The 55,266-nt window shown below is 40.6% G+C and overlaps 2 protein-coding genes and 1 pseudogene across 3 annotated transcripts; all 3 read right to left on the bottom strand.

Moving 5' to 3' along the window:
- Positions 1 to 16,773: 16,773 nt before the first annotated feature.
- Positions 16,774 to 28,249, bottom strand: LOC123604922 (annotated as a pseudogene).
- Positions 28,250 to 39,172: 10,923 nt separating this feature from the next.
- Positions 39,173 to 40,522, bottom strand: LOC123605438 (olfactory receptor-like protein OLF4). Its single transcript, XM_045492309.1, has one exon. The coding sequence runs from the start codon at positions 40,475 to 40,477 to the stop codon at positions 39,461 to 39,463; it is 1,017 nt and encodes a 338-aa protein (XP_045348265.1). The 5' UTR covers positions 40,478 to 40,522; the 3' UTR covers positions 39,173 to 39,460.
- Positions 40,523 to 51,378: 10,856 nt separating this feature from the next.
- On the bottom strand, positions 51,379 to 54,369 carry LOC123605437 (olfactory receptor-like protein OLF4). 2 transcript variants are annotated; one of them, XM_045492307.1, is made up of 2 exons: positions 53,458 to 54,369; positions 51,379 to 51,866 (listed from the first exon to the last, which is right to left on the bottom strand). In XM_045492307.1, the coding sequence occupies exons 1-2, from the start codon at positions 54,367 to 54,369 to the stop codon at positions 51,783 to 51,785; spliced, it is 996 nt and encodes a 331-aa protein (XP_045348263.1). In that variant the 3' UTR covers positions 51,379 to 51,782. The 2 variants fall into 2 exon arrangements, with proteins under 2 accessions (XP_045348263.1, XP_045348264.1); XM_045492308.1 differs by lacking the exon at positions 51,379 to 51,866 and having other exon boundaries at positions 53,028 to 54,369.
- Between the last annotated feature and the right edge of the window lie 897 nt (positions 54,370 to 55,266).

Raw genomic sequence — 55,266 nt, 5'->3', positions numbered from 1 at the left:
CTAGGATCCTAGTTTAAATGCAGATTCTGATTTTGCAGGTGCTGGTGGGCTCAAGATATGGTGTGTCTAACAAGCTCCTGAGCAACGTTGATGCTTCAGGCCCTGATTTGAGGATCTCTTTGAGTAGCAAGGCTGCGGTCCTGGGATAGTGCAAGGGGCAGGTGGTTGTAGGTCTTCTTCACAAAGCAAGTTGTGTTTGCATAGAATTTGGAATGACAAGTGTATCTGGTCATTCTAGGGGCTGTGATAAATTCTGTTTGTTTCTTTTATTTAAAGGCCTTGGAGTGACATCAAATAAAATACTTTTGGAGAAGACTTTCTAGCAGGCAGAATGAGAGCCTCCTGATATTGTCCACATTCTAAATCCTAGAAACTTTGAATATATTATTTTTTATAGTATGGGGCGAGATTGAAGTAACAAATGGAGCAAGGCTTCTTTTATTTAAAAAAGATTTTTTTTTACATTTATTTATTTTTGAGAAACAGAGTGAGACAAAGTGTGAGCAGGGGTAGGGGCAGAGAGAGAAGGAGACACAGAATCTGAAGCAGGCTCCAGGCTCTGAGCAAGAGATCAGTACAGAGCCTGATGCAGGGCTCACACCCACAAACTGTGAGATCATGACCTGAGCGGAAGTCGGACACTCAACTGACTGAGCCACCCAGGTGCCCCTGGAGCAAGGCTTCTAATCAGCTGACCTTAAACTAAGATTGGCCAATACTATGTAGTGGAACTAACGTAATCACCATGGTGTTTCAAATGTTGGAGAGGAAAGCAGAGTAGTTGGATCAGAGAGAGATGTGAGGACACCACATTGCTGGCTTTCAAGATGCAGAAAGGGGAATAAGCCAAAGAATGTTTGTTGTCCCTAGAAACCACAATAGGGAAGAAAATAGTCTCTCCTGGGTCATCCATGAAGGAACCAGGCCCTGCAGACATCTTGATTTTAGCCCATGGATACTTCAGGTCTCTAACCTCTAAACTGCAAAAGCATAAATTTGTTTCTTATGAACTTCTTGTGTGGTAATTTGTAATGGCACTAAAGGGAATATAATATAGACATTCATCCAATAAAATTGTTTTGGAGGAAAATGAATTTTAGTCTCTCAGTTAATTCATTTCTCTTCTCTTGGGTAAGGGCATTTTGTGTTGAAATCCAACCTTAACTGGAAGAAAAAAAGTCAAATTGGAGCATCTGCCCTATTGCTTAAATGGAATGGAAAAAGTGAACTCCTCATTGATAAAAATATAAATGTGATTCTATCTATCTATCTATCTATCTATCTATCTATCTATCTATCATCTATTTCAAAAGTTATCTCTTGCTAAATATGGGGGCTCTAACTCATGACCCTGAGATCAAGAGACCCATGCTCAAGGCACCTGGCTAAGTCTGTGAGTGCATGACTCTTGAACTTGGGGTTGTGAGTTCAAGAAACACTTGGGTGTAAGATAGCTTAAAAATAAGATCTTAGGTCCAATTCTGGAGTCTCTATTCTATTACATTGGCCTATGTGTTTGTTTTTGTGCCAATACCATACTGTCTGATGATTAAAGCTTTGTAGTAGAGGCTAAGGTCTGGGATTGTGATGCCTCCCTCTTTAGTCTTCTTCTTCAATATTACTTTGGCTATTCGGGGTCTTTTGTGGTTCCATACAAATTTTAGGATTGCTCGTTCTAGCTTTGAGAAGAATGCTGGTGCAATTTTGATTGGGATTGCATTGAATGTGTAGATAGTTTTGGGTAGTATTGACATTTTAACAATATTTATTCTTCCAACCCATGAGCATGGAATGTTTTTCCATTTCTTTGTATCTTCTTCAATTTCCTTCATAAGGTTTCTATAGGTTTCAGCATACAGATCTTTTACATCTTTGGTTAGGTTTATTCCTAGGCATTTTGTGATTCTTGGTGCAATTGTGAATGAGATCAGTTTCTTTATTTGTCTTTCTGTTGCTTCATTATTGGTGTATAAAAATGAAATTGATTTCTGCACATTAATTTTGTATCCTGCGACTTTGCTGAATTCATGTATCAGTTCTAGCAGACTTTTGGTGGAGTCTATTGGGTTTTCCATGTATAGTATCATGTCATCCACAAAAAGTGAAAGCTTGACTTCATCTTTGACAGTTTTGATGCCTTTGATTTCACTTTGTTGTCTGATTGCTGATGCTAGAACTTCCAACACTATGTTACTAATCTTTGACAAAGAAGTAAAAAATATCCAATGGAAAAAAGGCAGTCTCTTTAACAAACGGTGCTGGGAGAACTGGACAGCAACATGCAGAAGAATGAAACGACACCACTTTCTTACACCATTCACAAAAATAAACTCAAAATGGATTAAGGACCTGAATGTGAGACAGGAAACCATCAAAACCCTAGAGGAGAAAGCAGGAAAAACCTCTCTGACCTTAGCTGCAGCAATTTCAGATCTGGATATAGAATGAGATATCACCTCATGCCAGTCAGAGTGGCCAAAATGAACAAATCGGGAGACTATAGATGCTGGCGAGGATGTGGAGAAATGGGATCACTCTTGCACTGTTGGTGGGAATGCAGTGGTGTAGCTGCTCTGGAAAACAGTGTGGACGTTCCTTGAAAAATTAAAAACAGATCTACCCTATGACCCACCAATAGTACTGCTAGGAATTTACCCAAGGGATGCAGAAGTGCTGATGCGTAGGGGCACTTGTACCCCAATGTTTACAGCAGCGTTTCAACAATAGCCAAATGATGGAAAGAGCCTAAATGTCCATCAACTGACGAATGGATAAAGAAATCGTGGTTTATGTACACAATGGAATCCTACTTGGCAATGAGAAAGAATGAAATCTGGCCATGTGCAGCAACGTGGATGGAACTGGAAAGTGTTATGCTAAGTGAAATAAGTCAGGCAGAGAAAGACAAATACTATATGTTTTCACTCTTTTGTGGATCCTGAGAAACTTAATAGAAGACCAGGGGGGAGGGGAAAGGGGGAAAGAGTTACAAAGAGGGAAGGAGGCAAATCATAAGAGACTCTTAAATACTGAGAACAAACTGAGGGTTGATGGGGCATGGGGGAGAGGGGAAAATGGGTGATGGGCATTGAGGAGGACACCTGTTGGGATGAGCACTGGGTGTTGTATGTAAACTAATTTGATGATAAATTTTATTTATTGTAATTATTGGTAAAAAAGTAATTATTGGTAAAAAAATCTTAGAAAATAAAGAGTCACATACTCTATCAATGAACCCCATGAGTTTATATTTAAATATGAATCCTGACTTTGAGGTCTTTTGCACAGTATGATAAGAAAAGTAATTTACTATTAAATTAAGTTAGCCCATTCTACTTTAAATTTTGTGTCTAAGTTTCTACATTCTTTTAATTCTGTGCTAATTCAAACATTTGCTGGTTTCATTTATATCCCACCTAAATTTCCTTTCAACATAAAAGATGGCATTACTGAGTTTGTGTTATGCATTCTTATATAAGAGTGTATTTGTATGAAGTAATGTACAAATGCACACACACACATATATGTGCATCCACTCACTACCCACTAAAGTGTTCTTGGACTCACTAAATATTTTCAACCACTGTATTTATTCCTAACAACATCTGCCTGATTAGGTTTATTAGCCCACATCATCATTGGAAATAAGGAAAAAGAGGTTTCTGGTTGATTACATTTTTACAATTATATAATAAAGCTTTAAAGCTTTTGTACACTTTCTTGTATTATATTTAAATGGACTTATGGGGGCACCTGGGTGGCGCAGTCGGTTAAGCGTCGGACTTCAGCCAGGTCACGATCTCGCGGTCCGGGAGTTCGAGCCCCGTGTCAGGCTCTGGGCTGATGGCTCAGAGCCTGGAGCCTGTTTCCGATTCTGTGTCTCCCTCTCTCTCTGCCCCTACCCCGTTCATGCTCTGTCTCTCTCTGTCCCCAAAATAAATAAACATTGAAAAAAAAATAAATGGACTTATGGATAGGGGAGGGGCCAAGATGGTGGAGCAGCATGGAAGTTTTTGTCTCTCTTGTCCCTGAAACACAGCCATATCAACACCAAACCATCTTGCACACCTAGAAAATTGATCTGAGGATTGACACAACAATATGCGTGACTTGAACCACAGAACTCAGCAGGTACACAGTGCAGAGAGGTGAACTAGGGGAGAGAGAAGCCAGGGAGGGTAGGGAGCTATTTTTGCTTATGGAGAGAGGACAGAGACACGGGGGAGAGTACAGGGAAAACATTCCCCCTGACAGCTGCTGGAAAGAAAGAGAGAGTGGAAAGACCTGTAAGGGAATTAATAAGAAAGGGAGAAAGGAGAAAGGAGAAAAGAGAGGGTTTAAATACCATTAAAACTCTATAAACAGGGGAGCATAGAGTCTGAAACTCCGCAGCTTGATACCTGGTAGAGCTTTGGTGGGAAGGGTGAATCTCCAGGAGCAGACAGAGAGGTCCGCGGGATCCTTAGGCCAAATGGGGAGAGGTGGTTCTCCAACTGAGAGGACACTTGGTATAGGCTGTGTGGCCACCCCACAGGCAAAGGTCCCAGCAAACCCGGAGAAAAGCCACATGTGCTGGTGTTGGAACAAGGACATTAAGGGTGAAGCCGGATGCTGGATGTGTGTTGTGATTTACCAAGATCCCTGGAATGCTGCTGCTACGTGATTGCATAAACTTTTTCTGGGCTGGGCAGGCACCCAGCCACAGTCTCTGGGCATCTGCAGCAGCACAGGTGCACAAACCTTCCTGGGGGTGGGCTGACACCTGGCCATTGCTTGGCGAGACCCTCCCCCAGAGGGTCTGAGCAGGTCAAAGCTGCAGGGGACACAGAAGTGAGAGGTTTGGAAACACAGCCCCATCTGAGATAAAACTTGGGAGGGAGGTGCTGCTTGGCAGGCTGACGGCTTGGATGCGGACAGTGTCGAAGCAGGGAGTGGATGGAAGTTGGAGACAAAGGAGGGATGCTTGATTGCTGGTGGGCAAGAGCACAGAGTTCTGATACTAGAGACTGGGTGGCTGGGTGAGGCCATCCTCCTGTGCATGCACATACACAACAATCCACTCCAGTAAGCTAAGCAGCACCATCTAGTGGACAACAGAGCTGTTACACCAAGCCCTGACCAACTGCACCAACCATGCTCTAGAGGAATACCACAAGCCTCTCTGCTATAAAGACTATAAAGTGCTTCATAGTTTGACATCTTGGGGAAATGATATAATTTCTATCGTATTTCACTCTGTTCATTGGTCCATCTATTCAATGTTTTTCTTTTTCTTTTGTTTTCTTATTCTTGAATACAGAAAGAAAAAAAATTATTTTTATTTTCCGTTTTTATAAAAAAGATTTTCTTTAATTTTTTCTATTATATTTTTTAGGTTTTTTTTTGTAAATTTTTTAAAATCCTGTTTTACTTACATCATTTAATTTTATTCTATTTTACTGTATTCATTTTTTAAAAATTTCCAAATGTTTTACATTTTTTCCCTTTTCTTTTCATTCTCTTTTTTCTCTATTATATCATGCTTCTTTCAACAACCAGACCAAAACACACCTTGGAGCTAGCAACCTTTATTTGATTTTTTTGTGTTGTTTTGAATTATTTAATTTTTATTTATTTTCTAAATTTTATTAATTATTTTTATTCCTCAAAAATGACTAAATGAAGAAATTCACCCCAAAAGAAAGAACAGGAAGAAATGATAGCCAGGGACTTAATCAACACAGATGCAAGCAAGATGTCTATCCATAATTTAGAATTTCAATAATAAGAATACTAGCTGGGAATGAAAAAAGTAAAGAATCCCTTTCTTCTGAGATAAAAGATGTAAAAGCTAGTCAAGATGAAATTAAAAATGCTATAAATGAGGGGCGCCTGGGTGGCTCAGTCGGTTCAGTGTCTGATTTCGGCTCAGGTTATGATCTCATGGCTTGTGAGTTCGAGTCTTGTGTTGGGCTCTGTGCTGACAGCTCAGAGCCTGGAGCCTCTTCAGATTCTGTGTCTTTCTCTCTCTCTCTCTGCCCCTCCCCTGCTTACACTCTCTCTCTGTCTCTCAAAAATAAACATTAAAAAAAAAATAAAAAATAAAAAAAAATAAAAAATAAAATGCTATAAATGAGATGCAATCTTGAATGGATGCCACATTGGCAAGGATGCATAAAGCAGAGCAGCGAATCAGTGATATAGAGGGCAAACTTATGGACAATAGTAAAGCAAAAAAAAAAAAAAAAAAGAGGAACACTAAAGCAAAAGAACACAATACAAGAATGAGAGAACTCAGTGACTCATTAAAAAGGTATAACATCTGAATCATAGGGGTGCCAGAAGATGAAGAGAGAAAAAAAGGGATAGAAGGTTTATGAGAGCAAATCATAGCAGAAAACTTCCCTAACCTGGGGAAAGATACAGAAATCAAAATCCAGGAAGCACAGAGAACTGCCACTGGATTCAACCAAAACCAACCAACAACAAGGCATATCATAGTCAAATTCACAAAATACACAGACAAGGAAAGAATCATGAAAACAGCAAGGCAAAAAAAGTTGTTAACCTACAGGGGAAGACAGATCCAGTTCACAGCAGAACTATCCACAGACTTGGAAGGCCAGAAAGGAGTGGCAGGATATATTCAATGTGCTGAATCAGAAAACTATGCAGCCAAGAATTCTTTATACAGCAAGGCTGTTATTTAAAATAGAAGGAGAGATAAAAGTTTCCCAGACAAACAAAAACAAAAGGAGTTCATGACCTCTAAACCAGCCCTGCAAGAAATTTTAAGGGAGACTCTCTGAGAGGAGAAAAGATGAAACAAAACAAAAAAAGACCAAAAGCAACAAAGACTAGAGAGGACCAGAGATCACCACCAGAGACTCCAACTCTACAGGCAACATAATGGCAATAAATTTATATACTTCAGGACTCATTCTAAATGTCAAAGGACTAAATGCTCCAATCAAAAGACATAGGGTAACAGAATGGATACGAAAACAAGATCCATCTATATGCTGTTAACAAGAGACCCATTTTAGACCCAAAGACACCTGCAGATTGAAAGTAAGGGGACGGAGAACCATCTATTATGCTAATAGTTGCCAAAAGAAAGCTGAAGTAGCCATACTTGTATCAGACAATCTAGACTTTAAAATAAAGACTGTAAGGGGCGCCTGGGTGGCTCAGTTGGTTAAGCATCCGACTTCAGCTCAGGTCACGATCTCATAGTCCAGGAGTTCGAGCCCTGCGTCGGGCTCTGGGCTGATGGCTGGAGCCTGCTTCCGATTCTGTGTCTCCATCTCTCTCTGCCCCTCCCCCGTTCATGCTCTGTCTCTCTCTGTCTCAAAAATAAAATAAAAACGTTAAAAAAATTAAAAATAATTAAAAATAATAAATAAAATAAAATAAAGACTGTAACAAGAGATGAAGAAGGACATTATATCACATTAAGGAGTCTATCCACCAAGAATATCAAACAATTGTAAACATTTATGCTCCAAACATGAAAGCCCCCAAATATATAAATCAATTACTCATAAACATACAGAAACTCATTGATAATAATACCATAGTAGTAGGGGACTTCAACACCCCACTTACAGCAATGGAGAGATCATCTAAACAGAAAATCCACACTGGATCGGATGGACTTAACAGATATATTGAAAACATTTCATCCTAAAGCAGCAGAATACACATTCTTCTCGAATGCACGTGGGACATTTTCCAGACTAGGTCACATACTGTTTCACAAATCAGCCTTCAACAAGCACAAAAAGATAGAGATCATACCATGCATATTTTCAGGCCATAACTAGAAATCAACCACAAAAATTTTTTTGGAAAGACAACAAATACTTGGAGACTAAAGAGCATCCTACTAAAGAATGAATGGGCTAACCAAGAAGTTAAAGAGGAAATTAAAAAGTATATGGAAGTCAATGAAAATGATAACACCACAGCCCAAAACCTCTGAGATGCAGCAAAATGGTCATAAGAGGGAAGTGTATAGCAATCCAGGCCTTCCTAAAGAAAGAAGAAAAGTCTCAGATACACAACCTAACCTTACACCCTAAGGCCTCGAAAAAGAACAGCGAATAAACCAAAAACCAGCAGAAGATGGGAAATACTAAAGATTAGAGCAGAAATCAATGCTATTGAAACCAAAAAAACCCAAAAAACAAAAAACAAAAAAGCCAGTAGAACAGATAAATGAAACCAGGATCTGTTTCTTTGAAAGAATTAGCAAAATTGATAACCCCTTAGCCAGTTTGATCAAAAAGAAAAAGGAAGGGATCCAAATAAATAAAATTAAGAATGAAAGAGGAGAGAACACAACCAACACGGCAGAAATACAAACAATAATAAGAGAATATTATGAGCAATTACACACTAATAAATTGGGTAATCTCAAAGAAATGGACAAATTCCTAGAAACATATGCACTATCAAACTGAAACAAGAAGAAATAGAAAATTTGAACAGACCCATAACCAGTAAAGAAATTGAATTATTAATCAAAAATCTCTCAAATAACAAGAGACCAGGGTGCCAGATGACTTTCCAGGGGAATTCTATGAAACATTTAAAGAAGAGTTAACACCTAGTCTTTTGAAGCTGTTCCAAAAAACATAAGTGGAAGGAAAACTTCCAAACTCATTGAAGCCAGCATTACCTTGATTCCAAAACCAGACAAAGATCCCACCAGAAAGGAGAACTGGAGACCATTTTCCCTGATGAACATCAATGCAAAATTTCTCAACAAATTACTAGCCAACTGGATCCAACAGTACATTAAAATAATCATTCGCCACGACCAAGTGGGATTTATACCTGGGATACAGGGCTGGTTCAATATTCGCAAAACAACCAATGTAATACATTACACCAATAAAAGAAAGGACAAGAACCACATGATCTCAATAGATGCAGAGAAAGAATTTGACAAAATACAGCATCATTTCTTGATAAAAACCCTCAAAAAAGTAGGGGTAGAAGGACTGTACCTCAAGATCATAAAGGCCATATATGAAAGACCCACTGCTAATATCATCCTTAATGGAGAAAAACAGAGTTTTCCCTCTAAGGTCAGGAACATGACAGGGATGTCCACACTCACTATTTTATTTTTTAAAATTTATATCCAGATTAGTTAGCATATAGTGCAACAATGATTTCAGGAGTAGATTTCTTAATGTCCCTTACCCATTTAGCCCATTCCCCCTCCCACAACCCCTCTAGCAACCTTCAGTTTGTTCTCCATATTTATGAGTCTCTTCTGTTTTGTCCCCCTCCCTGTTTTTATATTATTTTTGTTTCCCTTCCCTTATGTTCATCTGTTTTGTCTCTTAAAGTCCTCATATGAGTGAAGTCATATGACTTTTGTCTTTCTCTGACTGACTAATTTCACTTAGCATAATACCCTCCAGTTCCATCCACATAGTTGCAAATGGCAAGGTTTCATTCTTTTTGATTGCTGAATAATACTTCAGTGTGTGTGTGTGTGTGTGTGTATATATATACACACACACACCACATCTTCTTTATCCATTCATCCATCAATGAACATTTGGGCTCCTTCCATACTTTGGCTATTGTTGATAGTGCTGCTATAAACATGAGGGTGCATGTGTCCCTTTGAAACAGCACACCTGTATCCCGTGGATAAATGCCTAGTGGTGCAATTGCTGGGTCTTAGGGTAGTTCTATTTTTAGTTTTTTGAGGAACCTCCATACTATTTTCCAGAGTGGCTGCACCAGCTTGCATTCCCACCAACAATGCAAAAGAGATCCTCTTTCTCTGCATCCTCACCAACATCTGTTGTTGCCTGAGTTGTTAATGTTAGCCATTCTGACAGGTGTGAGTTGATATCTCAGTGTGGTTTTGATTTGTATTTCCTTGATGATGAGTGATGTTGAGCATCTCTTCATGTGTTGGTTGGCCATCTGGATGTCTTCCTTGGAGAAGTGTCTATTCATGTCTTTTGCCCATTTCTTCACTGGATTATTTGTTTTTTGGGTGTTGAGTTTGATAAGTTCTTTGTAGATTTTGGATACTAACCCTTTATCTGATATGTCATTTGCAAATATCTTCTCCCATTCTGTCAGTTGCCTTTCAGTTTTGTTGATTATTTCCTTTGCTGTGCAGAAGATTTTATTTTGATGAGGTCCCAGTAGTTCCTTTTTGCTTTTGTTTCCCTTGCTTCCATTGAGTAAGAAGTTGCTGCAGCCAAGATCAAAGAGGTTTTTGCCTGCTTTCTCCTCAAGGATTTTGATGGCTTCCTGTCTTACATTGAGATCTCTCATCCATTTTGAGTTTATTTTTGTGTATGGTGTAAGAAAGTGGTCCAAGTTCATTTTTCTGCATGTTGCTGTCCAGTTTTCCCAGGGCCACTTGCTGAAGACTGTCTTTATTCCATCGGATACTCTTTCCTGCTTTGTCAAAGATTAGTTTGCCAGACGTTTGTGGGTCTATTTCTGGGTTCTCTATTCTGTTCCATTGATCTGAGTATCTGTTCTTATGCCAGTACCATACTGTCTTGATGATTACAGCTTTGTAGTATAGCTTGAAGTCTGGGATTGTGATGCCTCCTGCTTTGGTTTTCTTTTTCAAGATTGCTTTGGCTATTTGGGGTCTTTTCTGGTTCCATACAAATTTTAGGATTATTTGTTCTAGCTCTGTGAAGAATGCTGGCATTACTTTGATAGGGATTGCATTGAATATGTAGATTGCTTTGGGTAGTATCAACATTTTAACAATATTTGTTCTTCTTATCCAGGAATATGGAATCTTTTTCCGTTTCTTCATGTCTTCTTCAATTTCTTTCATAAGATTTCTATAGTTTTCAGTGTATAGATTTTTCACCTCTTTGGTTAGATTTATTCCTAGGTACTTCATGGTTTTTTGTGCAACTGTAAATGGATCGATTCCTTGATTTCTCTTTCTGACGCTTCATTGTTGGTGTATAGGAATGCAACCGATTTCTGCGCATTGATTTTATATCCTGCAACTTTGTTGAATTCATGAATCAGTTCTAGCAGTTTTTGGTGAAATTTTTTGGGTTTTTCATATAGAGTATCATGTCATCTGCGAAGAGTGAAAGCTTGACTTCCTCCTGGCTGATTTGGATGCCTTTCATTTCTTTGTATTGTCTGATTGCAGAGGCTAAGACTTCCAATACTATGTTGAATAACAGTGGCGAGAGTAGACATCTCTGTCTTGTTCCTGACCTTAGGGGGAAAGCTCTCAGTTTTTCCCCATTGAAGATGATATTAGTGTTGGGTCATTCATATATGGCTTTTATGATCTCGAGGTGTGATCCTTCTATCCCTACTTTCTTGAGGTTTTTTATCAAGAAACATTGCTGTATTTTGTCAAATGCTTTCTCTTCATCTATTGAGAGGATCATATGGTTCTTGTCCTTTCTTCTATTGATATGATGAGTCACGTTAATTGTTTTGTGGATACTGAACCAGCCCTGCATCCCAGGGATAAATCCCATTTGGTCGTGGTGAGTAATTTTTTTAATGTATTGTTGGATCCAGTTGGCTAATATCTTTTTGAGGATTTTTGCATCCATGTTCATCAGGGAAGTTGGTCTATAGTTCTCCTTTTTAGTGGGGTCTTTGTCTGGTTTTGGAATCAAGGTTTTGGCTTCATAGGAAGAGTTGGGAAGTTTTCCTTCTATTTCTATTTTTTGGAACAGCTTCAAGAGAATAAGTGTTAACTCTTCTTTAAATGTTTGGTAGAATTCTTCTGGAAAGCCAACTGGTCCTAGACTCTTGTTTTTTAGGAGATTTTTGATTATTACTTGGATTTCTTTACTGGTTATGTGTCTGTTCAAATTTTCTATTTCTTCCTGTTTCAGTTTTGGTAGTGTATACGTTTCTAGGAATTTGTCCATTTCTTCCAGATTGCCCATTTTATTGGTATATAATGGCTCATAATATTCTCTTATTATTGTTTATATTTCTGCTATGTTGGTTGTGATTTCTCCTCTTTCATTCTTGATTTTATTTATTTGGGTCCTTTCCTTTTTCTTTTTGATCAAACTGGCTAGGGGGTTATCAATTTTGTTAATTCTTTCAAAGAACCAGCTTCTGGTTTCATTGATCTGTTCTACTGTTTTGTTTTGTTTTGTTTGTTTTGATAGCATTAATTTCTGCTTTAATCTTTATCATCTCCTGCCTTCTGCTGGTTTTGGGTTTTATTTGCTGTTCTTTTTCCAGCTCCTTAAGGCATAAGGTTAGGTTGTGTATCTGAGATCTTTCTTCCTTCTTTAGGAAGGCCTGGATTGCTATATAATTTCCTCTTATGACCACCTTTGCTGCATCCCAGAGGTTTTGGGTTGTGGTGTTATCATTTTCATTGACTTCCATATAGTTTCTAATTTCCTCTTTAACTGCTTGGTTAGCCGATTCATTCTTTAGTAGGATGCTCTTCAGTCTCCAAGTATTTGTTACCTGTCCAAATTCTTGTGGTTGATTTCAAGTTTCATAGCATTGTGGTCTGAAACTATGCACGATATGATCTCGATCTTTTTGTACTTACTTAGGGCTGATTTGTGTCCCAGTATATGGTCTATTCTGGAGAATGTTCCATGTGCACTGGAGAAGAATGTATATTCTGCTGCTTTAGGATGAAATGTTCTGTATATGTCTGTGGAGTCCATCTGGTCCAATATATTATTCAAAGCCATTGTTTCCTTGCTGATTTTTTGATTAGATTATCTATCCATTGCTGTGAGTGGGGTGTTGAAGTCTCCTACTATTATGGTATTACTATCAATGAGTTTCTTTTTGTTTGTGATTAACTGATTTATATATTTGGGTGCTTCCACATTTGGTGCATAAATGTTTACAATTGTTAGGTCTTCTTGGTGGGTAGACCCCTTGATTATGATATAATGCCTTTCTGTCATCTCTTGATACAATCTTTATTTTAAATTGTCTGATATAAGTATGGCTACTCCAGCTTTCTTTTGGCAACCATTAGCATGATAGATGGCTCCATCCCCTTATTTTCAATCTGAATGAAGGTGTCTTTAGGTTTAAAATGGGTCTCTTGTAAACAGCATATAGATGGGTCTTATTTTCTTATCCATTCTGTTACACTATGTCTTTTGATTGGAGCATTGAGTCTATTGACATTTAGAGTGAGTACTGAAAGATATGAATTTATTGTCATTTTGATGCTTGTAGAGTTGGAGTTCCTGGTGGTGTTCTCTTGTCCTTTCTAATCTTTTGTTGGTTTTGGGATTTATTTATTTATATATATATTCATCTTTTCTCTCCTCAGAAGTCCTCCTTAAAATTTCTTGCAGGGCTGGTTTAGTGGTCACAAACTCCTTTAATTTTTGTTTGTCTGGGATACTTTTTATCTCTTCTTCTATTTTGAATGACAGCCTTGCTGGATAAAGAATTCTTGGCTGCGTATTTTCCTGACTCAGCACACTGAATATATCCTGCCACTCCTTTCTGGCCTGCCAAGTTTCTGTGGATAGGTCTGCTGCAAACCTGATCTGTCTTCCTTTGTAGGTTAGGGATTTTTTTTCCTTGCTGCTTTTATGATTCTCTCCTTGCCTGAGTATTTTGTGAATTTGACTATGATATGCCTTGTTGATGGCCAGTTTTTGTTGAATCTAATGGGAGTCCTCTGTGCTTCCTGGATTTTGATGTCTGTGTCTTTCCCCAGGTTAGGAAAGTTTTCCACTATGATTTGCTCACATAACCCTTCTACCCCTATTTCTCTCTTCCTCTGGAACCCCTATGATTCTGATGTTGTTCCTTTTTAATGAGTCACTGATTTCTCTAATTCTTAAATCGTGCTCTTTTGCCTTAATCTCCCTCTTTTTTTCTGCTTCATTATTCTCTATAAGTTTGTCCTGTATATCTCTGATTCTCTGTTCTGCCTCATCCATCCTTGCCACCACTGCATCCATCCATGATTGCAGCTCAGTTATAGCATTTTTAATTTCATTCTGGCTATTTTTTACTTCTTTTATCTCTGCAGAAAGGGTTCTAATCTATTTTTGACTCCAGCTAGTATTCTTATTATCATGATTCTAAATTCTGGTTCAGACATCTTGCTTGTGTCTGTGTTGGTTAAATCCCTGGCTGTCGTTTGTTTGTGCTCTTTCTTTTGGGGTGAATTCCTTCATTTTGTCATTTTGAAGGGAGAAAAGGAATTAATGACGTCGAAAAATTGAAATTAAAAAAATTAAAATTAAAAAAATATTAAATTTAAAAATAAACACACACACACACACACACACACACACACACACAAATAGATGATGCTAGATCCTAGGTTTGTTTTGGTCTGGGTGTTGGAAATGGTTTGACGGATTAGAGAAAAAAAAAAGGAAATCGTTTGAGAATTTGAAAACATGAATACACTAAAGTAGATTAAAATGAGATGATGTGAGTAAAATAGAATTTGAAAAAATATACACAGAAGTAGAGAATATAGTAGAAAAAATTAAAGAAAACTATTTTTAATAAAAATTAAAAAGAAATATGAATTTTTTCATTTTCTGTATTTAAGAAAAAAGAAAATAAATGAAAAAGAGAAAAAAGATAAAAAAGAAAAGAAAAAAAGAAATCATTTGAAAATTTGAAAAAGTGAATACACTGTATAGACAAAATAAAATGATGGCAGTGAGATAGAATTTGAAAAAATTTACGTAAAACCAAAAAATATAGTAATAAAAATTAAATAAAAATATTTTTAAAAGAAATTGAAAGTAAAACTGAAGTTTTTCTCTTTCTGCATTCAAGAAAAAGAAAAAGGAAAAAGAAAAAAGAAAAAGAAAAAAAAGAAATTGTTTGAACATTTGAAAAGGTGGGTATACTGAAGTAGACTAAAATAAAAAGATGGAAGTAAAGTAGAAGTTGAAAAAATTTACACCACAGTTAAAAATATAGTAATAAATATTAAAGACAGATATTTTTAAGAAAAATTGAAAATAAAAATGAGTTGTTTCTCTTTCTGTATTCAAGAAAAAAGAATTGTAAAAGAGAAAAAGGAAAAAAAAAGAGAGAGAGAAAAAATTGGATAGATGAACCTGCTAACAGATTGAAGTAGGACTGAAATTGCTTCGTTTTCCCCTAGAATCAGTCCATGTAGCTCTTTATAGTCCAGAAATGAAACCGGCGGTGAGGTTTGTGCTCTTGAAGAGCGAAGTTGGCCCAGTCGGGCCGGGCTCGGTGTAAAAACTCCGCTCTCCACTAGATGGCGCTGCTAGCCTACTGGGGTGGATTGTTGCAGGGCTTGTCGGTGCGCAGGCGCATGCGCGGGAGCGGTGAAAAATGGCGCCACCCAGCCACCCAGTCTGTTCTCCCGGATCGGCAATCGCTCACCGGTCCTCCGTTTTCAGCTCTCTTCCACTCCCTGCTTTTCCACTCTCCGTGACCAGGCCCCAGGCAGTACCTCTCTCCCAAGTTTTGTCCCAGATGCGGCTCTTTTCCCCGGCCCCTTACTTCCGAAGGACTGTGGCTTTGACCCGCTCCGCCCCTCTGGGGGAGGGTCTCACCGAGCAGTGGCCGAATGAGCAATGGCCGAATGTCGGCTGCACCCAGGTACGCCCGCTGGACCCTGCTGGTGCCGGTGCCCCGAGACTGCGGCCAGGCGTCAGCCCGCCCCCCAAAAAGATCGCGAGATGGTGTAGCCTCAGCGTTTTAGGGACTGTGAAAAATCACAACACACATCTGGCACCAGGCTTCACCCTCAACGACCTCGTCCCAGCACCAGCGAATGTGGCCGCCTTCCGGGGTCGGCTGGGACCAGGTGGCCTCAACAGTCTCTACCGAATGTCCTTCCGGCAGTGGAACCGCTTTTCCCCGTGTGGCCCGAGAACCTCCCGGACCCCACTCTGTTCCTGGGGATTCACCCTTCCCACCAGCCCACCGCCAGGTAGGGAGCTGCGGAGTTGCAGCCTTTGCGCTCCCCTTGTTTACAGTCTGAATGGAATTTAAACCCTCTCCTTTCTCCTTTCTCCCTTTGTAATTTCGTCCCTGCGGCTGTTTCCAATTTTCCACTTTCTCTCCAGCTGCGTTTGGGGAGCGGTGCTTTTCCTGTATGCTCCCCCCCCCCAGTCTCCATCCTCTCTCCGCCTGCAAAAGGGGTTCCCTACCTTCGGGGCTTCTTGCTCCCCAAGTTCAGCTCTCCGTGCCGCGTACCTGCTGAATTCTGTGGTTCAGGTTGCGCAGATTGTTGTGTTAATCTTCCAATCGGTTTTCTAGGTGTGTAGGTTGGTTTAGTGTGGGTCCGGCTGTACTTCATGGACGCGAGACACACAAAAAGCTTCCAGGCTGTTCTGCCAAAATGGCTCCTCCCTATTTGGTATTTCTGAAAATAAACCATCTCCCACACGTCTCACATTCACCAACCTGAAAGCTCCCTGAACCATCCTTTTGGGTTTTATGGAAGATTCGCTATGTAGACACAGTTGATTAAATCATCGGCCATTGGTGATTAGACTCGATCTTCAGCCCCTCCTTCTTCCCAGGAGGTCAGGGGCTGGGATGTGAAGTTTCAGTCTTCTAATAACACGGTTGGTCCTCCTGGCCAGTAGCCCCTCTCAACGTCACTTCATTAACCTGACAGGAGACATTTTTTTCCCCTTAACTACATTGATTTATTTTGAGGGGGGTGGAGAGAGAGAGAGAGAGAATCCCAAGCAGCCTCTGTGCTAACAGCGAAGATCTCACAAATCGTGAGATGATATCAAGAGTTGGACCCTTTCCTGACTGCCACCCGGATGCCCCTCCCCCCAACACAATGACTCACTTAGGAAATTGGAAGAGTTTTAGGAGCTCTATATCAGAAAGGGGGATGTAGACCAAATAATTTTTTTTATTACAAATCATAATATCACAGTTATAAATTGTCTTGCTGGATGAAGCCTTGATTGGAATTCGGTCACGATGCTTCCAGTCCTCAAACCCTGGCACAGTGGTTCTCAACCAGGCAGGAGTTTGCCCGTGGGGATATTTGGCCATGTGTGAAAGGATGTTGCCAAACACCTATAACCCATAGGACAGCACCCAATACAAATATTCACCCAGCCCCAAATGTCAATGGTGAGAAGGTGAGAAATATTATTCGAGACCAGCACTGCTCTCTCTACCTGCATTGTGTGTACAAATCGCCAGAGTTTGTAGTTAAAATGCCAATTATGATGCATTAGGTCTCCAGGTCTCCAGGGACTCTGTGTTTCTAATAAACTCCCCGGTGGTGTTGATGCTGTGGGTCCTGGTCTGTGGAGCACAGCTTGAGAGCAAGGCTGTGCTCCTGTGTTAGAGACACGTGTAGGCAGTTTTAGGTCTTCTCCACCAGGAATCTTCTGTATATGTGATTTTGAAGGAAAGTTTTTCACATAACTCTACAGGTGTTGATAAATTCTGTGTTCAATTCTTTTACCTAAGGGCTCTTGAGTGACAGCAAATAATTTATATTTGAGCAAAAACTATGGAGTAGGCAGAATAAGGGCTTCCAAAAGATGTCCACATCCTAAGCCAAAGAACTTTTGAAAACATTTGTTTACAGACTAAGAGGAATGTAGCCAGGAGGTGGAATAAGTCTGCTAATCACTGAATTTGATAAAAAAAAAAAAGATTAGCCTAGATTATCGGGATGGGATTAGAGCAATCACAGCGGTCCTTTAAATGAGAAAGAGGAAGGGGGTGCCTGGGTGGCTCACTAGGTTAATAGTGCAGCTCTTGATTTTGGTTCAGGTCATGATCTCACAGTTTGTGGGACCGAGCCCCATTTCTGGCTTTGTGCTGACAGAGCAGAGCATGCGTGGGATTCTCTCTCTCCCTCTCTCTCTCTCTCTGGCCCTCCCCTGCTCATGCTTGGTCTCTTTCTCCCTGTCTCTCTCTCTCAAAACAAACAAACAAACATTTTAAATGCAGAAAATGGAAGAAAAGAATTGGAATCAGAGAGACATTTTCAGACACAATGCTGCGGGCTAGAGGAAGGGCCACTAGACAAAAAATGCAGGTTGCCACTAAAAAATAGAAATAGGAAAGGGAGTGAATTCTCTTCTGGAGTGTCCAGAAGGATCACAGCCTTGACGATCTCTTAATTTTAACCCAGCGAGACCCATTTCAGACTTCTGACCTAGAAACTTTGGATAAATCTTTGTTTTAAGCCACAAGTGTAGTCATTTATTGTAGCAGCATCAGGAATCGAATGCAGAAGTTTGTTCAGAAATATATTGTTTATAGGAGCAGGATTTGAGCCTTTCAATTCATTCGGTGAACTTTCGCTTGGGTAAAGGCATTTGGTATTGAAATCCCACCTTAAATGGAAAGAATTTAGTTTCAGTTTGGAGATATTCTGCCCTACTTGCTGGACAGTGATTTCTCACTACATACATGTAAATGTGGTCTTGACTCTGAGGCCTTTGAAGATTTGAGATAAAAGACAATTCCTTTTTATAATTTATTTATTCTTAATATGAAATTTATTGTCAAATTGGTTTCCATACAACACCCAGTGCTCATCCCAACAGGTGCCCTCCTCAATACCCAATTACCCACCCTCTCCTCCCTCCCACCCCCCATCAACCCTCAGATTGTTCTCAGTTTTTAAGAGTCTCTTATGGTTTGCCTCCCTCCCTCTCTAACCTTTTTTTTTTTTTCCCTTCCCCTCCCCCATGGTCTTCTGTTAAGTTTCTCAGGATCCACATAAGAGTGAAAACATAAGGTATCTGTCTTTCTCTGTATGACTTATTTCACTTAGCATAACACTCTCCAGTTCCATCCATGTCGCTACAAATGGCCATATTTCATTCTTTCTCATTGCCAAGTAGTATTCCATTGTATGTATAAAAGACAATTCCTTCTTAAAATTGAGGTCACCTGTTCCATTTTAAGTCTTTGTGTCAAAATTCTATTCTTTCTAGTTTATGTTGACTTGAATGTTTATTCTTTTCATTACGATCCTCCCCACCCCCTTCCGCCATATTTAACATTTTCTTTCAACATAATAGATGGGATTTTAGTAAGTCCTCTGTGCATCTACATGTATGCATATTAATGTGTTTATTTGAGAGAAAGATGGACATAAACGAACACACACATATACATATCACACCCTTAACCTTGAATATTTTCTTCAGATCCAAGAAAGTGCTCTATGCCTTTCATTTATTCCTCACACCATCTGTCTGGAGTTAGGGCTCATTACCCCACATTACCTTCAGAAATAAGGATATGGAGGCTCAGTTGGATTACATCTTCACAATAATATAACAGAGAAATGAAAGCTTAGTGTGCATCTTCTTGAATTATACACAAATGGAGCCACATAGTCTACAATCTTTTTTTTTTTTTAACATTTCACCTTTTATTAAGGCAGGTGTGTGATAAATAATTTAATACAACCAGATCTCTCATGAACTTGCAACTTATGGTTCTTATTCCAGAAAATTCTGTGCTTATAAAAAGTCACCTCAGTATCTGAAAAGAGTAATGAAGGATTTTGAGCCCAGTTTGCTTTTTGTTTTTTTATTGAAATCCATGTTAACGTTTGGCGTAGTATTGGTTTCAGGAGCAGAACCCAATGATTCATCACTTACATGTAATACCCAGTGCTCATCACAGCAGGGCACAGCAGGTGCCCTGCTTAATGCCCACCACCCATTTAAGCCATCTCCCCCCCACCCCCAGCAACCCTCTGTTTGTTCTCTGTATTTAAGAGTCTCTTTTGGTTTGCCTCCCTCTCTGTTTTTATCTTGGTTTATTTTTCTATCTCTTGACCTATGTGCATCTGTTGTGTTTCTTAAATTCCACACGAGCAAAATCACATACTTGTCTTTCTCTGGCTGACTCATTGAGCGTAATACACTCTACTTCCATCCACAAATGGCAAATGGCAAGATTTCATTTATTTGATCACCGAGAAATATTCCATTATATATATACACCACATCTTCTTTATCCATTCATCAGTCAAGGGAAATTTAGTCTCCTTCCCTAATTTGGCTATTTTTGATAGTGCTGCTAAAAACATGGGGGTGTGTGTGCCCCCTCGAGTCAGCATTTTTGTGTCCTTTGGATAAATACCTAGTAGTGCAATTGCTGGGTCGTTGGGTAGTTCTGTTTTTAATTTCTTGAGGAACCTCCATCCTGTTTTCCAGAGTGGCTGCACCGGTTTGCATTCCCACCAACACTGCAAAAGTGTTCCCCTTTCTCCGCGTCAGAGCCCCCTTCATGTCTTTGTTCCTCAGGCTGTAGATGAAGGGGTTCAGCATGGGTGTGACCACTGTATACACCACTGAGGCTGTGGCACTTGAGTGGGAGCTCTGGGTAGCAGCAGAGCTAAGGTACACTCCCAGGCCAATACAATAAAATAGAGAGACAACCGAGAGGTGAGACACACAGGTGGAAAATGCTTTATACTTGCCCTGAGCTGATGAGATCCCACGTATGGAGGAAACTATCTTAGAGTAAGAGTAAAGGATCCCAACAAAGGGACCACCAGCCAGCAGCATAATTCCAGAATACATCACCATGTTATTGAGAAAAGTGTCAGAACAGGCAAGTTGGATCATCTGATTGAGTTCACAGAAAAAGTGGGGGATTTCCAAGACTGTACAGAAGGACAGCCGCAATACCATTAAGCTTTCTAACAAGGAATTCAGGGCACACATGATCCAGGACACCAGAACCAGCAGTCCACAGAGCCGGGGGTTCATGATGACCATGTAGTTCAGGGGGTGACAGATGGCCACAAAGCGGTCGTAAGCCATCACAGTCAGGAGAAAGATGTCTAATTCTACAAAGAGTAGGAAAAAGTACATCTGTGTGATGCAGCCTGCATAGGTTATGACTTTGGTCTGGGTCTGGATGTTCCAGAGCATCTTTGGGATGACAGTAGAGGTGAAGCAGATGTCTACAAAGGACAGGTTGGCCAGGAAGAAGTACATGGGTGTGTGGAGGTGGGAGTCAGAGCTGACAGCTAGGACAATGAGCAGGTTTCCAAACACAATGATCAGGTACATGGAGAGGAAAAGCCCAAATATGAGGGGCTGTAATTCTGGTTCATCTGATAATCCCAGAAGAAGAAATTCTGAAATTTGGGTATCATTGCCTGGTGCCATGTGGTGGTGGTGGTGACTAAAAATTAGAAGAAAAAAAAAGATTAATATTAGCACAAATGGGCACCAGTAACATGGCAGAAATGCCATAATTACAATGATGTGTGTGTGTGTGTGTGTGGGGAAAGCAGGCATAAAAGAAAATGGTTGGGTTATTATCTTTACGGGGAGTTCAGGAAGACCTAAAAGCAAGGTGACATTTGAAGAGAGACTTCTGGGATCTGTGCACGGAAGACATGAGGTTATCTGGGGAAGTGTGGGCTCTGCAGGAAGAAAAGCCAGTTCAAAGGCCCTGAGGAAGGCATTTGTTTCGGGTACCCAGGTATAAAAATGGAGGCAGTGTGGTCAGGAAACAAGTAAGAGAGAGGTGATGGCAGGGACTGTTGGGGAACGAGGTGGCCTCCTGCTACAGCTGAAACTTCACGACACAGGGAGCCCTTCCTTTGCCTAGTGTTCCTTGCACTTCATTAATTTTGTCCCTAAGGAATCCTGCAAATAGAAGTAGATCTCCTTCTTACTTCCAATGATGGTTAACATTCTGGCATCTGTATTTTGAGGGTCCACACTGGCCCACCACAGCCTTCTGGGGCCAGGTGACTACGGGTTCTTCTCACCCCTAGTTACAATATTTATTTTTTTTTTTCAACGTTTATTTTTATTTTTGGGACAGAGAGAGACAGAGCATGAACGGGGGAGGGGCAGAGAGAGAGGGAGACACAGAATCGGAAACAGGCTCCAGGCTCTGAGCCATCAGCCCAGAGCCCGACGTGGGGCTCGAACTCACTGACCGCGAGATCGTGACCTGGCTGAAGTCGGACGCTTAACCGACTGCGCCACCCAGGCGCCCCACCCCTAGTTACAATATTTAGGAAAGAAATGATACAGGTGAAGTTCTCAATATCAAATTGTCATTATCCTAAAGAATATAGAAAAGTACCCAATTTTCAGTTGGTAAGATTCCCATGAACATGAAAACACGCTGCTCCATTTTAATATGACCATTCTTCTCTTCTTCATTTAGAGAAGTATAAAAAACTCAGAAGGAGACAGAGCAAAGGAAGAGCAGGGAGAAAGATCTCATAAGCCCAGGTGGTCCCTGAGAGATCGTGATGATAAGAAAGCTTCCCTGGTTCTGGCTGCATTCCAATCCTAGGTTTACCCCCATATGCCCAGTATGACTAATAAAGCAACAAAATCCAATTTCTCCAAAAGAGAAAAGAGTGCTGTATTTATCGTGTCAAGACACATAAAGTATAAACATCCACTGGAAATATGAGTAAAAGGAATAAATCCCCAACTGACAAAAGCAAATACACAGCATACAAAAATAGCGGGGATTTATCAAGATCAAATGGTAACAGGTTTTTCTATATGATAAACACACACAACTTTGGACAACTTTGGGATCAGTTAATGAGCTTTGAATTTTAGATCCACCAAAAAATGTTAACTGTTTGAATTTGGGAAGACAAGCAAATCGTTTTAAAATGTTAATATTCTCACTAGTATAGTGGGGGCAGTGGTATCCACCCTCCAAGGTGGTCGACAGATTAGGTGAATATATATAAAAAGTTCAGCATAGATCCTTCCTGTTAGTTTATGAGTGGTCATTCTGTTTGTTCAGTCGCGTGTGTGTGTGTGTGTGTGTGTGCGTGCGCACACACGTGTGAGCACCCATGTGGATTTGTGTATTTGCATGTGCACACATTCTGGATCATAATGTCAAAGGCATGTTTCCTGTGGACAGTACAAAAAATGGAATCCACTGGTATAACGGGAAAAGTAGTTTTAGCAGAAGACCGTTGCCTGCTCATGTGGGAAAAAAGCAGTGTGAATGGCGAGTCCATTATAGGAGCCTGGTTGCCGAGAGAAAATGTAGTGAGTGTGGGTGCTGATGTTAAGTCAGACTCCAGGGAGCCCGGGCTGATGACTCCACTTGCCTCGTCATGGTATCCACCTCAGGCCCCTGACCTGATTGTTATTAATGTACCTATTCCCTGTCTATTTGACCACGCTTGTTTTTATGTGTCCCAACAATGGATGTGGCTGGCCCTTTCCTCACTTTCCTTGGTGGTATTCTTTCCTTTGTTATCTGGGGTTTGATCTTTGTTTTGCCACATCCAGTGGGAACGCTCCAGTTCTGTTACTCTGTTCCTTGTCTGACATGCAGAAACCTTCCCAGACTGTACTGTGCAAAATAATTCACGTTCCGTGACCATCTATCCCCTTTCTTTCTATGAGTTATCCTTGAAGACCCTATGTCATATAAGCACTTATTTCTTTGCTCTCTTCTCCAGTATAATATAGGACCCAAAGGAGCAGGGGCCTCACCTGCTTTGTTTGCATCTTTTGGTCACAAAGGTGTGCATTCATACAGAAACAAGTTCTAAGAACATGAGAATGTATTAAAAAAGTACAGTAGGGAAACGAAAATCGTGTTAAACATGATGGCTTCTAGTAACCGTATTAAACAAAATTGAACAATGATCCAACACTAATGTCTTACAGAAAAGATGTAAAAGAGCGATAATCACATCCACATGGGTCTCTGAGTCAGGACGAAATGGGTAAAAGCTTGGAAATAAATGATGGGAAAATATAGTTTTTAACATACAGTGGAGGAAGCAGTAGCTAAAGCTATAATTTTATCGTATGTAACCATAAATGGACTCAATCATGCTGATGGAAAAGATGTAGGGAATCTTTAGTTAAATACAAAAGAACATGTTGCACATAAGGACAGGAGGTGATTCCTATTTTAAAAAACAGATCTGACTTCAAAATATAAAATGGCAGAAATAAGGAAAGTCAGATGTGACATAACACAGCAATATATGGAAAAGTACTTCTTACTAGTAAGGATGTGGAAGAATTTCGATGTTTAAAAGCAATGAGGGGAACACGATATGACCAACTGAGAGATTTGAGCACACACTCTATCTAGACTCTCTCTCAATCCCATAAACACATGTACACACAACAGAAATATTAATCTGATTAATCTTTAATCAGATCATGAAAGAACTTAATACCTCTATTTATACGCTGGAATTTCAATTTTTTTCTAAAGTTCTGCTACTTTATTGAATTTATTTATTTACTTTCAATTTATTATTTATTTATTTACTTTTAATTTATTGTTATATTTTAAAAATATAAATCCAAATTAGTTAATATTAGTGAGTTTCATGGAATCATTTCATTGATTCCAAGTCAATGGTTCAAGAATAGAATTTAGTGATTTATCACTTACATATAACACCCGGTGCTCATCCCAACAATTGTCCTCATTAATGCCCATCACTCATTTAGCCCACCCCCCACCCACCTCTCCTCCAGCAACCCTCAGTTTGTTCTCTGTATTTAAGACTCTCTTATGGTTTGTCTCCCTCTCTGTTTTTAATCTTATTTTTACTTCCCTTGCCCTATGTTCATCTGTTTTGTTTCTTAAATTCCACATATGAGTGAAATCAAATGATATTTATCTGACTTATTTCACTTAGCATGATACATTTTAGTTCCATGCATGTTGTTACAAATGGCAAGATCTCATTCTTTTTGATTCCAACTAATATCGCACATATATATGTACCACTTCTTTATCCATTCATGAGTTGATGGACATTTGGACTCTTTCCATACTTTGACTATTGTCGATAGTGCTGCTATAAAAACTTGGGTGTATGTGCCCCTCGAAACAGCATTTTTGAATCCTTTGGGTAAATTCCTAGTAGTGCAACTGCTGGGTTGTAGGGTAGTTCTTTTTTTATTTTTTGAGGAATCTCTATACATTTTCCAGAGTGGCTGCATCAGTTTGTATTCCCATCAGCAGTGCATAAGGGTTCCTCTTTCTCTGCACCATTGGCAACAACTGTTGTTGCCTAAGTTGTTCATTTTAGTCCTTCAGACAAGTGTGAAGTGGTATCTCATTGTGGTTTTGATTTGTATTTCCCTGATGATGGTTGATGTTGAGCATCTTTTCATGTGTCTGTTAGCCATCTGGATGTCTTCTTTGGAAAAGTGTCTATTGATGTCTTTGGCCCATTTCTTCCCTGGAATATTTGTTCTTATGATGTTGAGTTTTATAAGTTCTTTACAGATTTTGGGTACTAACCCTTTATCTGCTTCGTCATTTGCAAATATCTTCTCTCATTCTGTTGGTTGCCTTTTAGTTTTGCTGATTGTTTCCTTCACTGTGCAGAAGCATTTTATCTTGATGGGGTCCCAATAGTTCATGTTTGCTTTTGTTTCCTTTGCCTTCAGAGACATGTCAAGTAAGAAGCTGCTGCAGCTGAGATCAAAGAGGTTGTTGCTTGTTTTCTCCTGTAGGATTTTGATAGGTTCCTGTCTTATGTTTAAGTATTTTATCCATTTTGAATTTATTGTCGTGTATGGTGTAAGAAAGTGGTCCAGGTTGATCCTTCTGCATGTTGCTGTCGAGTTTTCCCAACTCCATTTGCTGAAGAGACTATCTTTTTTCCATTGGATATTCTTTCCTTATTTGTCAAGTATTAGTTGTTCATATGTTTCCAGGTCCATTTCTGAGTTCCTTGTTCTGTTCCATTGATCTATGTGTCTGTATTTGTGCTAGTACCATAGTGTCTTGATGGTTACAGCTTTGTAATACAGCTTGACGTCTGGGATTGTGATGCCTCCAGCTTTGGTTTTCTTTTTCAGGATTGCTTTGGCTGTTCAGAATCTTTTCTGGTTCCATACAAATTTAGGATTTTCTATTCTAGCTCTGTGAAGAATGCTGGTATTATTTTGATAGGAACTGCATAGAATATGTAGATTGCTTTGGGTAATATTGACACTTTAGCAATATTTGTTCTCCTAATGTATGAGCATGGAATATTTTTCCTTTTTTTTTTTGGTGTCTTCTTAATTCCTTATATTTTTTACCTCTTTTGGTTAGGTTTATTCCTAAGTATTATATGGCTTTGGTGTAATTGCAAATGGGATCTATTCCTTGATTTCTCTTTCTGTTGTTTCATTATTGGTGTATAGAGATGTAACCGATGGGTGCCTGGCTGGCTCTGTCAGTTAAGCATCCAACTTCAGCTCAGGTCATGATCTTGCAGTTCACGAGTTTGAGCCCCACATTGGGCTCTGTGCTGACAGCTCAGAGCCTGGATCCTGCTTCGGATTCTCTGTCTCCCTTTCTCTCTACCCTTCCCCTGCTCATGCTCTGTCTTTCTCTCTCTCAGAAAAAAAAATTAAAAAAAGAAATGCAACCGATTGCTGTACATTGATTTAGTGTCCTGCAATTTTGCTGAATTCGTGTATCAGTTTGAGCAGCTTTTTGGTGGAGTCTTTTGGGCTTTCCACTTAGAGTATCATGTTGTCTACAAAGAGTGACAATTTGACTTCTCCTTGTTGATATGGATGCCTTTTATTTCTTTGTTTTGTCTGACTGCTGAGGCTAAGACTTCCAACACTATGTTGAATAACAGTAGTGAGAGTGGACATCCTTGTCGTATTCCTGACTTTAGGGGGAAAGGTTTCTGTTTTTGAGGATGATATTAATGGTGGGTCTTTCATATATGGCCCTAATGATCTTGAGGTATGATCCTTCTATCCCTACTTTCTTGAGGGTTTTTATCAAGAAAGGATCCTGTATTTTGTCAAATTCTTTTTCAGCACCTATTAAGAAGATCATGTGGTTCTTATCCTTTCTTTTATTGATGTGATGTATCACATTGGTTGATTTCTGGATATTGAACCAGCACTGCATCTGAGGAATAAATCCCACTTGATCATGGTGAACAATTCTTTTAATGTATTGTTGGACATGGCTGGCTAGTATCTTGTTGAGAATTTGCATCCATATTCATCAGAGAAATTGGTCTGTAGTTCTTTTTTAGTGGGGTCTTTGTCTGGTTTTGGAATCGAGGTAATGCTGGCCTTGCAGAATGAGTTTGGAAGTTTTCCTCCCATCTGTTTTTTTGGAATAGCTTCACAAGAATAGGCATTAACTTTTCTTTAAATATTTGGTAGCATTCCACTGGAAAGCCATCCAGCTCTGGACTTTGGTTTGTTGGGAGATTTTTCATTAGTGATTCAATTTCTTCATACTGATTATGGGTCTGTTGAAGTTTTATATTTCTTCCTGTTTCAGTATCGGTAGTTTATATGTTTCTAGGAACTTGTCTATTTCTTCCAGATTGTCCAATTTGTTGCCATATATTTGCTTATAATATTCTCTTATTATTGTTTGTATTTCTGCAGTGTTGGTTTTGATCTCCTCTCTTTCATTTTTTATTTTATTTATTTGGGTCCTTTTCTTTTTCTTTTTGATCCATCTGGTTAGTGGTGTATCAATTTTGTTAATTTGTTCAAAGAACCATCTCCTGGTTTCATTGATCTGTTCTATTGTGGTTTTTTTTGTTTTGATTTTGATATCATTGATTTCTACTGTATATTATTTCCTTTTTTCTGCTGGTTTTGGCCTTTTTTTGCTGTTCTTTTTCCAGCTCTTTTAGGTGTAAGTTTAGGTTGTGTGCTTGAAACTTTTCTTCCTTCTTTAGGAAGTCATGGATTGCTATATAGTTTCCTCTTATGTTTGCCTTTGTTCCATCTCAGAGGTTTTGACCTGTTGTGTTTCATTTTCATTGAGTTCCATGTACTTTTTTATTTCCTCTTTAATTTCTTGGTTAACCCATTCATTCTTTTTAGGATGTTTATCTCAGCGCTTTCATGGTCTTTACAATTTTTTTCTTGTGTTTGATTTCAAGCTTCATAGTGTTGTGGTCTGAAAACATGCAAGGTATGATCTTGATCTTTCTGTACTTGTTGAGGGCTGTTTTGTGACCAAGGATGTGATCTATTCTTGAGAATGTTCCATGTGCACTTGAGAAGACTGTCTGTGTATTCTGCTGCTTTAGGATGAAATGTTCTGAATATATATGTTAAGTCCATCTGATTCGGTGTCATTCAAAGCCATTGTTTCCTTGTTGATTTTTCTGCTTATATAATATATCCATTGATCTAAATGAGTTGTTGAAATCCCCTACTATTATGGTATTCTTATCAATGAGTTTATTTCTGTTTGTGATTAATTGATTTATATATGTGGTTTCTTCCACTTTGGGGGCATAAATATTTACAATTGTTGTATCTTCTTGGTGGATATAGTCCTGAATTATGATATCCATCATCTCTTGTGTTACAGTCTTTACTTTAAAATCTAGTTTGTATGACATGAGTATGGCTACTCCAGCTTTCTTTTGATGACCATTAGCATGATAGATGGTTCTCCATCTCCTTACTTTCAATCTGCAGGTGTCTTTGGGTCTAAAACGAGTCTCTTGTAAGCAGCATATATGGGTCTTGGTTTCTTATTCATTCTGGTACCCAGTGTCTTTTGATTGGAGCATTTAGTCCATTGACATTTAGAGTGAGTACTGAAAGATGTGATTTTAGTGCCATTCTCTTGCCTGTAGAGTTGGTGTTTTTCTAGTGAAGTTTTCTGGTCTTTTCTAGACTTTGTTGCTTTTAATCTTTTTGTTTTCTTTTGTCTTTTATTCACTCAAGAGTTCCCTTTAAAATTTCCTGCAGTGCTGTTTTAGTGGCCATGAACTCCGTTAGTTTTTGTTTTTCTGGGAAACTTTTTATCTCTCCTATTTTGAATGGTTGCCTGACTGGATAAATAATTTTTGGCTGCATAATTTTCTGATCCAGCATATTGCATATTTACTGCCACTCCTTTCTGAACTGCCATGTCTCTGTGGATAGGTCTACTGTGAACCTGATCTGTCTTCCCTTATAGGTTAAGGATTTTTTTTTTTTACCTTGCTGCTTTCATGATTCTTTCCGTGTCTATGTATTTTTTGAATTTGACTATGATATGCCTTGTTGATGTTCAGTTTTTGTGGAATCTAATGGGAGTTCACTGTGCTTCTTGGATTTTAATGTCTGTGTTCTCCCTCAGATTAGGGAAGTTTTCCATTTTAATTTACTCACATAAATCTTCTGCTCCCTTTTCTCTCTCTTCATCATTGGGACTCCTGTGATTCAGATGGTGTTCCTTTGTAATAAGTCACTGAGTTCTCTAAGTCTTGAATCATGAACTTTTGCCTTTGTTTCCCTCCTTTTTTTTCTGATTCATTATTCTCCATAATTTTATCTTCTATATCACTCATTCAGTGTTCTGCTTCATCCATCCTTGCCATCATGGCATCCGTTTGAAATTGCATCTTGATTATAGCATTTTAATTTCATCCTGTCTGGGTTTTATTCTTGTATCTCCACAGAAACTGATTCTATGGTTATTTCAACTGCAGCTAGCATTCTTAGTATCATGGTTCTAAGTTCTAGTTTTAACCTCTTGCTTGTATCTGTATTGATCAAGCACCTTGCTGTCATTTCTTCCTGTTCTTTTTTTGGGGTGAATTCCTTCATTTTGTTATTTTGGAGGGAGAAAAATATTAATAAAATTAAAAAAGTTAAAAACAGAACAAAAAATCATAAAGGAAGGTAGTTAAGTGTGTTTTGGTCTGTTTGTTGAAACTAGCTTGATTGAATAGAGAAAAAAGGGAAAGAAAAAAGTAAGAAAAGAATGGAAACTAAAGAAATTTACATAAAAAGTTAAATAAAGAAAATGAAATAGAGGAAAAAGTTAAAAAAATAAGTAAGAAAGATAAATTTTTCTCTTTCTGTATCCATGAAAGAAAGAGAAAATAATTTAAACAACAGACGCAAAGGAAATGAACCAAAAAATGAACCAGCAAACAGAATGAAACTCACGTGAAGTTGTGTCCAATTTCCCCTAGAAGTGAAACTAAGGAGCCCTCTACAGTCTATACTGTAAGCAGTGGAGTGACTTGTTCTGGTCTTCTATGGGATGTGCTTGGAGGGCACCATTTGGTGGGGCTTGGTCTAATGGCTTCTATCGCCAGTAGGTAGTGTTGCTTAGCTTACTGGGGTGGATCCATGTGCCTGCACAGGGGAGGTGGAAATGGGTTCACCCAGCTCCCTGCCAACTTTACTCTCTCATCAACCTGGGATCGAGCACCCCTCCTTTGTCTCAGGTCTCCATCCACTCCCCACCTCTGCGCTGTCTGTGTCCCACCTGTCCGCCTGCCGGGCAACACCTTCCTCTAGCGTTTTATCTCAGAGGTGGTTGTGTTTCAAATCCCACACCTCAGAAACCCCTGCAGCTTGGACCCGGGTGAAATCTCTGAGGGAGGATCTTGCTGACAAATGGGTGGGTGTTAGCTTGCCCCAGAAAATGTTCATTTGATTGCACAGCAGCAGAGGTTCAGAGATGATGGTAAATCACAACACACAGCCAGTGCCAGGTTTCACTGCACTCTGGCATCTTTGTCCTAATACCAGCAAACGTGGCTGCTTCCCATGGTCTGCTGGGACTTTTGCCTGTGGGGAGGCCATATGGCCTCTACTAAATGGCCCCCCAGCAGGGGAACTTCTTCTCCCCATGTGTCACACAGATCCTTCAGACCCTGCTCCTTGCTCCTGGGGATTCAACCTATTTCCTTACCAGAGCACTGCCAGGAACTGAGCTCCAAAACTTCAGACTTTGTGCTCCATTGTTTATAGAATCTGGTGGTATTGAAACCCTTTCCTCTCTCCCTGACAATGGTTTTGGGGAACAGATTTCTTGTTCAATCCCCTGCGAGTGTTTTCATTCTTGCTCTCCAGCTACTTTCAGGGGAGTGCTTTTCCTGCATTCTCCTCCTTTCTCTCTCTGTCCCCTCTCTGAAAAAACAGCTCTCTACCTCCTGTGGCTTTTCGCTCCCCCAGTTCACCTTTCTGCACCAGGTACCTGCCAAGTTCTGTGGCACAAGTTATGCAGAACATTATGTTAATCTTCAGATCAATTTCCTGTGTTCGAAATGGTTTGGTGCTGATCTAGCTGCGTTTCAGGGACAAGACAAGCTCAGGATCTCCATGCTGCTCTGCCATGTTGATCCCTTCCACTCTCCAAATCAATTTAAAAATTTCTTCCTACTTACTGTGGATTTTTAATGTCATCTGCCCTTATGCAAGGGAAGCTGATGAGAGAATTGAGAGGCTTAAACTTGGTTCCCTCATATAATTCTACTGACAATGTTTGTATGAGATTCCTCCTGCCGCTGTAAAACATCGCTACGCTAGCTGCTTAAAACAAACACATACACACTCTTACAGTTCTGGAGTCAGAAGGTTGGAAGGAGTCTCGTTGGGATAATGGCAAGATGTCCGCAGGGTTGAGTTCCTTCTAGAGGCTCTGGGGAGAATCTCTTTCCTTTCCATTTCCAGTCTCTGTCGCTGGTCACCTGCAGTTCTTGGTTCATGGCTCTTCCTCCACTTTCAGAGCCAGCAGGGTAGCATTTTCAAAGTCTCTGTGACACCAACTCTTTTGTCTCCCTCCTCAACATTTGGGAGACCATCATGATTACCTTAGCCCCACCTGGACAATCACAGCTAATCCTTTTATCTGAATGGCAGCTGATTAGCAGCCCTGTTCAATCTGCCATCTTAATCCTTCTTTGCTATAAAAATAACATGTTAAAGTACTGGGGATTATGATGTGGAGATATTTGGGAGGGCCTTAATCTGCCAGCTACACAGTATTTTTCATAACGATATTATTTTGGTCACTTGTGAAAGCAGTTAACACAGATTTTGCACAACCTGAAGAATGAGCAAAAACACTGTTCCTTCAAAATTACCTGCAATGACAATATTCGGTGCAGAAGACTTAAAACTACCTACGCCTATCCCTAACACAAGATCACCTCCTTGCTAATCAAAGAGTGGTCCACAGACCCGGACCCACACATTAGCATCACCCAGGAGCTTGCTAGAAATGCAGAATCTCTGGGCCACCCAGGATGTGTGATCAGATTCTGCATTTGGAGGGGGATCTGTGTGGATTCACAGGCACATTGAAGCTGGAGAAATGCTGGTCTGGATGGGTTTCTCACCTTTTGTGGTTGACATTTGTGGCAGGATAATATTTTGTGGGTGCTTTCCTGGGGTTGTGTGTGTTTAGCAACATCCCTTCAGACATTGCCAGACATCCTCAGGGAAAATTCATTTCTGGCTGGGAACCATTGCCCCAGTTGGAGAACTAGAAACATACTGACAGAATCGAACTCAAAGCAACCACATACTCAGATATTAATTTGGACAGATAACTCGACACCGCCATGCACAATTTCTATAATGCAGAATGGAGTTCTTAAATGTGCTTCCTTGGGGATAAAATGTTTGCAAAAATTAAATGAAACAATCCCTATAAAAAGTTAAGCCCACACCGTAGTACATTAAAAAGATGTAAATATATCTGTTATCATTAACATCATTTTATAAGAAGGGACCAAATGCCAGCTTTTAACTTTTGATAAAGTAAAACATTTGTAATCGTGACGGCCAAAATGTCTTGAAGCCAATGTGTATAATGCCCAAGGTTTATTATCAGAAGAACCCAGTTCTTTCCCTTATTAAAAAGAATAGACATTGTGTCACCTGGGTGGTTTAGTCGGTTGAGCATCTGACTCTTGACTTTGGCTTAGATCATGATCTCATGGTTCATGAGATCGAGCTCCTTGTTGGGCTCTGCATTCAGAATGGAGCTTGCTTGGGATTCTCTCTCTCCCCCTCTCGTTTCCCCTCTCCAGCATGCTCTCTCTTTCTCTCTCTCTCTCTATCTGTCTCAAAAAAAGTTGTTAGACACTGGAAATAACAGAGTTGGGTCCCAAGATAAGTTAATGATTTGATAACATACCCAGTCCAGGGGGTTCCTCTGTCTTAGACTTGGAGAAAAGTGTAACTCAGAGTTGAGATAACATAGTGGAAGATTTACCCAGCAGGAGGGGGCAAGTTATGGGAAAATGAGTGAAATATTCTTTATGTATTCACTTGATCTTTAACTGGGATTACCAGGAAAAAAAAAATCCTTTATGTCCAGAGCAGTTTTCCACTTGGGAATCATGTGCTTAGAGGTTGGAGTCACAAGAGGGAAATGTGCCTAATGAGTAAATATAGGGAGCTGTAAATACCTCGTGGTTCCTGTCTGTCAGCCTGTGTGACCTTCGACAGGAAGGGGCATGATTTTTGTCTATTTGCTCTGAGGAGTAATTCTGGCTGGGGACTGATGCTTCACTGCCTCCCCGATGCCTCGGCTGAGGACAGTAGTTTAGACCCTATCATCTTCGTCCAGGGAGGAATTCAGACTTCCACAAGAAGACCTTCCTATCAAATACCCCAGCCTGGTGAGTTGAACACCCCAGTGCCCCATGGATGAGAGGGTCAGAGAGAACGGAAGCCGAGAACATTAACCCGTCATCACCTGAGAACCAATTCAACTTATCCCAGAGCAAGTGATCACTGTGTTTATTTGCTTACCTAATTAGGGTATTTATTCAATGGTATTCAGTGGTATTTATGTCACTTTCACAAGAGTGAATGCTACTAACACTTTAATGGTCTTTTATATTCTTTATGATTAAATTGCTATTATAGCAATGCTAGAAAAATATGTTGAGATTGTCAAATTCTAATCAGGTGTGATTATGTTCCCTGAGGTACACTCATCAAGGTCTGGAGACAGCTTTGCCTGTCACACTGGAGAGGGGTGCACGGAGGTCAGGGATGCTCTGAACATCTTACAGTGCACAGGATGCTCCCCACCACAGGGCAGGCTCTGGGCAGGATGCCCACAGTGCAGAGACTGGGAAACCCTGAGTTAAAGAATATCAATTATTATAACACAGCTACCTTTGGGTTCTTCTTTAGTCTTGTAATACTTGCTTTCCTGCCAGCAAATTCAGAGTAACCCTTTGGCTACCAGCTTAACAGTTTTAACCAAACACAGTGTAACAGCTCTGTAAATTTTTTCCCCTAGGCTGCTGGGTGAAAAAGACATTTCCCAGGGCCTAATATCTTCCCAGGGGAATTCTACCCAACATTTAAAGAAGAGTTAATACCTATTCTTTTGAAGCAGTTCCAAAAATAGAAATGGAAGGAAAACTTTCAAAGTTATTCTATGAAGCCAGCATTACCTTGATTCTAAAACCAAACAGGAACCCCACTAAAAATGAGAATTACAGACCAGTCTCCCTTATGAACATGGAAGCAAAAATGTTCAACAAGATACTAACAAACCAAATCCAACAATTCATTAAAAGAATTATTCACCACGATCACTTGGGATTTATTTCTGGGCCACAAGCCTGGTTCAATACCCACAAATAAACCAATGTAATACATCACATTAATGAAAGAAAGGATAAGAACCACAAGATCCTCTCAGTAGATGCAGAAAAAACATTTGACAAAATACAGCATCCCTTCTTGATAAAAACCCACGAGAAAGTAGGGATAGAAGGAACATATTTCAAGATTATAAAGGCCATTCACAAAAGACCCACAGAATATCATCCTCAGTGGGGAAAAACTGAGAATTTTCCCCTAAGGTCAGGAACATGACAGGGATGTCCACTCACCACTGTTATTCAACATAGTGTTGGAAGTCCTAGCCTCAGCAATCAGATAACACAAAGAAATAAAAGGCATCAAAATTGGCAAGGACGAAGTCAAACTTTTACTCTTCACAGATGACATGGAAAACCTGAAAGCCTCCCCTAACCCAGAAAACTGCTAGAACTGATGAATGAATTCAGCAAAGTTGCAAGATATAAAATGAGTGTACAGAAATTGGTTTCAGTTCTTTATGCTAATATTGAAGCAGCAGAAAGACAAATCAAGGAATCAATCCCATTACAATTGCACCAAAAAATATAAATAAATAAAATATATAGGAATAAACTAACCAAAGAGATAAAAAATCTGTATGCTGAAACTATAGAAAGTTTATGAAAGAAATCAAAGAAGACACAAAGAAATAGAAAAAACATTCCATGTTCATGGATTGGAAAAGAAATATTGTTAAAATGCCGATACTACCCAAAGCAATCTACACATTCAATGCAATCCTTATCAAAATAACACCAGCATTTGGGGCGCCTGGGTGGCTCAGTCAGTTAAGCGTCTGACTTCGGCTCAGGTCATGATTTCACAGCTTGTAGGTTTGAGACCCACGTTGGTCTCTGTGCTGACAGCTCAGAGCCTGGAGCCTGTTTCAGATTCTGTGTCTCCCTTTCTCTCTGACCTTCCCCCACTCACACTCTGTCTCTCTCTCTCTAAAAAAATAAACACTAAAAAAATTTCAAAAAAAAATTCAAAATAACACCAGAATTCTTCACAGAGCTAGAACAAACACTTTAAAAATTTGTATGAAACCAGAAAAGACACAAATAGACAAAGCAATCTTGAAAAAGAAAAACAAAGCAGGCGGCATCATAATTCTGGACTTCAAGCTGTATGACAAAGCTGTAATAATGAAGACAGTATGGTACTAGCACAAACACAGACACATAGATCAGTGGAACAGAATAGAGAACCCAGAAATGGACCCACAAATGTATGGCCAGCTAATCTTTGACAAAGCAGGAAAGAATATCCAATGGAAAAAAGAAAATTTCTTCAGCAAATGGTGTTGGGAAAACTGGACAGTGGCATACAGAAGAATGAACCTGGACCATGTTCTTAACCACACACACACACACACACACACACACACACACACCCTCAAAATGGATGGCAGACCTAAATGTAAGACAGGAAACCATCAAAATCCCAGAGGAGAAAACAGATAGCAACCTCTTTGACCTTGGCGGCAGCAACTTCTTACTAGACCCTTTTCTGGAGAGGGAAGGGTAACAAAAGCAAAAATGAACTATTGTGACCTCATCAAGATAAAAAGCTTTTGCACAGTGAGGGAAACAATCAGGAAAACTAAATGGCAACTGATAGAATAGAGAAGATATTTATTTGCAAATGACATATTGGATAAAGGGTTATATCCAAAATCTACAGAAAACTTAACAAACTCAACACCCAATAAACAAATAATCCAGTGAGGGAATGGACAAAAGACATAAGCAGATACTTTTCCAAAGAAGACATCCCAATGACTAACAGGCACATGAAAAGATGCTCAGCATCACTCATCATCAGGAAAACAGAAATCAAAATCACAACGCGTTGCACTGCTGATGCAAATGCAACCTGGTGCAGCCACTCTGGAAAACGGCATGGAGATCGCTCAAAACATTAAAAATAGAGATACCCTCTGATCCAGAAATTGCGCAACTAAGTATTTATCCAAAGGATACAAAAATGCTGATTCAGAGGGCACATTAACCCCAATGTTTATAGCAGCACTATCAACAATAGCCAAATTTTAGAAAGAACCCAAATATCCATCAACCGATGAATGGATAAAGATTTATGTATACATACAGTGCGCGCGCGCGCGCACACACACACACACACACACACACACACACACACAGTGGAATATTACTCAGCAATCAAAAGGAATGAAATCTTGCCAGTTGCACAATATGGATGGACTAGAGTGTATTATGCTAAGTGAAATAAGTCAGAAAAGACAGATATCATATGACTTCACTTACATGTGGAATTTAAGATGAACAAAACATGAACATAGGGCAGGGGAAGGAAAAATAAGATAAAAAAGGACAGAGAGGCAAACTGTAAGAGATAAATAAAGAGAACAAACTGAGGGTTGCTAGAGAGGTGTTTGGGGGGGATGGGCTAAATGGGTGATGGGCATTAAAGAGGGCACTTGTGGGGAGCAATGAGAGTTGTATGTAAGTGATGAATCACTGGGTTCTCTTCTTGAAACTAATACTGCACTGTGTGTTAACGAACTGAACTTAAATAAATACATTTTTTAAAAGGAAAAATACTATACTCTGGCTTTGTGATAGTTTAGCCAAAACAATTAGGAATTTCATATTTAGATCACAAGTTATTTAGATCATAAGAACTGTCATGTATTCCTTCATGATGAGTGTTTATTAATGATAAGAGACATATTTATATTTTATGCAGCATAGACTAGCTGAGCACACTAAAGGAATTCTATGATTTAATTTTTACAAAAGTACAATCTATGAAGTAGTACTTTCATGAGCTCCATATTGTAAAAATGGGGCTCACAGGATTTTCTTGTTCTGTTCAAAGGCATAAACCAAGTAGGGATATAGTCTTAATTGGGATTATGTCAGGATGCTTCCTGTTCTGAAACTCTGGGAAGTGGTTCTTGACCAGAGTCGTTGCTCTGCAGATATTTGTCCATGTCTGAAGGGATTCTGCTGAATACCTTCATCCACAGGACAGCACCCAACAAAAAGAATTTTCTAGTTTCAAGGGTCAATGGTGAGAAGGTGAGAAAACCTGCTCCACACTAAGGCTTCTCCAACCTCACTGTGCACACAATTCACCAGGGACTGTAGTTAAAATGCAAATTCTGATTTATCAGGGCTCCAGGGGCCCCAGCAACTCTGCTTCTCTAACAAGCTCCCTCATGGTGTTGATGCTACAGGTCTTGGTCTGTGGGGCACAGTCTGAGAGCAAAGTTGTGCTTCTGTGTTAGAAGAAATTTAAATTAGAATTAAAGTTGTTAAGATGGCAACACTACTGAAAAAATCTACAGATTGAATGTCATTATGGAAATAACAAATGGGGGGGGGGTTGGGGAACATTTTTTAAGTCCATCCTAAAATTAAATTTAAAACTTAAAATTTCAAAGCAGGAGCACAGGATGCCATCCCATTTATTTATGTCTTCTTTAATTTCTTTCAGCAATATTTTATAGTTTTCATTTATAAGTGTTTTGCTTGTAACAGGTTAACCCATCATTCACCCAGCAAATAAATGCCCTTAAACATTGCCATTGGTATTCCATACTTGATTGGGAGATGTACAACTTGAAAAGAAATGTAGTGCATACTAATACAAAGGACAATTTAAAATTTGCTTTATCATAATTGAGGTCATCTTTGACTTGAAGGCCATAGTAAGTCATTCTTTTTTTTTAATGTGAAATTTGTTGTCAAATTGGTTTCCACACAACACCCAGTGCTCATCCCAACAGGTGCCCTCCTCAATACCCATCACCCACCCTCTACTCCCTCCCACCCCCCATCAACCCTCAGTTTATTCTCACTTTTTAAGAGTCTCTAATGGTTTGCCTCCCTCCCTCTCTAACCTTTTTTTTTTCTTTCCCTCCCCCATGGTCCTCTGTTAAGTTTCTCAGGATCCACATAAGAGTGAAAACATAAGGTATCTGTCTTTCTCTGTATGACTTATTTCACTTAGCATAACACTCTCCACTTCCATCCACATTGCCACAAAAGGCCAGATTTCATTCTTTCTCATTGCCACGTAGTATTCCATTGTGTATATAAACCATAATTCCTTTATCCATTCGTCAGTTGATGGACATTTAGGCTCTTTCCATCATTGGTCATTGTTGAAAGTGCTGCTATAAACATTGGAGTACAAGCATAGTAAGTCATTCTATTCATTCGAATTTCCCTTTCCGTGTAGCCTCCACTGGTAGACAAGTATTTGATAATCAGTTTGCCAGCGACTATGTAAGCAGTGGTGACATACAGCCATGAAGCCATACAACCAGAAGAGAACAGGATCCTAATTAGGAAAATAAAACCAATGGCCTGTTATGAAACACACTAGTATGTTCATCAGGAAGAGCAGGTAGGGATACACAAAGGAATGGCAAACACAAAGTGAAAAACTGTGGTCTCAGATTTAGAATAGAATAGAATAGAATAGAATAGAATAGAATAGAATGGGGTAGGATAAAATAGGATAGGATAGGAACAAATGGCCTACTTACCAAATTGAATTTTCCATCAGAATGGTAACAAATGTCTATTCTCTTAGTAAAACTAAAGACATCTTGAAAGGGGTGATTTTTGTCATTTGGGAAGAAATTATTCTTTTTTTTTTTTCTTTCTTTTTTTTTTCAACGTTTATTTATTTTTGGGACAGAGAGAGACAGAGCATGAACGGGGGAGGGGCAGAGAGAGAGGGAGACACAGAATCGGAAACAGGCTCCAGGCTCTGAGCCATCAGCCCAGAGCCTGACCCGGGGCTCGAACTCACGGACCGCGAGATCGTGACCTGGCTGAAGTCGGATGCTTAACCGACTGCGCCACCCAGGCGCCCCGGGAAGAAATTATTCGTAAGAAACCCAAGCAATTCAATGAGATAAATGGGAATTCCTATTTTTTCCATATCACAGGTTGGGAATCAATTTAGATATAAAGAAAGAAAATGAAGGGAAAATTGTTGGATATCAGAGAGAGGGAAAAATTTAATAAATGACTGACTAAATTGTACTGAGTAGTTAAAAAAAATAAAACTTCCAGGAAATAAGGAAGCAAATTCTATGTACAGAATTTGCTTAAAAAATCACAACTTCTGAGTCTAAACCTCTTAGACCAGCAGTCATGGGAAATTCTTCAGCCCAAGACAATTAGCCCTTTTATTGCTGCCATTGCAGAGAATCTCCTCAGAGCGCCCTTTATGTTTCTGTTCCTCAGGCTGTAGATGAACGGGTTCAGCATGGGCGTGACCATCGTGTACATCACCGAGGCTGTGGCACTTGAGTGTGAGCTCTGGGTAGCAGCAGAGCTGAGGTACACTCCCAGGCCAGTACAATAAAATAGAGAGACAACCGAGAGGTGAGATGCACAGGTGGAAAATGCCTTATACTTGCCCAGAGCTGATGAGATCCTACGTATGGAGGAAACTATCTTAGAATAAGAGTAAAGGACCCCAGCCAGGGGAGCACCACCCAGCAGCACAGTTGCAAAATACATCATCATGTCATTAAGAAAGGTGTCAGAACAGGCCAGTTGGATCATCTGATTGAGTTCACAGAAAAAGTGGGGGATTTCCACCTCTGTACAGAAGGACAGCCGCAACACCATTAAGGTTTGTAACAAGGAATACAGAACACTCATGATCCAGGACACTAGAACCAGGAGTCCACAGAGCTGGGGGTTCATGATGATTGTGTAGTGCAGGGGGTGACAGATGGCCACAAACCGGTCATAGGCCATCACACTCAGGAGAAAGTCATCCAACACTGAAAAGATTATGAAGAAGTTCATCTGTGCGATGCAGTCCTCATAGGTTATGACTTTGCTCTGGGTCTGGATGTTCCAGAGCATCTTTGGGACAGTGGTGGAGGTGAAGCAGATGTCTACAAAGGACAGGTTGGCCAGGAAGAAGTACATGGGCGTGTGGAGGTTGGGGTCTGTGCTGATGGCCAAGATGATGAGCAGGTTTCCAAACACAGTGATCAGGTACATGGAGAGGAAAAGCCCAAATATGAGGGGCTGTAGTTCTGGTTCTTCTGAAAATCCCAGAAGAAAAAATTCTGAAATTTGTGTTTTGTTGCTCAATTCCATGTGGTGGAGGTGGCTTCTTGGAAAGAAGGAAATAACATGAGTACATTTCACACAAACCTTCATTACTCACAGAATTGAAATACTACTTTTATAGTTTGGAGTCCAGAAATTCATTTTATTTTTTATTTTTTTTAATTTTTTTTTCAACGTTTATTTATTTTGGGGACAGAGAGAGACAGAGCATGAACGGGGGAGGGGCAGAGAGAGAGGGAGACACAGAATCGGAAACAGGCTCCAGGCTCTGAGCCATCAGCCCAGAGCCCGACGCGGGGCTCGAACCCACGGACCGCGAGATCGTGACCTGGCTGAAGTCGGACGCTTAACCGACTGCGCCACCCAGGCGCCCCCAGAAATTCATTTTAATATGTTGTATGTGAATATGGTCCCCTTCAGGAATGCACTCGGACATATCTGATATGTTCTGTGTGTTTTTTTCAATCAGCTTCTTTCCTAAGGGATCATATATTTTACAGTTTTACTAAGAAGTTCTTTAAGAATTTCAGGAACATACATTGAGTGCTGACCATGTGTCAGGCACTATCTAAGAAATGAGCATAAGATGTTAAAGAAAAAAAGTCCTACAATGATAGAGAAAAAATATAAGCAAATAAGAGAATTGTATAACTTTTTAGTTGGTGAGGAGTGTTAGGAAGAAAAGAAAAACAGGCATAAAACAAAGCAAATAGGGCATTCTATTTTTGTGGGTATTAAAACAGGGTGCTGTCGAAAAAAACCACCAGACGCTGAAGAGAAGCAAGGCAAGATTTTATTCACGGCTGGGCCAAACCTGATCTCCTGATCTTAAGGAGAAAAGTGCAGAGAATGGCCCTGAACAAAGGTAGCAGTGAGCTTATATGGATTTTAGCAAGTCATAATACGTCATTATTTAGTTAACCAATTACAGTTTACAACATCTCATGGTAGCAATTATATTGTGACACACAGACGTTAGTTTTGGTGGTAACCTATCAATTTAAAGTTTTTTGTCCTAAGAGGGTTTAAAATGACCAAAGTTAGACACCTTGTTGTAAGTTGCAATCGCTTATGAACTCCAGACAGCAAAAACAGGATCAAAACACGTTTATTACGGCTGGGCCAGACAGGGAAATACAACAGGTCCCGAAAGTCTGGCCCCGAACAAACTTTGGGGATGTCTTATAAGGGCTGTATCGACCAATCGGGTTGCACAAGGGTGGCAATTTGAAAGGGCGGGCACCAATCACACAATGTTGTAGGTTTTTAAAATATAAGACGGGCACCAATCACACAGTCCTGAAGAATTTCAAAATATAACTTGTTGACCTAGCTAGTTGAATGCTGAATCACATTGTTTACAATATTAATCTTCTATCTAGTTCGAACAGGATGCGGTGCCCGAGAATGGGGAAGGGTGATTATGCCAAGCAGGTTTACAAAAGCTCAAACAAGCAGTTAAGAGGAAGTTTTATTTCTCAGTAACTCAGCAAATGTGGTTTTAAGCAGAACTAATATCTAGGGAACAGGAACAGCACTTCTAGGAAAGCCCAAAACAAACACTGGTTCATCATCTCATACTCTGGGGTCCTTCTAAGCTTACATAGGTCATAGTTTACTCCCAGGCTACAGGAGGCTAGCTATGTTTGCCCTAAGATACCGTGGGGCAGTGAGTTCGTGACTTTTTACATGTTGGTCTTGCCTAGGCCAGATCTTGGTAGAAGGGATAGGGGAGCATTTTGCAACCTAAGTTATCCATTTAGCAAGCAGGCGAAGTTATGGAAGCGAGATGGGGCGGTTAGTAATTTCCGATAATCCTAAAAGGGAACTACATAAGCTTTTATCTCAATTATCTTGAAAGGTGAGTTTAAGCCAAACTTATATACAATAAGCTTTCTGCTATCTTATAAGTTGACCTATTACAGGTATTTGGGCAAATTCTGCAACAAGGTGATATTGGAACACAGACCTTGATAAGACAGAGAGGTAGATGTGGGAGTATGAGGGAAATGAGCCCAGCAGAGGGAATGGCCAGTGCAAAGGCCCCGAGGAATGTACTTGTTTCAAATGTTCAACTCAAAAAGGGAAGCCAGCGCTACAAGGGGAATGAGCCTGAGGGACACTGATGACAGATGCTGTCAGACATGTGATGAAGGAAGTGACCTCTCTGCTACTACTGTGACCTCAAGGCACAGGGCCATTCTTGTCCACACTACCTCTCCCTCTGTATTCATCGTGCTGCAAAGACATCCCAAGAACTGACACAGAACCCCGTCTTGGTGCCTGCTCTTGACTGAGTTCTGGCTCCTGTATTGTGTCACCTTGAGATTAGGAGTCCTGGCCCCGTTGTGAGGACTGCTCACCCTCTACAAGTCACACACACACACACACAGGACACCGTGGTCTTCTGGGTTGTGTAATCTCTGTCTTTACAGCCCCCACCATCCAAGTTACGCTGGGAATGGATACAACCCAAATAGACCAGATCAGTGATCTATCCCCTGAAAAATGTAGAAATGGTTCCTGGAAATGTTAATTCCTAAGCCTCCCATGGGCAAATGAGGTTGAAGCTCCATGTTGGGATGGCCATCTCCTGTTGTGTATTTCACAAACTTATGTTTAATAAGTGGAAAGACAGAGGGATGGTGAATGAAATGGATGAGGCAGAGTGTGGAGAATAAGCTTAGGAATTCCCTGAGCTTGCACAGATGAGTTAACAAGGCATAAAGAAAGAGAAAGCCACAGGATGAAGGCATCCAACGTTAGGTAAACAGGGCAAAGGTCCCAGTATAGGACAAAAGTATAGGAATAGGAAATCTCAGGATAGAAGCATCCAAAATGACGTAAAAAGTTTAGGTATTCAGGGCAGAAACACCCCCCAACTGAATACAATAGCAGAAAGCTGCTTTCCCAGGAAGGAAGGACTAAAATTAGGTAAATGGATAAACAGGGCTGTAGACCTCAGCAAGGGGAAGTTGCCCCAAGGGGAGCTAATTAGCAAAAGAAAGGTGCCTTGTAGACCTCAAGGTAGCCTGCTCTGTCTGGCTTGCTCCCTAGGCAAGTTTAGGTAAACAGAGGTGGCCCTCCTGTCTGCTGTAAACAACCTTGTGCCCGGCCCCAGGATTTGTTTTGCATTGACCCAAACCCCTAACACCACACGTCTTCAAACCCCAGCTTCCCCCACGCCCATGAGTTAATGTTGACGGTTCCATTGTCTCTGTGCCCACCCATCACACCTGTAAGCCTCCTGATCCTAATGAAAACAGAGCAAGGACCCTTACTCCGGGCTCTTGTCTCCTCCTGGACATTTGCCTCTCTTGCATTACAATCCTGTGCCCCCTCTCTTGCTAGACAAGACCCAGAGTCTAGGACAATAGAACAAGGATGCAGTAAGCTCAGGGGGTCCCCGAGGGATTGTGACAAACAGTAACCTCCCTCGCTTCTGGCAGCTTTGCACCCGACCACCTCCCCTGATGCCCAGCAAAAACTATGTGAGAACACATTTAACTGCCCCCAAAGACGAAAGTGCCGATATCTTCCTCATGTCAGACACCTTACATATGGCGGGCCCAAGGGAAAAAATGAGCAAGGGAATAAGCCAACACTTCACAAAAGGAAGCGCACGCGATTGGCTGCAAGGGGCGCAGTTACAAGGTCAACCACGGAAGACTTCGCTTTCACGTGCCTCTCGCATCATTACTTGGGCAATTCGTTTTCATGGGGGCTGACAGCAGGTGAGGGCAGCCCTGTCATCCCTTTCTCTTTTTAATGTTTATTTCTTTCAGAGAGAGAGACAGCACAAGCAGGGGAGGGAGGGTGAGAGAGATAGAGCACAAAGCAGGGGAGGGACAGAGAGAGTCCCAAGCAGGCCCCATGCTGTCAGCACAGAGCCCAACAAGGGGCTGGATCTCACAAACGGTGAGATCTGAGCTGAGCCGAAGCCAAGAAGAGGTCTCTTAACCCACTGAGCCACCCAGGCACTCGTCTCCCTTCCCTATGTGATGTCGTCTCATTGATACTCTTGGACTCTGGGTATTGGTCTCTTTTTCACAAACCCAAGGGGCACCTCGAATCCTCATTCTGTATGTCAGCCAGTGGACAGAGGCTTCCCCAGACCATGCTCTGTAAATGCTCCCGACATCACGATAGTCCAGTTTTGTACCAAATAACTTGTTTCATATGATTATGCTTGACCGCATGATGCCATCCATATATTTATATTATTGTTCTCTGTCCTTGGTGCTACACAGAAACATACGCTAGTGAAGGGATTTCACCGTCTTTGTTCACTTTAGTTTTTGTCACAAATGTATGTCACTATATGGTTAATATGAAAAACCCAAGGATATGAAAAATTATAGAATGAAAAAAATAAAGGGATGATGCAACCACGTTAAAATGAGTAGTTTGAAAACAACTGTCCACAGCAAAAGTATGTGAAACATAAAAACTAACTGAAATTGGCTATAGAAAAGAAATTATTAAGGATATCAACATGGATTCATAATTAAATTGTCAATGGCCTACACATGAAAAAATATATATAATGTTCCTAGAATGCTCAGTTTTTATTTGTTACATGAGTCAGAAATTAGGTCTCAATGTATAAGGACATTGACCATCTGGCAAGGTTTTATTTCGGTTTAGTTGGAAAAGGTTGAATTGCTATGTAACAGCTAGAATAAATGAATATCTAAACCAGTGCTGGCAGCAATGGATATCTATCTGGAAGAATATGCAACTGGTCCCCTCCTCAGACACTTCACAAAAATTCAGAGGGATTATGACCCCAGTGTAAGTGTAACCATACAATATAGCAGAACATCAAGGAAACTACATATAACATTCACAGGTGAGCAAACCCACTAAATAAAGCCACAATCTCAGAAGTAAGAAGATAGATTTATTTAAATAAAATTAAAAATTTTATGATCAAAATATGTTGCAAAAATCAATTGAGAATGATCTCAGGAAATCATTTGAAATGCTGATGGTGTTTTAAAAATAAAAGAGAGAGAGACAGAGAGAGAAACCTATGGGCATAGAATAATAATAATAAAACCAATCAGAATGGTCATCAAACATATGACCTTGGCTGAAACTGAGGGATGGTTTAGGAAAATAACAAGAACTGTCTCCTTCACCCAGCAGCCTGGAAAATAACTTACAGGGCTGTTACATTGTTTGTGGTTGAAACTTTCAAATAGGAGCCAAAGGGTTATGCTGAATTTGTTGGCTAAGAGTAAATGTTACAAGGTTGAACACAGAACCTGAAAGCAGCTGTATTACAGATACTGATATTCTTTCATCAGGAGTTTCCCAGTCTCTGCACCCATCCTGCCCAGAGCCTGCCCTGTGGTGGGGAGCGTCCTGTGCCCTGTAAGATGTTCAGAGCATCCCTGACCTCTGTGCACCCCTCTCCAGCGTGACAGACAAAGTGTCTCCAGACATTGATCAATGTCCCCTGGGGGACAAAATTATATTCGATTAGAAACACACATTGAATTTAACAATCTCAACATAGTTTTTCTAGCATGGCCATAATAGCGATTGAATGATATAGAATAAGAAAGCTCTTCAAAAGTGTGAATGGCACTCCCTCTGAAACTGACACAGCCACTGAATAAATACATGAATTACTTAATTAAGCAAACAAACACCGTGACCACTTGCTCTAGGCTAAGTTGGATTGGCTCTCAAGTGGTGACAGTTAATGATCTTGGCTTCCATTCTCTCTGACCCTCTCACCCACGGTCCACTGGGCTGTTGGACTCATCTAGCTGGGGTGTCTGATGGGAAGGTCTCCTTGTGGAAGCCTGAATTCTTCCCCGGATAGCAGATGATAGGGACTAAAGCTCTGCCCTCACCTGAGACTGCAGGAGGCAGTGAAACATCAGTCCTCAGCCAGAACTAGGATTCAGAACAAACAGAAAAGCATGCCCCTTCCTGTGCAAGGTTGCACGGGCTGACAGACAGGAGACCAGGAGATATTTACAGCTCCCTGTGTCTGCTCATTAAGTATATATTCCCTCTTCTTACTCCAGCACAGTTCCCAAGCGGAACACTTTTGCACACAAAGGAAATTTCTCTAATGAATCATGTTCCCAAGAGACCAGTTTAGAAGTAGTAAATCCTCAGGGACACCTGGGTGGCTCAGTCGGTTGGGCATCAGACTTCAGCTCAGGTCATGGTCTTGTGGTTTGTGAGTTCGAGCCCCACGTTGGGCTCTGTGCTGGCAGCTTGGAGTCTGGAGCCTGCTTCAGATTCTGTGTCTCCCTCTCTGCTCCTTCCCCACTCTCAGTGTCTGTCTCTCAAAACTAAAACATTAAAAAAAAAGTAGGGAATCCAGTTGGATGGGCTTGTTTTTTTTGTTTTTTTTTTTTTTTTGTTTTTTGTTTTTTTGTTTTTGTTTTTGTTTTTTTTTACTCCTTTTCCTTGAACTTGCCTCCCTCCTGGTGAGTAAATCTCCCAGCACCTTATCTCAGCTCCCAGTTACGGTTTGCTCCAGGTCTGAGACTGAGGGATCCTGCCTGGACTAGGTCTCTTTATCTTCAAAGCATTGACTTGTGGGGGGGACCCAGCTATCTCCAGACGTGTTTATTCTTCTCTTAAATGAGGTGGAGAACTCGGTTCTTCTGATAATAAACCTTGGGCACTACGCACATTGGGTTCAAGATACGTTTGCCATTGCAATTAGGAATTTCTTACTTTATCTCAAGCTAAAAGCTGTCACTTAGTCCCACTTATAAAGGCCTTGGTAATGATAAGAGGTATACTTAGGTCTTTGCACATGCTATCACCTGTATCGAGCATTTACAGGGAATGTTTAATTCAATGTTCTGTAAACGTGTCGTCCCTGAGAAACTCCATTTCTAAACTCCATTCTCCAGGCGGGAATGTGCTTGGCGGCATCTAGTGATCTGCCCGAAGTCAGTGCTCGAGGATGTGGGCCTTGAGTGGGATTCTGTCGGGATGCTTCTGGTTCTCAAGCTTGGGGGCAGTGGTTCTCAACCAGAAATGAATTTTCCCCTGGGGATGTCTGGTGACGTCTGAAGGGATGCTGCTAAACACCTCGTCCACAAGAAAGCAGCCTCCAAAACTAGACTTAAGCTGTCCCAAAGGTCTGGCGTAGCAGGTGAGAAAACCTATTCTAGACCAGCCCTTCTCCAACCTCACATGGTCTACAAATGTTTATGAATCCACACGGATCCTGCTGCAAATGCAGCATCTGAGTGATAGTCCCCGGGTGGCCCAGAGCTTCTGCATTTTTGACAAGCTCTCACTTGTTATTTATGTGCAAGTTCCAGTCTGTGTTTGGTTAGCAAGGGTGTGATCCTGTGTTAGAGACAGATGTAGGTAGTTTTAGAGATCTCCTATACAAAAAATCATCGTTGCATGTAATTTGGAGGGAATTGTGCATCCCTCCTTCCAGAGGCTGTGTCAATTCTGTGTTTGTTTCTTTTATAGGCAGACACTAGTGTGACACAAAATAATACATCCGGGATTTGGTTTTTTCGTGTATCTATTATTTTATAATAGTTTTAGTACAGTTGACACACAAGGTTACAACAGTGGGAGGTGCGGGCTTCCAGTTATGGGACGAATAAGTCATGGGAATAAAAGGCCCAGCATAAGGAATGCAGTCAATTTATTTTAACGGTGCAGCCCGGGGACAGACAGTAGCTGCTCTCATGGTGACAGAGCATAATGTATAAACTAGTCAAATCACCGGAAAACAGTACACTTTTGAAAAAGACTTTTTAGAAGACAGAGGAGGAGCCTCCCAAGCAGGTCCACATCCTAATCAGTGCTTACGAACATGGTATTTTCTAGAGCTCAGGGAATCAAGGTAGGAGATTGAACAGGGCTGCCAATCAGCTGCCATTCAGATACAACGATTAGCTGTGATTGTCCAGGTGGCACTAAGGTAGTCACGACAGTCCTCCAAACGTTGAGGAGGGAGTCAAAAGAGTTGGTGTCAGAGAGACTTTGAAACTGCTACCCTGTCGGCTCTGAAGGTGGAGGGAGGGCCATGATCAAAGAATGCAGGTGACCGGCGACAGAGGCTGGAAATGGAAAGGAAACAGATTCTCCCCTGAGCCTCCAGTAGGAAGTCAACCCTGCAGACTTCTTGCTATTAGCCCGATGAGACTCCTTCCGAGCTCTGACTCCAGAACTGTAAGGGTGTGTATGTTTTTTTTTTTCTTCAACGTTTATTTATTTTTTTGGGGACAGAGAGAGACAGAGCATGAACGGGGGAGGGGCAGAGAGAGAGGGAGACACAGAATTGGAAACAGGCTCCAGGCTCTGAGCCATCAGCCCAGAGCCCAACGCGGGGCTCGAACTCACGGACCGCGAGATCGTGACCTGGCTGAAGTCGGACGCGTAACCGACGGCGCCACCCAGGCGCCCCCAACGGTGTGTATGTTTTAAGCAGCTAGTGTGGAGATATTTTACGGCAGCGGTAGGAATCTCATACTGACACAGTCAACAATACAATTATTTGAGACAACCAAATTTAAGCCTCTTGATTCACTCATTAGCTTCCCTTGGTTAAGGGCAATTTACATTTTAACAACCCACAATAGGAGATAAGCGATGAACCATGGCGATCTACCCCCAAAACCAAGAGCACACTTTACACACTGTATGTTAGCCAATTTGACAACAAATTATATTTTAAAGACCCCACAATATGTAGAAAAAAAATTAAAACAGTTTGGAGATATTCTGCCCAGTAGGTGGTAGAGTGAATTCCTGTGTGCATAAATGTGATGTGGTCTGACTATAATGTCCTTGAGGCAACAGAATAGGAAGGGAACTCGTGATCAAAATTAGGGTCACCGACATCTTTTTTATCTATTCATCAGTCAATGGATATTTGGGCTCTTTCCATAGTTTGGCTATTGTTGATAGTGCTGCTATAAACATTGGGGTGCAGGTGCTCTTTAACGGATAAAGAAGATGTAATATATCCCTACAATGAAATATTAGTCAGCCATCAAAAAGAATGAGATCTTTTTGCAACACCATGGATGGAACTTGATGGTATTATACTCAGCGAAATAAGTCAGTCAGAGAAAGACAAATGCCATGGTTTTGCTCATATGTAGAATTTAAGAAACAAAACAGATGAACACAGGGGAATGGAAGGAAAAATAAGATAAAAACGGAGAGAGGCAAACCATAGGAGACTCTTAAATAAAGAGAACAAATTAAGGGGTGCTGCAGAGGAGGTGTGTGTGTGGGGGGGGAATGGGCTAAATGGGTGAAGGGCATTAAGGAGGGCACTTGGGAAGAACACTGGGTGTCATGGCAAGCGATGAATCACTGGGCTCTACGTCTAAAACCAATAGTAAACTGTATGTGAACTAACTTAATTTAAATACATAAATTTAAAAACAAAAATTAAGTTCACTCATTGTAATTTAACGTTTTGTGTCTTTATCTCTGCTTCTTTTTATTTTAGGTTGATTCAACCATTCGTTCTTCCTCTCCAGTGCTATCCTCTCCAACTTTTTCTCAAGTCTCCTTTCAACACAAAGATGAAATCATAAATCATCTGTGTGTGTACACATTATAAGAAAGAAAAATATGTGCAAACACACACACACATAAGACACAACCACTACACTTGAATGGTTTCCTTGGAGTAAAAAATGTATATCCATGCATTTCATTCTTTCCTTACATTTCACTGGAAGTTATGTTGAGCATCCACTCTGCCTTCAGAAATAAGGAAAGAGAGGCTTAGGGAGTTTATAATCTTAAGAATTACCTAACAAAGCAGTTAAAGCTTAAATTATACACAAATGGAAACTTGCACTATGTGCTATGAATTTTCGTGTAGCTCGTTTAATTCATCAAACTGTACCCTTTAAATATGTGGTGTATTGTGTGTAATTATACTCTGATTAATTAACTGGGAACATATCTATGGTGCAGGCTAAGGGTTGGATAGAGAGCACAGATAGATGATTCTCCTTTACAGGTTTGGGAGATAGCTCTTCTAACAGGGAAGGAAAACCAATGTTACATACGGGTGTAGGCATACTGGGATTCAATGCAAAGAATTCACATGATAATTCATTTTATTTAGAAATAGAAGAATAACGTGCACATGGAAATGTAGTAATAAGACCACAAATTGGCTGAGACAGTAGAGCACTACAACCACACACAGCATCATGGATGAGCCTTAGAAACACAACAGAGAGATTCGTAAGGAGGAGGAGCCCAGCAGAGATTAGAAATGCTTCCCAGAGCTCGTGGGTGGCTCAGTCCCTTAAACGTCTGACTTTGGCTCAGGTCATCATCTCACGGCTTGAGGGTTCGAGCCCTGCATCAGGCTCTGTGCTGACAGCTCAGAGCCTGGAGCCTGCTTCAGATTCTGTGTCTCTGCCCCTCCCCCACTTGCGCTCTGTCTCTCTGTCTCTCAAAAATAAATAAATGTTAAAAAGACAAAGAAAGAAATGTTTCCCGATATGATGCCATTTGATGCTAAAGCTACCATCGATGAGAACAAAAGCAAGAGAAATGTAGCTAAACATCAGTGTCCTTACAACTTGCAGCCCACTGACAAATCCCTGAGTCACGTCCAGGAACTCGAGGCTGCGTTAATGTTAATGTTTTATTAGACAAGAAAAGCAACCTTATCTTGACAAGAACCAAACCTCCATGGCCCCATAAACCTCACTTTCAGCATAAAGGAATTCCTTAGAAACGTGCTATCTCTACTCCCCTCCTCCATAAACTTAAAAGTACATGATCAGTCATTCTTTATGATCCCAGTGTAGCTCTTTCTGCCCATGGGTCCTATCTCCAAGCTCTAATAAACACACCTTTTTGGATCATAAAATGTCTCAAGAATTCTTTCTTCACCATTGTGCTCGGCAACCCCACATCATTATGATATCCCATTTGATAAGAACAGCCTGTTTGTTATACAGCAACACCTGGCTGACACAATCACCCCAGCAAACAGACTTGAGGTGATCAGACATGTGCTGCTTTTTATTTGTGGCATATGGTCCAATAATTGAGGAGAGTGGTTGTCATCCTTCTGTGGTTCAAGTCTATTTCCCGTGACTTGATGAACAAGTGACTATATGTAGGCTCCCCTCAAGGTAATGGGGAGAGTTTGTAGGACATGCACGTTTGTGCAGAAGACCTGGGGACCCTGAACCACATGCCAGCAGAACATCCAGCTCTCATATGAAGCATCCTCTGGTCATGCAGGTGGGAGAGATTTCAGAGCAAGACAGAGGCACGAAATGGATGGGGCTGATACTGTTCCTTTGCCAACCCTTAGCATTTGTGACAAAAATTAAGAAAAGTGAGTTATTTTATGTATAATATCAGGAAGTGTCATATTAACAGGTAGCACTGGAAGTTCTCAAGTAGAAATAGGAAGAAAATTCCATGATAAAGCATAGAAAACACTGAGCAATCCTTCGCCCCAAAAACTAAATCCCTTCAGCTGTGGACACAAATGTTCTATGCTTCAATAAGTAGATGCACAGGATCAACTGTTAGAAAGAAAGAAAGAAAGAAAGAAAGAAAGAAAGAAAGAAAGAAAAGAAAGAAAGAAAAAGAAGGAAAGAAAGAAAGAGAAAGAAGGAAAGAAAGAAAGAAAGAAAGAAAGAAAGAAAGAAAGATATTTGTGTAGTAACAGAGAGTGTTTTGAAATTTTGCCTCCTCATATTTATGGTCGTCCCGACACTAAGAATATATCCAGTTGATCAACTTATTTAAGTTTGTCTTTCCATACAGACTACACTGGGAGATACATTATGCTGAACAAGTTTTGTCTTGGGCTATGGTAGGCTTCGTGGACACCGTGCTGAATAACAGAGAAAAAACAGGAGACCGATTAGGAAATACAGTAGCATGTTTTTTAGAGTAAGTGCCTGACATTAAGCTTTTGATTATAATGTAAATGCCTGAAATTAAGCTTTGGATTTCTGGGACATCCATTTGAAAACAACCATGTTGAAGAAACATATTGTCAGGTGTATGACACAATTACCAAATTAGCACTCCTACCGCCCCAGCCAGGAAGTTCCTGTTGACAAAGCCCTGGGTAACTAATATAACTGCCCTGGAGTGACCTTGCTTTTCCCCTTCAGCTGCTGAAATCTACCCCTATAAAACTGTTCAATAAGGTGTGAACCCGCAACCCCCTAGCCACTCTGGCCATGGTCCTCAATAAATCAGATCCCTCAGCGGTGCTCCCAGTGTCTGTCAATCTCTGTCTCCCTTTCTCAGACCTCTCCAAATGGCCTTTGGTCATCCCATGTGCCCTCCGGGATCTGTGAGTAACAGGCATTGCTTTTTTAGAGTTCTCTGATGGTGGTGCCGAGGTGTGTCTTCTGATCACAATAAGAACCGGAGGGCCAGTGAGTCACAGCATAAGCTCTGGGAATGTCCACAAGCACATGGGCACGGGTGAGTGCCAGGAATTTCCTAGCCAGAGCATTGTGGTGTCAATAGCCAGAGGCTTAAAGGGAACACTGTTAGAGTCCACATCATCAGTAGGAATGCTTAGGTTGTGATGTAAAAAGATTGACAGACACAAGGTGAAAACTTTGGTTTGTATGTTCATCTACAATAAAATTATGGAGAGGGCTTAGGGGCCAAGTGTAGCTTTTTTCCATATGAAGAATATAACTCGTGATTATGTTCTTGGAAAACTAGGGGAGATTTACTTCTCGTGGGATAAGTCATTTGAAAAGAAATTATTTTTAAGAAATCCAACTTGTCCCATTAGATACAGAAATTTCCAGGCATTTGTGTTCTAAGGCTGGGGAAAACACTGGGGATGTATGAAAATGGACAAAGGGGAAACTGTATGTCAGACAGAGAAGAAGCTTGATAAAGTGAGTTCCTTAAATGTATAGAGAAGTTGAAAGCAAACAAGTGGAAATTCCAGGAGAAAAACAGAAGGAGCAGATTCTCCTGCCAAAGTCTATTCAAGGAAGAGCAGTTCTTGGTTCTGAGGCTCTGCCCTGCAATCATGCACACGTCTCCAACCCCAAGACAGTTGGCCATTACATCACTTGAACCCCAACAATTCTTTTCAGAGCACTCTTTATGTCTCTGTTCCTCAGGCTGTAGATGAAGGGGTTCAGCATGGGTGTGACCACCGTGTACATCACCGAGGCTGTGGCACTTGAGTGGGAGCTCTGGGTAGCAGCAGAGCTAAGGTACACGCCAAGCATTGTACAGTAAAATAAACACACGACCGACAGGTGAGACGCACAGGTGGAAAACGTTTTGAACTTGCCCTTAGCTGATGCAATCCCACGTATAGAGGACACTATCTTGGAATAAGAGTAAAGGATCCCAGCAAAAGGACCACCACCCAGCAGGACAGCTGCAAGATACATCACCACGTTATTAAGAAAGGTGTCAGAACAGGCAAGCTGGAGCATCTCATTGAGTTCACAGAAAAAGTGGGGAATTTCTACCTGTGTACAGAACGACAGCCGCAACATCATTAAACTCTGTAACAGGGAATTCAGGACACACATGATCCAGGACACCAGAACCAACAGCCCACAAAGCTGGGGGTTCATGATGATTGTGTAGTGGAGGGGGTGGCAGATGGCCACAAACCTGTCATAGGCCATCACACTCAGGAGGAAGACGTCCATCACAGCAAAGAGTATGAAAAAATAAATCTGTGTGATGCAGTCCTCATAGGTTATGATTTTGTTCTGAGTCTGGATGTTCACCAGCATTTTTGGGATGGTGGTGGAGGTGAAGCAGATGTCTACAAAGGACAGGTTGGCCAGGAAGAAGTACATGGGCGTGTGGAGGCGGGAGTCAGAGCTGACGGCCAGGATGATGAGCAGGTTCCCAAACACAGTGATCAGGTACATGGAGAGGAAAAGCCCAAATATGAGGGGCTGCAGTTCTGGTTCTTCTGAAAATCCCATGAGAAGAAATTGTGAAGTTCCTGTATCATTTCCTGGGTCCATGTGGTGGAGGTGACTACCAGTAAAGGGGAAAATAACATGACAAAACTTCACATGGGCCTGGCCCACCTTGTTCAAATGCTACCATGTATTTCCAGTCAATAAAATAATTTCAGTATTTTGTGAATGGATCTGGGCCCCTTGAGGGGGTCACCGTTTCCTCTCTGATTAGTAATTTTCATCCTAACATCAGTTGTTCCCCCAATGGCCAGGTATCATAGAGTTAATAAGAAATTATTTCATGCATTTGAGGAATATATGGAGTGTCAACCATGCTGTCAGCATTTTCAAGTCATAAGGTAGGGGGTGTTGAAGAGGAATGGTACCTTCAATTCAATGATGGTGACTGGATATACACACATATAGAAATGAGATAGTTCTGAGATAGGAACAGAGGCTATGAAGAAAATGAAGGCAGGTAAAAAGAGAGAGTGGATGGAGTGTTATGTTGTGTGTTCGGTCAAGATTGGCTAAGAAGGTGACATTTAAGCAGAGACTTGAAGGAAGAAAAAAAACATCCTGGAAAGTGGAAAAGGGTCAGCCAGTGCAAAGGCCCTGAGGAGGCATTATTTTTTTTTTTTCCAGAAAATCAAGGCTCAGAAGGAAGCCAGTGTGTTGAGGGGAATGGACAAGAGGTAATTGTTGTGAATTTCCTGAAGACATGTGGCCTCACAGCTGGTTAAGGTTCAAGACACAGGGAGCTCCTCGCCCACACTATGTACCTTTTGCACTTTATTCATCTGGTTACTGTGGTGTCCTGTCCATGGAACATCTCTTCTCAGTATCACACCCAACATCCTGAGAAAACACTTCAGGGGCGGTCGCATTGAAGGAGGTTGGAATTTTTAACAGGTAGCAAAGGGGCACTTTCTAATTTTGCTGTCAGAATTGTGAAGTGTT

This window comes from Leopardus geoffroyi, chromosome A2 (genome assembly GCF_018350155.1).
Source record: "Leopardus geoffroyi isolate Oge1 chromosome A2, O.geoffroyi_Oge1_pat1.0, whole genome shotgun sequence".
Lineage (NCBI taxonomy): Eukaryota > Metazoa > Chordata > Mammalia > Carnivora > Felidae > Leopardus > Leopardus geoffroyi.
Note: the sequence above shows the minus strand (reverse complement) of the source record. Positions and strands in the feature narration are given on the sequence as shown.

Coding starts and splice junctions, on each gene's coding strand:
- LOC123605437 (XM_045492307.1), bottom strand. CDS start 54,369: ATGGACCCAGGAAATGATACAGGAACTTCACAATTTCTTCTCATGGGA. Junction 51,867..53,457: donor AGAGTGCTCTGAAAAGAATT/GTTGGGGTTCAA, acceptor TTGTGTCCACAG/CTGAAGGGATTTAGTTTTTG.
- LOC123605438 (XM_045492309.1), bottom strand. CDS start 40,477: ATGAAGGTTTGTGTGAAATGTACTCATGTTATTTCCTTCTTTCCAAGA.